The sequence below is a fragment of the Coregonus clupeaformis genome, chromosome 6 (genome assembly GCF_020615455.1).
Source record: "Coregonus clupeaformis isolate EN_2021a chromosome 6, ASM2061545v1, whole genome shotgun sequence".
In the NCBI taxonomy this organism is placed as follows: domain Eukaryota; kingdom Metazoa; phylum Chordata; class Actinopteri; order Salmoniformes; family Salmonidae; genus Coregonus; species Coregonus clupeaformis.
In genome coordinates this window covers 11,480,005-11,550,973 of record NC_059197.1, presented here as the reverse complement: position 1 = coordinate 11,550,973, position 70,969 = coordinate 11,480,005, and the positions used below count along the sequence as shown (strand labels likewise).

Sequence of the window (70,969 nt, the reverse complement as noted above, 5' to 3'; positions counted from 1 at the left end):
GATGAGCTAAATTACTTCTATGCTCGCTTCGAGGCAAGCAACACTGAAGCATGCATGAGAGCATCAGCTGTTCCGGATGACTGTGTGATCACGCTCTCTGTAGCTGATGTGAGTAAGACCTTTAAACAGGTCAACATTCACAAAGACGCAGGGCCAGACGGATTACCAGGACGTGTACTCGGAGCATGCGCTGACCAACTGGCAAGTGTCTTCAATTACATTTTCAACCTGTCCCTGACTGAGTCTGTAATACCAACATGTTTCAAGCAGACCACCATATTCCCCGTGTCCAAGGACACTAAGATAACCTGCCTAAATGACCACCGACCCATAGCACTGACGTCTGTCGCCATGAAGTGCTTTGAAAGGCTGGTCATGGCTCACATCAACACCATTATCCCAGAAACAATAGACCCACTCCAATTTGCATTCCGCTCCAACAGATCCACAGATTGTGCAATTACTATTGCACTCCACACTGCCCTTTCTCACCTGGACAAAAGGAACACCTACGTGAGAATGCTATTCATTGACTACAGCTCAGCGTTCAACACCATAGTACCCTCAAAGCTCATCACTAAGCTAAAGACCCTGGGACTAAACACCGCCCTCTGCAACTGGATCCTGGACTTCCTGATGGGCTGCCCCCAGGTGGTAAGGGTAGGTAACAACACATCTGCCATGCTGATTCTCAACAAGGGGGCCCCTCAGGCGTGCATGTTCAGTCCCCCTCCTGTACTCCCTGTTCACCCATGACTGCATTGTCAGGCACGACTTCAATACCATCATTAAGTTTGTCGACGACACAACAGTGGTACGCCTGATCACCGACAACAATGAGACAGCCTATAGGGAGGAGGTCAGAGACCTGGCCGTGTGGTGCCAGGATAACAACCTCTCCCTCATCGTGAGCCCCCATTCTCATCGCCGGGGCTGTAGTGGAGCAGGTTGAGAGCTGCAAGTTCCTTGGTGTCCATATCACCAACAAACTCTCATAGTCCAAACACACCAAGACAGTCGTGAAGAGGGCACGACAAAGCCTATTCCCCCTCAGGACTGAAAAGATTTGGCAAGGGTCCTCAGATCCTCAAAAGGTTATACAGCTGCACCATCGAGAGCATCCTGACTTGTTGCATCACCGCCTGGTATGGCAACTGCTCGGCCTCCGACCACAAGGCACTACAGAGGGTAGTGCGTACGGCCTAGTACATCACTGGGGCCAAGCTTCCCGCTATCCAGGACCTTCATACCAGGCGGTGTCAGAGGAAGGCCCTAAAAATTGTCAAAGACTCCAGCCACCCTAGTCATAGACTGTTCTCTCTGCTACCGCACGGCAAGCGGAACCAGAGCGCCAAGTCTAGGTCCAAAAGGCTTCTTAATATAGAGGCGAAAGAAACGCACACCTATTTAGGCGAGGTGCTGGCTAACAGAGTAAAACACTTGAAAAATAAAAGGAAAGCCGCACACTCTAGGAGCTCAGATGCAATAATGTAATATCTCAATGCAATGGCACTTACAAATGTAGATCCTTAAACACCCACAAACAGGGAAACAGATCCCAATCAAAGGTGTTATTACGTGCTCCACTAAGGCAGTTATTTATCTTATAACTTGTTCTTGTGGTAAACATTATGTGGGTAAAACAAAGCGCAAATGAAAAGTACGAATCTCGGAGCATCGTCGCACCATTAGGTGCAAAAACTCGACATACCCAGTCGCTTCCCTCTTTTTGGAAGCGAACCACTCGATTTCGTTCCTACGTTATATCGGCATCGAACATGTCACCCTCCCTAGGAGATGGGGTGACCTCGACAACTTATTGTTAAAACGAAAGGCTACCTGGAGCTTTAATTTAAAGACCCTTGCTCCCTTTGGTCTCTTAAGTAGACTATGATTTGAAGCCATTCTTGTGATTATTGTGATTTTGCTATTCATTGTAAATGTTTGTGGGCCTATGTAGCCAAGTTGTATCTATGATCGTATGCTATCCATGTTTTTTGTATGTTCTGTTTATCTGTGAATTAACCAATGCTATTAGGCCACACCCGGCCATGATTGCAGACACCTGCGTGTGTCCTTTGACACTATATAAACTAGTGACCCGTAGTGTTTGTCAATATACCCTGATGAAGACAGCTTGTCTGTCGAAACGTTGGTTATTATGATATTAAATTATTGCATCTGAGCTCCTAGAGTGTGCGGCTTTCCTTTCCAAAAGGCTTCTTAACAGTTTCTACCCCCAAGCCATAAGACTCCTGAACAGCTAATCATGGCTACCCGGACTATTTGCTTTGTTCCCCCACCCCCTCTTTATGCTGCTGCTACTCTGTTTATTATTTATGCGTAGTCACTTTAACTCTACCTACATGTACATATTACCTCAATTACCTCGACTAACCTGTACCACCGCACATTGACTCTGTACCGGTACCCCCTGTATATAGCCTCGCTACTGTTATTTTACTGCTGCTTTTTCATTATTTGTATCAATTTTTTACTTAACACTTATTTTTCTTAAAACGGCATTGTTGGTTAAAGGCTTGTAAGTAAGCATTTCACTGTAAGGTCTACACCTGTTGTATTCGGCGCATGTGACAAATAACATTTGATTTGATTTGAAGTGACTATTGAGTTTCAGTAGATGGATTGTGCTTTCATCTGACTACAGCTATCCCACTGTCTGTCCAGTTGAGGCTGTTCTTGACTGCAGAACAGAATAATATAATATAATAATAATATAATATAATATGCCATTTAGCAGACGCTTTTATCCAAAGCGACTTACAGTCATGCGTGCATACATTTTTTTTGTGTATGGGTGGTCCCGGGGATCGAACCCACTACCTTGGCGTTACAAGCGCCGTGCTCTACCAGCTGAGCTACAGAGGACCAAACACCAAATACCTCATTATAAAAACCTTTAGATTTTAATGGAAAACTCAGTGAGGGAGACACAGTCACTGTTAAAGCCCTAAGGGTCAATGGCCAATAGCCCAAGAAGTTCTCTGGAGTAGCTGGGGGAAATCATATCAGATTTTAGTCTCTTTGGCTGCAGTTATCAAAGGAATTGCCCTGCCAGAATGGGGTTTTGGGATAAACGCAGAAAATAAATTGCTAGGTTAACACAGGCTTAGAAGATACATTTTGTTCTATGTGAGATAATATCAGTCAGTTAACATGACCTTTATAAATTATGAAGCCTTTATGTGCTTGTTTTCATTACATAAATGCTTAAAAAGCAGTTTCAGAATGATTTTCACCATAAAATGACTAACATATGAAGATTGTTTCTGGGTTGTGGCATATTATTCTTTATACAAACAATGAGTTTATAAAAGCACCAGTCGCAACTCACTGAAATGTTAAAAGTTCAGTCAAAAACTTGATTTACCAGTTGTTTTTTATATTTCCACATTATGAGGTCGAAATAACACTGTGCAATTGTGAAAATGATAATTCCATTTTAGTGTAAGAGTTTTTTTTTAAAAGAGCCTGTTAAGCATGACATCACAATCTGATCTGATTATTCTGACCAATGACCAGTCATCTTTTATTTGCATATGTATCCTCCTACTGTGAAGGGGTAGGCTCTAGACCAGGGGTATTCAAATACAATTTGAGAAGGTCCAGTCACACAAATGTCCTAAGTGGGAAAGGTCCTGATAGAATAGATATTGTCATTTATCGGTGCTCTAGTACAGCATAGTAACAAACTTACCATTGTCCATATTATGATTTGGGATAGATGGTTTTATATCAAATGTTTTCAGGACTACTATTAAATACATGAAATGAGACCAATCAGATACAATTTAATGAATTACAAACAACCTCTTTATTTTGACTGTGAAAATGTGCATTGTACAGGGTGTACTGTAGTAGTAAGTAGGCTATTACTATCTGTCATGCTGCTTCAAAGAAATGTATGAAATGAGTACAACAAAAAGTACTTAAAAAATGAATGGTTTCTCTTTTTACAAAAATATAATAAAGTGCACATTTGTGGCAACATTGCTGAAGAACAAAAGTGGTTGCATAGTAATCTGTATGCAAAAAATGTCACTGAGCCAATGTACATGGGCCTTGCATTTCTCTTAATTGAATAAATAATAATAATAAACTAAAGTGCACATTTTATGGAGAACAAAGGAGAGTCCAATAGAAAATAACATCTGAGTGCACAGACTGTGTTCCGTGCATGCACAAGTCAATCTGGGCCTTGCATCAATGACTAATGAGAGAAATTACACTTTTTTCTCCTACCTACTTTGAACTTCGGCAAAAATTGTGTGAGTGCAATTCTAAGACACTGGTGCAGGTGTTTATTGGTGAGCCTGGTGCGGTATTTGGTTTTAATAATGTTCATTGTGCTTCAAGAGTTGTTAAACCCAACAGGTCCTCACAGAATTCCTTTTTTGTTTTGTCATAAAATCTCACAAATACCAGAAGCTGGGCATTATCGGTGGTATCTGTTGATTCATCCACAGCTAAAGAAATGCATGGTGCATTCTGAATGGCCTCGCCAAGATGTGAAATCATATCTTCAGCTAATATTTCAGTTCTTCTCATTGCTGTGGAATCTGACAGTGGGTTCTGTTTGATATTTTCCTTCAGCTCATCTTTTTGTTCACCATCAAGCAAGGTCTCAGCAGCTTCACTCATGCATTCTTTAACCATCTCTGCGTAAGTAAATGGCTTTTTGCGTTTTCCCAAAACCCAAACTATTCTCAGTGAGCACTCCATTGCACGTGTAACGGCTCATCGACAAAGGACACAGTGCTGTTCTCTTTCACGGTTTAATTTTAGTCATTTAGCAGACGCTCTTATCTAGAGCGACTTACAGTTAGTGAGTGCATACATTTTCATACTGGCCCCCCGTGGGAATCGAACCCACAACCCTGGCGTTGCAAACGCCATGCTCTACCAACTGAGCTACACAGGACTTTATTCTGCGAATACATACACAACACTGTGTAAACTTCAGAACAACTTCAAACCCACCATGCAATCTCCATCAAAGTTTAACAACTCTTTGGCCGGATGCTGTAATACTTTTAGAAAAGTTATATGTATATTTGTAATATACATTTTATACATTATTACATTCATAACAACATGGCTACAGAGGAGCACTCAACTTATAATGACTCTGTCTGACAGCCATAACACATCACCACAGCTCATGGGATACGCGTGTGCAGTAACATAACATTATTCCATATAATTTGGGAGCACGTACCTGCGAATACATACACAACACTGTATAAACTTCAGAACAACTGCAAACCCACCATGCAATCTGAGTGACATGAAACAAAAATACATTTACACTTCATGAGGTGACTAGCCTCATTAGCAAAGAAAGTAACGTTACAGGGCGAACTTTGTAACACTATCACATAACATGTCAAAATCGATCATATGGTTTTCAGCCTAACATGCATTAGATATAATTGGGTGCAGCATGAATCACGATACAGACCTCCATCAAAGTTTAACACCTCTTTGGCTAGGTCCTGCGTGATCATACGCACATACAGTGGGGAAAAAAAGTATTTAGTCAGCCACCAATTGTGCAAGTTCTCCCACTTAAAAAGATGAGAGAGGCCTGTAATTTTCATCATAGGTACACGTCAACTATGTCAGACAAATTGAGGAAAAAATTTCCAGAAAATCACATTGTAGGATTTTTTATGAATTTATTTGCAAATTATGGTGGAAAATAAGTATTTGGTCACCTACAAACAAGCAAGATTTCTGGCTCTCACAGACCTGTAACTTCTTCTTTAAGAGGCTCCTCTGTCCTCCACTCGTTACCTGTATTAATGGCACCTGTTTGAACTTGTTATCAGTATAAAAGACACCTGTCCACAACCTCAAACAGTCACACTCCAAACTCCACTATGGCCAAGACCAAAGAGCTGTCAAAGGACACCAGAAACAAAATTGTAGACCTGCACCAGGCTGGGAAGACTGAATCTGCAATAGGTAAGCAGCTTGGTTTGAAGAAATCAACTGTGGGAGCAATTATTAGGAAATGGAAGGCATACAAGACCACTGATAATCTCCCTCGATCTGGGGCTCCACGCAAGATCTCACCCTGTGGGGTCAAAATGATCACAAGACCGGTGAGCAAAAATCCCAGAACCACACGGGGGGGACCTAGTGAATGACCTGCAGAGAGCTGGGACCAAAGTAACAAAGCCTACCATCAGTAACACACTACGCCGCCAGGTACTTAAATCCTGCAGTGCCAGACGTGTCCCCCTGCTTAAGCCAGTACATGTCCAGGCCCGTGCTAGAGTGCATTTGGATGATCCAGAAAAGGATTGGGAGAATGTCATATGGTCAGATGAAACCAAAATAGAACTTTTTGGTAAAAACTCAACTCGTCGTGTTTGGAGGACAAAGAATGCTGAGTTGCATCCAAAGAACACCATACCTACTGTGAAGCATGGGGGTGGAAACATCATGCTTTGGGGCTGTTTTTCTGCAAAGGGACCAGGACGACTGATCCGTGTAAAGGAAAGAATGAATGGGGCCATGTATCGTGAGATTTTGAGTGAAAACCTCCTTCCATCAGCAAGGGCATTGAAGATGAAACGTGGCTGGGTCTTTCAGTATGACAATGATCCCAAACACACCGCCCGGGCAACGAAGGAGTGGCTTCGTAAGAAGCATTTCAAGGTCCTGGAATGGCCTAGCCAGTCTCCAGATCTCAACCCCATAGAAAATCTTTGGAGGGAGTTGAAAGTCTGTGTTGCCCAGCGACAGCCCCAAAACATCACTGCTCTAGAGGAGATCTGCATGGAGGAATGTGCCAAAATACCAGCAACAGTGTGTGAAAACCTTGTGAAGACTTACAGAAAACATTTGACCTGTGTCATTGCCAACAAAGGGTATATAACAAATTATTGAGAAACTTTTGTTATTGACCAAATACTTATTTTCCACCATATTTTGCAAATAAATTCATTAAAAATCCTACAATGTGATTTTCTGAATTTTTTTTCCTCATTTTGTCTGTCATAGTTGACGTGTACCTATGATGAAAATTACAGGCCTCTCTCATCTTTTTAAGTGGGAGAACTTGCACAATTGGTGGCTGACTAAATACTTTTTTTCCCCACTGTATATGCACAGAGATGCAGTTGCACAAATAATACAGCAGGTGGCTCCACAAATATACCTACATATACATAACCTGGCTGCTTAATTATGACAAAACTCATACAACTAAGGACGTCTATTTCAACCCTGTTACACACGTTCTTGGGCTGTCAGGGAATGCACAAGAATGTTGGTGGACCTCTCATATTAAGCTTTGAGCTGATCTATTTTTGTCGTTCTCACCTATGTGTTTTGGGGATACGTTTGCTCGAAATGACTGTGGTTTGTGTTATAGTGGCGCTTCATATTGGCACTTTTCACAAGCGCTACAGACTCTGAGCATATCAGGCACATTGGTTTTGAACTTGTTGCGGGGAAGAATGAATGCGTACTTGTCTGTCCACTCGTCTTTGAAAATACAATTTTCGCTATCAACTTTTATTTTCTTTGAACAAGCCATGCTCACATTCACAATGTCTATCAATGGACGTATTTCCTTGTGTGTCTGCCTGCAGCTTGCTCCCAGTCCCAACACTGTCTTTCACTGTCGAAGATATTTGCGTATAGGATGTGACGCGGCTCTCTTCATGAGACTAATTTGCATAAATGCACGTTTGGATAGGACGCGGCCCCAGGCTGTTGTTGTCTGAAATTAATTTACTGACTTCGATATCGTTTGGTACTGTTTGGTCCATATTGGCCCTTTGCTGGGTCCGGACACGGACCACGGTCCGCCATTTGAGTATGACTGTTCTAGACTCTAGAAAATCCTATCCGCCAATCAGGGCTGTGTATGTAAATCTATTTACATACGTATCAACACACCCACACAATCCGACTGAGCATTTCAATGGAAAAAGGAGGCTCAAGGAAATAAAAAATATATGTTGAGTTATTTTCATGCAATAAACACACAGTGATGATTTAAAAAATACAATTAAAAAGACTGCATGGGGGCTTTAAATGTCTACACATTCTATAACTATCAGCTGACAAAGACTTCTGAGCAGATTCCAAGACAATGATACAGCATCATCTAGTGAGGATATGTGAAACTACACCCAGAGCAGAGCATCACATAGGGCTATTTTGGCCTCCACACAACTATGAAAAGGTGAGGACAATACAGAGTTAGATAGAGGACTCTATATGGATAAAACCCGCTTTAGCATGGACATTGCCATTGAGGGCTGCCACCATTTTAAAGTAGTCAACTGGGTGGGCCTTCCTAGGGGTTAAGGAAGAATCACATGATTATATCTGTCAATTAATTATAATCGTGAGCAAACACTAAGTGGCAGTAAAAAAAATATATGTTTTCTTGTTTATTACATCTCGTCGGCTCGTGTGTTCGAACCAGCGGCCTGTCAGTTATTTGGTTCCTTCAGATCTGCTGTAAGCATATCATGTGAACAGAGGATATTCTCTTCTACTACCAGTAGGGGAGGCACTAATGCAACAGACCACAATACCTCGTACTCCGTAAATTCCCTGAACAAGCTTTAAGAACAAGTTTGCTCCTAAATATCAGCACAGATTTTATTGTATTTTTTACACTAGCGCAGTAATGTAATATCTTTACATAAATTGTAGTTAACTCCCCTTACACAGGCACCTTGCCCAGTCATGATCATGTGTTATATACAACCGCGATATATTTAGACAATCAATCATACGCAGTTGAAGTACAGTAAAAGGGGTTATAGCCTTTCAGCCGAGTGAGGTCCTCCGGTTCCTAATGAATGTACCTGAGATACTTACTGTCCTATAACATAAGATAAATCTATTAGGCAACACCCAATCACATCCAACAGACCGCAGATATGATTGATCTCATTGGCTGTCCCTGCCCGTCACCGCAGAGGCATGTGTGGGTTGGACTTGGGGGCATTTGGACTTACAGGGGTGAGATGTCATGAACCGGACTGACCCGGATTACCAGAGGCTCCTGTGGCAATCCCATGAGCCACCAAATATAGCCTGGTGCAGCCAGGGATAGCTCCTCTTATGGAGGCCGGGGTGACTTCCTCTGACCCAATCTCAGAGGGTGTCTTGTAAAGGATATTATGAGGACTGCAAAGAGACTGGCAGCCAGGGATACACAAACTAACTAAACTGAGTTGAAGTTCCATCCACACGCCAAATAACTACATGCTAAAGTTAGCTTCTTTTTTTTTTTTACACAAAGTGATCAATAAAAATTGCATATGAAGTTTTGCGGAAGACAAGGAGACACTCAGTGAAGTTCAGTCCATTTATTTATTCATGGCAAACATTAATATTTAACATCTATAAATGTGTATGCTACCTCCAGAAGTTTAACAGTCCTTAACCATGTGTCTTTTCCAACCTGTAGATCAAAGTTAACCAACCAGTAAAAGCTAGCCAGATAACTTGGGGAATAAAACTGTCTTTTCAGCAACGATTCAGTACCTCTGCTAGCATTCCTTTAATTTAAACCCAAATAATACATTTTTTAACCAATAATTTATACCCTTTAAACTGATTTATTTTTTCAACTCACTGACAAAAATAAATATATTAGTGAATATATACTCTGTTCAGTAGAACAGCAAGCGGAGCACGGATAAAATAATCAAGTGAACACTTGACGACAACATGAGGATCTAACTAATCCACAGGAGCAAGGGACAAATGAGTTGTTCTAGTAGCAGCAACAGTCTTTTTTACAGAACATTTTCAAATATACGGTTTACACCAAAGTGCAAATAGGTATGTACTGTATATAGTTTATACTGTATATTCATAATATGTCCTAATTTACTAAGTGCTCTTGCAAGAAGGTTGATGCTTTAGAGTATTATGGCACATTTCAAAACCAAGGATCAAACATTTCACAGGTCATACTATATCAACAATAAGTCATGCAAAGTTTACGATACACTAATATATATTTGTGTGACCAAAATGTTTAATTAATTTACACATTAATGTTTGATAGCATACATTTAAAAACCATAACATTCATATTTGTATCAGGATATATGTAAGCAGATAAAATATCTTTACAGCAATGCTCTCAAAGTGTGCTACCATAATTACCGTCCTGAAACTGTACATCTATGTACTCCTATGCCATAGGTCAGTGGTGCTGGGAAATTAAAAGCCTCGTTAAGAGAACGAAAGACAACAGCCTGCCCAAACAATAGAAAAGACAATTAAAACCAACGAACCAGTGCTTTTTCTATCAACTCCCCACAACCCCTTAAGGATGGGTGAATTCTCTCCTCAACCTAGCACCAATGCAACCTTTTCCACTGTAATTCTTGCACCAACCGTTAGTATTTTACAAATATATATACACACACACCGAGTGTACAAAACATTAGGGACACCTGCTCTTTCCATGATATAGACTGACCAGGTGAAAGCTATGATCCCTTACTGATGTAACTTGTTAAAAGGGGAGGAGACTGGTTAAAGAAGGAATTTTAAGCCTTGAGACATGGATTGTGTATGTGTGCCATTCAGAGGGTAAATGGGCAAAATAAAACATTTAAGTGCCTTTGAACAGGGTATGGTAGTAGGTGCCAGGCGCACCAGTTTGAGTGTGTCAACAACTGCAACAGTTCAACAGTTTCCCGTGTGTATCAAGAATGGTCTACCACCCAAAGGACATCTAGCCAACTTGACACAACTGTGGGAAGCATTGGAGTCAACATGGGCCAGCATCCCTAAGGAACGCTTTCGACACCTTGTAGCGTCCACGCACCGACGAATTGAGGCTGTTCTGAGGGCAAAAGGCGGGGTGCAACTCAATATTTGGAAGGTGATCCTAATGTTCTGTACACTCAGTGTATAGCTATATATTTATGTATATACCTCCAGTGTGTATACTATCCACAATCACCGATGGGATCAAAACCACCTTGTTGTGACATGAAACTGTCTCAGAAGGGGTGCATGCAAGAAGGCCGTTACCCAATTCAATGTTAGCACTGCGATTTGTGTGAGTGCGCCGTTAGCCTTAATTGTTTTCAGGGTGGAAAAATACTTGAAATAGTAAGCTTCTCTCAATGAGGAAAAGACAGCCATCTCTGGCATGGAATCCTATCCCTCTGCCTCGTCCGTGTTGCCCTTTCCTCAAATTTAGTCGGCATCTGGGAGCCTCCCAAGGATCTTACTCTAGAGTAAGGGTCTCATGCCTTAAAGCTTCGTCCATTAACTTCTGTTAGGGATTCATCTGCAGTTGCTCTTAAAACAGATACCCTAGAAGTAGTTAGATTTTTTTTATTACATAATTTTATACATTAAATCATTTTTTGAGTTTTCCATTTTGGCTTGATTATTGGTTTGTTTTCTTAAAGACAGAGTGATCTTCGGAGGACAAGCAATGTAAGAGAGAGAAATGTGTGAGAGCACAGTCTACTTCACTTGGCTGTCATCATCTGCACAAACTCTGCAAGGCAGAACAAAACAGGGAGAAAGAAATTAGAAGAAATCCACAAGAATAAAGAGCATTCTGTTAACAATGATTACATCACAAGGCATACTAATAAGATTATTGAAACAGAGTAACATGAGGAATCAATGTCTTCAATACTATTTTAAATTCAATGAGCAGTGATTCATTAAGCTGTGAGTGAGTGAGTATTTCATGTATCAAAGCAAAGAGAAATAAGGCATAACTGACAGGGGCAACAGCGGAAAGACACTGACTTCAGTAAACTCACAGTAGATATGAGAGGAGGAGCAGGAAGACAGAGGTGGGAGGAAAAAGGAGGACGAGGAAGTGGAGAAGAGAGAAGAAGGCCTGGTTTTAAGAATATTTAGCTCTTACTTAGCCCTCTGGTTTTTGCAGATCGGAAGGTATCAGAGAAGTCAAAGAAATACGGTGATAGCTCCACCTTGGCTTGCAATGGGTTTACTAAAGGGAGTTTCCACCTATCCATTTCCTTTATATCTGCAAACACACGAGTGGGAGAGAGGAAGGACGTTGAGCTCACCCTCATAGTTGACCTGTCCGTCTCCGTCAATATCGGCCTCGCGGATCATCTCGTCCACCTCCTCGTCTGTGAGCTTCTCCCCGAGGTTGGTCATGACGTGCCGCAGCTCTGCCGCGCTGATATAGCCGTTCCCATCCTACAGGGAGAACAGGCTCATTCAATAGGGAAAGAGAGAAGGTTCTACATACAATACTTTAACCTGTCAGAATGAGATCAGGTCTAAACAAGACTTTTCTATCTTAACGATCAGTGACATCTCCCTCTTCTGAATAGAGCCCAGGTTTATCTGGTCTGCTGGCACATGAACATGGTCTCTGGCTGCCCCATCTGTGTGACAGTCAGAGATATGCATGGCTCTGGTCCGTCTGCTCACTGTTATCTCTGGGTCTAGCTCTGCCAAGACTCAAGAGCCGCAAAGGGAGAAATGATAAACAGAGCAGGGGGATGCTGACACAGACTGGTGCCCTAGCAGAAACCAAGGTTCTTTAGGACAGTGGCACAAATGTCCCACAAAAACAATCACACCACTCACACCGATACGTCAGAGGGTACAAACAAACAACCGCAATACACACACTAAATGTACGTGTACACACACACACATTTCCAAAATCACACGTCTCTGTTTAAAGGGATTGCACTGTTCCAGTACATTTTCACAACTCTAAGCACAAAAATCTAAACAGATAATCAAAATGGTGCATGTTTCAAAACACTAAGCACATTTCCAATTGACTGACTCCAACAAATCAAAGGAGATGGTGTGGAGCGTGTGTACCTTATCAAAGACTCTGAAGGCTTCTCTGATCTCCTCCTCGCTGTCTGTGTCCTTCATCTTCCTCGCCATCATTGTCAGGAACTCTGGGAAGTCAATCGTCCCGTTACCTAAGGACAAACAAGACAGTCTTTATTTTACATTTATGTACACACACACACAGATGGTTATTTTATTTCAGAATGAGCAGTGTTGAACTCGTCAGTACACTTTGGAATGAGCCCAAAGAGATATCATCTTTGCATCTGTGAGTGCACAGGCTGCACCAGAGGCAATCTCAAATTTTAAGTAGTCAATTTTCTTCTTCTACTACGTCTATGAGTTGGCAGAAAACAAAGGGTGCAAACTACAACCTAGTGTGTTGTTTGAACAGATATATAGCCAAGGTTGGTGATTTACTGCCACCTACAGTTCTGGAAAGTTTGCTCATGAGTATAATTAATTGGCTGATCCCTCCTTGACCCATAGGAAGTCCCAACCAGTTGACTACTTAAAAAAAAGTTGAAAGCCCTCAATGGCAATAGAGAGCAATAGTAATGGCGTATTTTTGTAGGCACTAACTCCGCCATGGCTCGTTGGCCAAAGCCTAGGGGGAAATGAATGGAGTTTTTGTAGGGGATAAACGCCACAAATAAGGTCTGTGGTAAGCACAGGCTTAGAAGATCTTATACGTTTTGTTCTATGAGATAATCTTCATCAGCTAACGTCAGTTTTTGTGAATTTTGAAGCATTTATGTAATCAAAACAAGCACATACAGGCTTCATACTTTTTTCCAGTCATGTTAACTGACTGACTGATATCTTGTACAACAAATTGTACAAGATCTCCTAAGCCCGTGTCAACCTCAGACCATATTATCGGCATTTATCCCAAAACCCCATTCATTTTCCCCATAGGAATGGCTGAACGAACCAAAGGTAACTAATTTCCGGTTTTAGGACTATGTCCTTGCCAAAAACAGGTTTTATCAATCTAGAGTCCTCCAACTCTATGTATGGGTGACCCTCTGTTGTGGGTAGAAACATTAGATATTTGAAATGTGATCCAGCATGAAACCAGAGCCATGGTGCCATCCAGGTGAGATGGTAGCCTAGCGGTTAAGAGCGTTGGCCCAGTAATTATGCAGTGTGTGTCACCATTCATCCACCATGTGAATAAAGTACAAGGGTCAGCCTTGTTGGGTACTGACCATACGTGTGCGTGCGTGAATGTCATTGTACACATCTCTCTAATTTTACCATCAGCGTCCACCTCGTTGATCATGTCCTGTAGTTCTGCCTCAGTAGGGTTCTGTCCCAGAGAGCGCATGACAGTGCCCAGCTCCTTGGTGGTGATGGTGCCATCGCCATCCTTGTCGAACAGTGAGAAGGCCTCCTTGAACTCTGATTAAGCAAACAGGGAACAGTGTGGGATTCGTGGAAATGCCTATATTGGCTACGTCAATAGTCTTCCTGTCCTTGTCCCCTTTCCTTCATATGAACTGGACAGGTAAGGGCAAATTCCCAGGATACGTTCAACATACTGATTTCACCCAATTCTTTAGATCTGTGCAGATGAAGAAAACTCTTACAAATACTAAGAATGATTGGTACAAGATTAACATCAGTTGTACAAACTAACAGGCAGATTAGCCTAAATGTTGGTCGCTACCATAAGGAGCCATGAGTCTAAGCACCCATATTATCTGCCAACCGACAGGAACTCAGTCACTTCTACTAACTGGGATTGGATTCAAGAGCTTTGATTGGACAGAACCTCACTGTTCAGGGTTAGGGATAGTAAAAAAGAAAATCACATTTATACATGGTTAGCGGATGTTATTGCGAGTGTAGCGACATGCTTGTGCTTCTAGTTCCGACAGTGCAGCAATATCTAGCAAGTAATATCTAACAGATCCACAACAAAAACCTAATACACACAAATCTAAGTTAAGGAATGGAATAAGAATATATAATCGATGAGCAATGTCATTATCAGAGTGGCATAGTCTAAGATGCAACAGATAGTATAGAATCCAGTATATACATATGAGATGGGTAATGCAAGATATGTAAACATTAAAGTGCCATTATTAAAGTGACTAGTGTTCCATTTATTAAAGTGGCCAGTGATTTTCAAGTCTGTATGTAGGCAGCAGCCTCTCTGTGCTAGTGATAGCTGTTTAACAGTCTGATGGCCTTGAGATAGAAGCTGTTTTTCAGTCTCTCGGTCCCAGCTTTGATGCACCTGTAGTACTCACCAGCAATCTGCTCCTCGGTCAGTTGGTCAGCCTGTGAAGACGAGAGGAAGCAAGAGTGAGAGTTGTCCACTGCCCCTAACATATTGTAGCCTAATTGAGGTAAATTAAGCCACAATCACCTAATGGCTGCTCTTTTACTCCTGTGTGTAACCATACCTGCTCCATTTGATTCGTATGAGATCAGACGAGTTGACATGACAGTGATACTCTCACCCCTATAACCTCAGCGCTCACAGGAGTAGGATAACTTTGCTCCTACACACTGACCACGTTTACATGCACACCGATACTCAAGTATTCTGTTTTTTAGTTGACGCATATAAACATATATACGATTTCCAATAACCCGAAAAAGCTTGTATCCTGGTTATGAGAAACCCGGATAAGATGCCCGGGGTATGCTGATCTTAGACAGGATACTGTGGCATGTAAAACATCTTATCCCGTTTACTGTTGTTTTTCGCAATCTGTGCAGGCTCAGTTTCATATATCATGGGTACTGAGTGATGTTTTCATCTGACTGTCAAACAAATCACTTCAAAAAAGTAGGCTACCTGCGCAGTTCGATCCACCATAATAATGTATTTTGCTTATATTCTGTACTGGACCACAAAAGGTGCATGTAAACAGCTTATCCCAAATAAGACCTTAATAAAGCAGGATCTGACCTACTATCCGGAATACTGTACGCATGTAAACGTGGTCACTCATCTCAGTCCAGTCAGCGGTTTCCCGCTAATTAGATCTGTATCTATTACAGGCAATTTCAAATCAAATCCAAGTTTATTAGTCTCATCCACAGATTTGCAGGTGCAGTGAAATGCTTGTGTTTCTAGCTACAACAGTGCAGTAATACATATGCACGCACACTTTTCCGTTATTTATTTTTTAGAATTTTGTGAAACAAGTTATTTTTTTTCAATTCACTTCACCAATTTTGACTATTTTGTGTATGTCCATTATATGAAATCCAAATAAAAATCAATTTAAATTACAGGTTGTAATGCAACAAAATTGGAAAAACGCCAAGGGGGATTAATACTTTTGCAAGGCACTTGTGTGTGTGTGTATGTATGTAATTATATATATACACACAGTGCTTTTGTAACGTATTCAGACCCATTGACTTTTTCCACATTTAGTTACATTACACCCTTATTCTAAAATTGATTTAAATGTTTTTTCCCCCTCATCAATCTACACACAATACCCCATAATGACAAGGCAAAAACAGGTTTAGACATTTTTGCAAATTTATATAAAAAAAAAAAAACTGAAATATCACATTTACATAAGTATTCAGACCCTTTACTCAGTACTGTGTTGAAGCACCTTTGGAAGCGATTACAGCCTTGAGTCTTCTTGGGTATGACGCTACAAGCTTGGCAGACCTGTATTTGGAGAGTTTCTCCCATTCTTCTCTGCAAATCCTCTCAAGCTCTGTCAAGTTGTTGCACATCAATTTTCAGGTCTCTCCAGAGATTTTCGATCGGGTTCAAGTCCGGGTGGGTCACTCAAGGACATTCAGAGACCTCTCCCGAAGCCACTCCTGCATTGTCTTGGCTGTGTGCTTAGGGTCATTGTCCTGTTGGAAGGTGAACCTTCACCCCAGTCTGAGGTCCTGTGCGCTCCTTAGCAGGTTTTCATCAAGGATCTCTCTGTACTTTGCACCATTCATCTTTCCCTCGATCCTGACTACTCTCCCAGTCCCTGCGCTGGAAAACATCCCCATAGCATGATGCTGCCACCAACATGCTTCACCGAAGGGATGGTGCCAGGTTTCCTCCAGACGTGACGCTTGGCATTCAGGCAAAGAGTTAAATCTTGGTTTCATCAGCACAGAAAATCTTGTTTCTCATGGTCTAAGAGTCCTTTAGGTGCCTTTTGGCAAACTCCAAGCGGGCTGTCATGTGCCTTTTACTGAGGAGTGCCTTCTGTCTGGCCACTCTACCATAAACACCTGATTGGTGGAGTGCTGCAGAGATGGTGGTCCTTCTGGAAGATTCTCCCATCTCCACAGAGGATCTCCCCGATTGCTCAGTTTGGCCGGGCGGCCAGCTCTAGGAAGAGTCTTGGTGGTTCTATACTTCTTCCATTTAAGAATGGTGGAGGCCACGGTGTTCTTGGGGACCTTCAGTGCTGCAGAAATGTTTTGGTACCCTTCTCCAGATCTGTGCCTCGACACAATCCTGTCTCGGAGTTCTACGGACAATTCCTTCGACCTCATGCTCTGACATGCACTGTAAACTGGGGGACCTTATATAGACAGGTGTGTGCCTTTCCAAATCATGTCCAATCAATTGAATTTACCACAGGTGGACTCCAATCAAGTTGTAGAAACATCTCAAGGATGATCAATGGAAACAGGATGCACCTGAGCTCAATTTTGAGTCTTATCGCAAAGGGTCTTAATACTTTTGTTAATAAGGTATTTTTTATATACAGTGGGGGAAAAAAGTATTTAGTCAGCCACCAATTGTGCATGTTCTCCCACTTAAAAAGATGAGAGAGGCCTGTAATTTTCATCATAGGTACATGTCAACTATGACAGACAAAATGAGAAAAAAAATTCCAGAAAATCACATTGTAGGATTTTTTTAAATTTATTTGCAAATTATGGTGGAAAATAAGTATTTGGTCAATAACAAAAGTTTCCCAATACTTTGTTATATACCCCTTGTTGGCAATGACACAGGTCAAACGTTTTCCGTAAGTCTTCACAAGGTTTTCACACACTGGTGCTGGTATTTTGGCCCATTCCTCCATGCAGATCTCCTCTAGAGCAGTGATGTTTTGGGGCTGTCGCTGGGCAACACGGACTTTCAACTCCCTCCAAAGATTTTCTATGGGGTTGAGATCTGGAGACTGGCTAGGCCACTCCAGGACCTTGAAATGCTTCTTACGAAGCCACTCCTTCGTTGCCCGGGAGGTGTGTTTGGGATCATTGTCATGCTAAAAGACCCAGCCACGTTTCATCTTCAATGCCCTTGCTGATGGAAGGAGGTTTTCACTCAAAATCTCACGATACATGGCCCCATTCATTCTTTCCTTTACACGGATCAGTCGTCCTGGTCCCTTTGCAGAAAAAAAGCCCCAAAGCATGAAGATTCCACCCCCATGCTTCACAGTAGGTATGGTGTTCTTTGGATGCAACTCAGCATTCTTTGTCCTCCAAACACGATGAGTTGAGTTTTTACCAAAAAGTTATATTTAGGTTTCATCTGACCATATGACATTCTCCCAAACTTCAGACGTGCCTGGACATGTACTGGCTTAAGCAGGGGGACACGTCTGGCAATGCAGGATTTGAGTCCCTGGCGGAGTAGTGTGTTACTGATGGTAGGCTTTGTTACTTTGGTCCCAGCTCTCTGCAGGTCATTCACTAGGTCCCCCCGTGTGGTTCTGGGATTTTTGCTCACCGTTCTTGTGATCATTTTGACCCCACGGGGTGAGATCTTGCGTGGAGCCCCAGATCGAGGGAGATTATCAGTGGTCTTGTATGTCTTCCATTTCCTAATAATTGCTCCCACAGTTGATTTCTTCAAACCAAGCTGCTTACCTATTGCAGATTCAGTCTTCCCAGCCTGGTGCAGGTCTACAATTTTGTTTCTGGTGTCCTTTGACAGCTCTTTGGTCTTGACCATAGTGGAGTTTGGAGTGTGACTTTTTGAGGTTGTGGACAGGTGTCTTTTATACTGATAACAAGTTCAAACAGGTGCCATTAATACAGGTAACGAGTGGAGGACAGAGGAGCCTCTTAAAGAAGAAGTTACAGGTCTGTGAGAGCCAGAAATCTTGCTTTTTTGTAAGTGACCAAATACTTATTTTCCACCATAATTTGCAAATAAATTCATTAAAAATCCCACAATGTGATTTTCTGGATTTTTTTTTCTCAATTTGTCTGTCATAGTTGACGTGTACCTATGATGAAAATGACAGGCCTCTCTCATCTTTTTAAGTGGGAGAACTTGCACAATTGGTGGCTGACTAAATACTTTTTTTCCCCACTGTATATAAATTATTAAACATTTCTAAAAACCTGTTTTCGCTTTGTCATTATGAGGTATTGTGTGTAGATTAATGAGTTTTATTTTTTATTTCATCCATTTTAGAATAAGGCTGTAACGTAACAAAATGTGGGAAAAGTCAAGGGGTCTGAATAATTTCCGAATGCACTGCGTGTATTTATATAAATAATGGTGTGAGAAACAGGGCAACCGTGTCTGTCAGCGCCATCTCGATTTCCACCCGGAGTCTCTGAGGCCTCATTCTCCCTCCCATCAGTTGAGGACGAGGTCTTATCAGATCTGTCTGAGTTAGTCAACCAGCACACTTTGGGTTGAGGAAGTGTGATGAGGGATGGGTATAAATACACCTCAGTACCCCTGCTATAATTAGAGCGGCACGAACAGGGTCGCCAATGTAGCACACTGACTATTACCACCTCTGTTGCTTTTTGTGGGTCTTCAGACTCGCCATCATATGTATAGCATTTATTGCTTGGGAGTGAAAGTGTGCACACCTGTGAAAGTGCACACCCCACCAAAAAACAAGGGAACAAAAAGCAATGGACATTGACTTATATCATTCAAATCTTCATTACAGTTAAAGGAAAATTCCACCCAAAAACTATTTTTGAATTTGTTTCATTAGTCCATTGTTGACAAAGTCTCAAAATGTTTTGCTTGTCAGTACTCAAGATAGGTAACATTCAAAATACAGAAATCATCCCCATTTTGCATCATATGATTCTGTGTTTTGCACATGTTCATCACAGTTAAATAATTTTGCCCAGGACATGTGCTCTATCTCAGTGAGTCATCAGGAGGAGAGGGGGGAGGAAAGGGCAGCAAGCAGACTGCAGCGTATTCTGTCCACACAGAGGGTTGAGGAAGCAAGCAGTGGTTCAGGAGGATTCCATTAGTGCACTCCTGGGTTTGAGCATTTACAAGGCGGTGTCAAGCACCAAGTGGCTCACGAAAACAGTGTTGCCTTTCAGCAGTATTGAGATCCCATGTGCCATTATGTACAGTCCTGGTTAAAGGCTGTTAATATCGTATTCACTGTGGTGGTAAAGTGGTGCAGTCATTTTTTGGGGCAGATGGCAAGATCTTCTGATTTTCAATTGTGTCTTATCCTTTGGCGCAAAACAAACCACCATAAATAATACAGACTTAGTGCCAAGGCCTCACTTCCGTCCCCCAAAACAGCAATTATGAGGAATAAAGCAGAGCACATGAGGACAAGCCTTCGTTTGTCACACAATGTCTTTTAGAGTCTTATTCCCATTTTTATAAAGCATGCACTGCGGATCCCATGTCAGTATACTGCACCAACCATGATGTGGTTCAATGCAGGGGGGGAGGAATGCGTGTGGTAGAGAGGGGCGAGGAAGGAGGGGTGGCAACGAAGACCATTCACGAACAGCAGACTGCGGATCAACGTGGTGGTGCAATACGCAACAGTAACATGAGGAAAGGCTCTGTCAAATGTCGCGTGGCTACTGACAACTCAATTTGCGCAACAACACCATACACAACATATTACTAGCTAGATCATATTGCCAGCTAGCTATGTAATTGAAAACAAGACAGAACACAAGTTAGTTAGCTTGTTGCGGACAAACTATCAGCTGCCTTGGCACGGTACAATCTGGGCATTGTTCATTGCAAAATACAAATCAACTGGCTCAAGTCTACATAGATAATGTGTCTGGTGAAAAAAAAAATGTAGATGGCAGCTAACCAGCCAACTAATACTATCGAGTAAGGTAATTCAATTGGCAGTGTGTTTGGTTATTATTACATCAAACAGCGCTATGCTTCTGCCTTACCACCACGCCCACTCACCATTAGTACCCTAACGTAAGCTAGCTAACCCCGATCCGAGCGAAACCAATGACCTTAGCTAGCTAACAGTATGTAAAATTAGCCATAGCTAAAGTTTATCAGATAGTCATGCCTCATTCGTGCCCACAATCAAGCATTTTCTTATTGTCGGTCATCCACTGAGTCCTTATGAGCTTTTCCAACTGCCAGTTGGTGGCTATTGCAATGCAACGTCGAGCCAACAGCCCGGTCATGTGGTGATATCAACAGCTGAGCTGCCAGACGACAAACTATGTCACAGTCACACCTTATTTAGCTAGCTAGTTATAACTACATAGACGTTGCTCTAACCCAATACGAATTAATGTTAGCTAGCTAGAGAACTAGCTAGCTACATGACAAGCTAGCCAATTTATATGACAGTCAGGTAACGTTACCTAGCTAGCATACGCTTGGCTTTGTCTGTTGTTGAATGAGTGTAGCAAGCTAGCTAGCAAAACGGTGGCTATACTCACCATTGTATTATGTTTTGTCTTCGAACTTGGAAAATATGAATGACTAAATAGTCAATGTCCCCCTCGTGGCTGTCAAAGTAACTGTAGCCAACGTATGTATCGTTGTTTAGTGCTGAAAAATAATTCGCTAGAGGTATACAGTCCCTTCTCTGCGAAGTTGCCCGGAAACACTAGGCACCGCGTCACTGCCGATATGGCCTCATTTGAACTATATCACTCCGCGAAGTGACATCTTTCGCCCCCCACGAACCTGCCAATCTTAAAACTGCACACCACAAATGCGTCAGAATATAATATTTTTTTCACCTTATATTGACCACTGCACTCACTGAAATTGCCCAGCACGTCCCCTGTCACTCATCAAAAAAGAAAGTAATTGTACTATTTGCACGAATCGCGCAGAGATAGTGCAGGATTATGTTCAGTGCTCGTGCATTGATGAGAAGCAGACGCGCCTGTTATTAGCGGTGAACAATAGCCAATATTTGAAATGGATATACATTGTCAATTTTAAAGTTATTATTTTTGATCAAGTATGACCACTAATGAGATGAGCTTCAACTTGGCTAATGTAACGCAGATCCTTATTGGCCCAGAGAAAAGGGTAGAAAAGTACCCGGTTTTGTAATTGGCTGGTTGTAAACTGCATTGCGCCAAATTGGATGTATCCATTGCAAAACATTAGTTTTTTTTTATACTAATGTTCTATAAATCGTTCGCTGTGTGCTATTATAGGTTTTGAACATGCGGATTTCAAATATGACTAATTGGTCAAAAGGGATGTAGCTCAGTTGGTAGAGCATGGCATTTGCAACGCCAGGGTTGTGGGTTCGATTCCAGTATGAAAAATAAATAAAAATGTATGCACTCACTAACTGTAAGTCGCTCTGGATAGGAGCGTCTGCTAAATGACTAAAATGTAATGTAAACCGTTGCAGTAGCCTAGTCTAGTAGTATGACATCGTGTAGGTCTATATGATAAGGAAAACAACCCTCCCACACTTTGTAGATATTTATGGCATTTAAATGGAACCATGGGTATATAATAACTGCTCCTTTGTGTACATAAAAGTAGAGATATATCAATAATTCTTAATTGCCTTTGTGTACCATATTGCAATATTTAGTCAGACCTAACACTTTTCTGTTTGTGGATCTGTATCATAGTCATCGACATAACAGACCCTGGACCAGTTATTGAGAGGCAAGGAGGAGGAAATGTCAGAGGGAATGTTTTGTATTTTCTGTCTTTCATTTATTTGCACACAAAAAAAGTCAGGACAACAGTTGGAAAAAGTTGGATGAGTCCACCAAAATAAAATCCACATAGCCTTATCCATGTGCTCCCTCTTGTGGAGACAAATTGCATCATGAAACCACAAACAAGTGTACATGGTAAACTCTACTTACTGTCCTACAACCATCATCACAGGCCTAATGCACTTTATGGGGAGAGTAAAACTGGTTTCATGATACATTGAGTACATTTTTTTTGTTGTTGAAAAAAAGGTTCCAAGTAACGCAATTATAAAAAATGAAACCTTCAATCATCAGTGTTGTCTATATGCAGTTATAAACTGGGTGGTTCGAGCCCTGAATGCTGATTGGCTGACAGCCGTGGTATATCAGACCGTATACCACGGGTATGACAAAACATTTTATTGCTCTAATTTAGTTGGTAACCAGTTGATAATAGCAATAAGGCACCTCAGGGGTTTGTGATATATGGCCAATATACCACGGCTAAGGGCTGTATCCAGGCACTCCGCGTTGTGTCGTGTTTAAGAACAGCCCTTAGCCAATTGGCTATATACCACACCCCCTCGTGCCTTATTGCTTAAGTAAATCATGCCAGATATTTTGTACCGAGTGTCTCTTCAGTCAGGAGCTGTCGTACCAGTCATGGTGGTCCGACATGTATGACATCCCCTCCGGGAAGCCTGTATCCGTGTTGCCCCATTTCTCTGGCTTTGGTGGTGCTCAAGTCCATGTTCCTGTGGCATAGGGTTTGGCAAGAACATGGGCAACAGTGGGCATCGTAGAGGTCTGCCGTGGCACAGGCAGCTACGTAGATGGATCAGCTGACTCAGGATCCAGTTCAGCCCCTGTTTGATGTTGACAGAGAAGGCATTGAAGAGGGAGTAGGTACAGCATACCCCCAGGAGCATGACGAGGCAGTTAGCCACCTGGTAGGCTCCACAGGGGGCTCCTCCGTAGGACTCTTCCTGGCTGCTAACCAGGTCCCCTGAAACCCACCGTACTGAAGGCCACGAAGCAGAAGTACAGGGACTTGATGCAGCTCCAGCCCTCCATGGCTGAGTAGAGAGTATAAGCACCACACGCCAACACAAGGGCAGCAGCAAACAGTATTAGAGTGAGGGCTTCCATCCCTCTTTCCCAACCTCCATGTCTCTTTTCTCTCCTACACCATTGTGTTGGTTGCTGTTGCCCCCTGTGTGATGTTGTGTGTTCTCCTCCGGTGACACCATCGCATAAGGAAGCCCAACATGGTGATGACCCTCTCCAGGAAGCGGTTAAAGAAGAGGGTGGTGGCAGAGCAGCCCAGCAGGCCGTAGATTACCAGGAGGACTTTGTCCTCTGTTGTGGATGGGGCCGTCATCCCAAAACCTGTCCGAGAGGGAAACAGAGAGAGAGAGAGAGAGAGAGAGAGAGAAGGAGAGAGAGAGAGAGAGAGAGAGAGAGAGAGAGAGAGAGAGAGAGAGAGAGAGAGAGAGAGAGAGAGAGAGAGAGAGAGAGAGAGAGAGAGAGAGAGAGAGAGAGAGAGAGAGAGCGAGAGAGAGAGAGAGAGAGAGAGAGAGAGAGAGAGGGAGAGAGAGAGTCTAATCTGCGAGATAAATCACATTTCAGACATGATCTCTGTTATTATGTCAGGTCACACTATTCCAATCAGCCGTGTAGAGGCAGTTGTTGGAGTCAGAGGTCAAAGAATGTCAGGGTTGTGTCATTGTATTTAATCATCAAACATAAAAGTTAATGTGTAAAACTATGTTGATCATGGTACTAATGTCTTTGCCTACAAGCATAATCTGCATAGTCTGTTCACCTCAGCCCCGGTACTCATTCCAAAATCATGGGCATTAATATGTAGTTTGACCCCCCTTTGCTGCTATAACAGCCTCCACTCTTCTGGGAAGGCTTTCCACTTGATGTTGGAACATTGCTGCGGGGACTTGCTTCCATTCAGCCACAAGAGCATTAGTGAGGTCGGGCACTGATGTTTGGCGATTAGGCCTGGCTCGCAGTCGGCGTTCCAATTAATCCCAAAGGTATTGAGGTTGAGGTTAGGGCTCTGTGCAGGCCATTCAAGTTCTTCCACACTGATCTCGACAAACCATTTCTGTCTGGACCTCGCTTTGTGCATGGGGCATTGTCATGCTGAAACAGGAAACACCTTCCCCAAACTGTTGCCACAAAGTTGGAAGCACAGAATCGTCTAGAATGTCATTGTATGCTGTAGCGTTAAGATTTCCCATCACTGGCACAAAGGGGCCTAGCCCAAACCATGAAAACAGCCCCAGACCATTATTCCACCTCCACCAAACTTTACAGTTGGCACTATGCATTGGGGCAGGTAGTGTTCTCCTGGCATCCGCCAAACCCAGATTAGTCCATCGGACTGACAGATGGTGAAGCGTGATTCATCACTCCAGAGAACGCGTTTCCACTGCTCCAGAGTCCAATGGCTGCAAGCTTTACACCACTCCAGCCGACGCTTGGCATTGCGCATGGTGATCTTAGGCTTGTGTGCGGCTGCTCGGCCATGGAAACACAATTCATGAAGTTGGTTTGGAACTCTGTAGTTCTGTGAGGTTGTGTGGCCTACCGCTTCGCGGCTGAGCCGTTGTTGCTCCTAGACATTTCCACTTCACAATAGCAGCACTTACAGTTGACTGGGGAAGCTCTAGCAGGGCAGAAATTTGATTAAATGACTTGTTGGAATGGTGGTATCTCATGACTGTGCGACGTTGAAAGTCACTGAGCTCTTCAGTATGGCCATTCTACTGCCAATGTTTGTCTATGGAGATTGCATGGCGGTGTGCTCAATTTTATACACCTGTCAGCAAAGGGTGTGGCTGAAATAGCCAAATCTATTAATTTGAAGGGGTGACCACATGCTTTTGTAATTATATAAAGTGTTTTACTCAATTATGTCGATCACTGGTGAGCTCACCCGTGATGTGATGAATTGTAAATAGTAATTGCTATTAGATAATTCATATTATGGTTTCTGTCAGCCAAGAGTTAGCTAAATATGACCGCTTGTGTTAGGTCACTCTTTCCTCAGTTAGCACTAGGACTAATGTAGCCTACATTTTCCGGTTTGGATGATTGTGTTATGCTGTAGCTACTTCTGTGAATGTCTGAACATTGCATCCAAAAATAAACATTGAGGACATAACGTTGTAAAGACTGTTGGTGCAAAATGTTTCTGTGAAAAAACAGTGTGGCCAGCTCAAACGCTGACTGTTGCGTCAATCGTCACTGGATGTTCTAAATAAGTGTTCTAATCACACCGGTTTGAGTGTAAGCTGCAGGGACCACTGTAGAATGATCACACCTGTATGTTCAGACATGTCAAATGGTTAAAGACAATACACAATCTTACTACGATACCTGAAACTAAAAAGTTGACTTCAAGAGTGGCGAGGGGATCGATAAACCCATCAACTTCAGGACACACTCATAACTTGAATGATACAATTCATGTTCCACATTTAAATGTAATTTGAATTATACAATTCATGTTCCACATTTAAACTGAATGTTTTGCAACTGTTTGCATTAATGATTATACCCAAGATCAGGTAAATGGAGGCAATAGTGTGCAAGGCAGTATTGATTGTGTCACTGTCTGTCACCTTGATTACTCCAATTTGTCTCTCAACCTGTGCCCCTACGTTATAAACGTTTATTTGTAGGCTAGGTTTTAGCAATAATGGTTATAGGGCAAATTTCAGTATCATGTAGTAGCCTAAACCTATTGATGTTACATTGAGCTGGGTGAATGCAATATGAATGACACTCATCCAATATGCTGTCATAGAAATAAGGCTCATAAAAGTAAAACTCATCCACCATAATCTTAAACGGCACCGACCGCCACTACATTCAGCCACAGAGTCAAAATGAAAGTAAATTCAAGTGTGTCACTCACAACTGCACTATTCTCACAGACATCCCGCTTGTTTCATGGCCTAAGTATTGAGTAATGGCATCTGTATAAATTCAGACTGCCTGCAACTTCCTGGGGATCGCACTACGGGTCGCGACCCACAGTTTGATTGACAGGGTTAGAGACTTTAACATTGGAGCATTGTTTGTTAATGATGTGTTTCCACATAGACTTTAGATCAGCGTGTGAAGCCACTGTACAGAGTCAAAACATAAGTCCTTCCCGCCTGTGTCAGGTGTGCCCTCAGACATGGTATATTTTTCTGTATTCCTAATAAACAGACTTCAGTCAATAATGAACAATATTTACCTGGAACATGCATTAGTAACATTCTTCAAATCACAAACAAGAATCAACCAGCTTCCTCCTAGATTCAGATACTGAGGTCAAGCACAAGTCACACAACAGGGCTAGGTAGACAAAAACAACTACCCACCCCCAAACCCAAAGAGGTGTCTGGCCTCCTCCTAGAGAACCCAAAGCAGACATACCACCTCTCTTAGGAGATGTCTGGCTGTCTAACTGTCTGAATGCCTCTGACTGGAAAAAGGGAAGTGAAGTACAGAATGGGCAGAGACCCTTAGACCATTGGCTGCAGCGGTAGACGCCCTGTTGAAAGATGTCTGGAAAGCAGTAGTCTGTATGACATGGTGCATTCCATTAAGCAGTGGCCGCCCACAGAATTCTTCAATGACTGACATAGTGGGAATGTTCTTTTTTATCACAATTGCATCCATCCATGTCTCTCAGACACAAAGATGCACACCCAGTCTCAGACAGTGGGAAAATACTTTCCACAGTTAGTTATAGCACACACAAACACACATTTCAAGACATTGTATCAGCACTAGACAGGGAGGCTGGATACATTCTGCTGAAGATTAAGTGATCTAATTGTTAGCCCTTTGGCACTCTGAACTGTGCTTGGAGACAGTGATAACCCCACATCTTTGGGATAAACTACCTGGCTTGGTTCAACTACCTACAGTTTCCACCCTACAGAGCAACTCACTTGTGTCCATTGCAGCAGATTTCATTCTGAGGGTCGTATGTCTCCTCTCCCCAGCAGTGTTTGCCTGGATCGTTGAGATGAACGGGTGACCCATACACCATTTCACGGGATGGCAGATACAAGTGGCCACCTGGGGAGCACAGGTGTTCCCTTCCTCCACCCCACAGTGCAAGGTCTGGTTACAGCAGAGAACCCCTCGGTCCACTACACCATACGGAGTTGTACCTTAGCACTGGGAGAGAGACACACCAGTCAGCAGGTTATCAACACACACCCAACATGAATAACAGACACACATACAGACATGAATACTGACAGCTTCATGCACACACACTGTACCATGCACATACCCAAAATTCACACACAATCACAAAAGTCTACATGCTTGAAAAGAGAGTCAAACTTTCTTACCAGGGAACCTGTGCACACATCCTCTACCGACAGAGTGCCAAGCGATAGAAAAAAGACCCAAAGAGAGCTCTCGTTATCCGTCGTCTGACACACTCTCACACAAAATAAAAGCCGCTTTACTCTAATTGGTTGCGGGGTGGGGCTTACAAAACTAACTGTGCAGCCAAAACTGACATAGTACAGCATATAGCCCAAGTAAAGCAAACTATAAAGAGTCATTGTTACTGGCAAATCATGGGGCATATTTTCTCCCTGATAGACAGGCAGCACTCTAGAACATTGGCAATGAGTATAGGACACCCACTTCCCACTGGGGCCCTGTCTAAACATTCTGAGTGGACTGAAATGGGTCTGTGGAAAAGTATAGTGTCAGCCTTGTCTTACATCACCACTTCTAGTTGTTTTGACCATATTAAACATGTACAAATAATACATAATGGCGCCGGAGGAAATGGCTGCCGTTTTACGGGCTCCTAACCAATTGCGCTATTGTGTGTGTTTTTTCGCGTTATTTGTAACTTATTTTGTACATAATGTTTTTTTGTTGGTATTTTACCCCCTTTTTCTCTCCAATTTCGTGGTATCCAAGTGGTAGTTACAGTCTCGTCCCATCGCTGCAACTCCCGTACGGACATGGGAGAGGCGAAGGTCGAGAGTAGTGCGTCCTCCGAAACACAACCCAACCGAGCCGCACTGCTTCTTGACACAGTGCCCGCTTAACCCGGAAGCCAGCCGCACCAAGGTGTCGGAGGAAACACTGTACACCTGGCGACCGAGTCAGGAGTCGCTAGTGCGCGATGGGACAAGAACATCCCTGCCGGCCAAACCCTCCCCTACCCTGGATGACGCTGGGCCAATTGTGCGCCGCCCCATGGGTCTGCCGGTCGCGGTCGGCTGCGACAGAGCCTGGACTCGAACCAGGATCTCTAGTGGCACAGCTTAGACCACCGCGCCACTCGGGAGGCCAATTTACTTCAGACACCCGACAAGGCCCAAATCCCCTTCATTCGCAGGAGAAAGAGACGGAGATATCGGGGACATAGGTCAGGGTGCCTTGTAAGGATCCGACGGCGAGTGGGTAATCTGCCTCTACCATCAGTCCTATTAGCCAACGTATGATCATTGGATAACAAAATAGACGAGCTACAATCATGAATATCCTACCAACGGGACATAAAAAACTGAAATATCTTTGTTTCACTGAGTCGCGGTTGAACAACGACATGGATAACATACAGCTGGCGGGGTTTACACTGCATCGGCAAGATAGAACAGCGGCCTCCGGTAAGACAATGGGTGGCAGTCTGTGTATATTTGTAAACAACAGCTGGTGCACAAAATATAATATTAAGGAATTCTCTAGGTTTTGCTCGCCTGAGGTAGAGTATCTCATGATAAGCTGTAGACCACACTATTTACCTAGAGAGTTTTCATCTATATTTTTCATAGCTGTCTATTTACCACCACAAACCGATGCTGGCAGTAAGACCGCAGTAAGACCGCAACCAAGGCCATAAGGAAACAGGAAAACACTCATCCAGAGGCGGCGCTCCTAGTGGCCGGGGACTTTAATACAGGGAAACTTAAATCTGTTTTACCTAATTTCTACCAGCATGTTAAATGTGCAACCAGAGGGGAAAAAACTCTAGATCATCTTCACTCCACACACAGAGACGCGTACAAAGCTCTCCCTCAACCTCCGTTTGGCAAATCTGACCATAATTCGATCTTCCTGATTCCTGCTTACAAGCAAAAACTAAAGCAGGAAGCACCAGTGACTCGGTCAATAAAAAAGTGGTCAGATGATACAGATGATAAGCTACAGGACTGTTTTGCTAGCACAGACTAGAATATGTTCCGGGATTCTTCCGATGGCATTGAAGAGTACACCACATCAGTCACTGGCTTCATCAATAAGTGCATCGATGACGTCGTCCCCACAGTGACCGTACGTACATACCCCAACCAGAAGTCATGGATTACAGGCAACATCCGCACTGAGCTAAAGGGTAGAGCTGCCGCTTTCAAGGAGCGGGACTCTAAACCAGACACTTATAAGAAATCCCGCAGCAACACTGAAGCATACATGAGAGCATCAGCTTTTCCGGACGACTGTGTGATCACGCTCTCTGTAGCCAATGTGAGTAAGACCTTTAAACAGGTCAACATTCACAAGGCCGCAGGGCCAGACGGATTACCAGGACGTGTACTCAGAGCATGCGCTGACCAACTGGCAAGTGTCTTCTCTGACATTTTCAACCTCTCCCTGACTGAGTCTGTAATACCAACATGTTTCAAGCAGACCACTATAATCCCTGCGTCCAAGAACACTAAGGTAACCTGCCTAAATGACTACAGGCCCGCAGCACTCACGTCTGTAGCGATGAAGTGCTTTGAAAGGCTGTCATGGCTCACATCAACACCATCATCCCAGAAACCCTAGACCCACTCCAATTTGCATACCGCCCCAACAGATCCACAGACGATGCAATCTCTATTGCACTCCACACTGCCCTTTCCCACCTGGAATAAAGAAACACCTACGTGAGACTGTTTATCTCACCTTCACAACAGGAAGCCTGGGTGAGGTTGAAGGCCCTGTTTCCACAGCAGGACAGCCCCGCCCCTTTATGCCATACTCCTTCACAGCAGGTGAACTCTAGAACGTCAAATTTCAGCCCGCCTCAGAGGTGACCTCCGGGAGACCTGCAAGGCAGAGGCTCATCTTCATGTCTACAAGGCATTATGTGCAGCACATACACTCTTAGAAAAGAAAGTGCTATCTAGAACCTTAATTGGTTCTTTGGCTGTGCCCATAGGAGAACCATTTGAAGGACCATTTTGGTTCCAGGTAGAAACCTTTTGGTTCCAGGTAAAAAACACCTTTGGGTTCCATGTAGAACCCTTTCCACAGAGGGTTCTAAATGGAACCCAAAGGGGTTATACCAGGAACCAAAAATAATTATACCTTGAACCAAAAAGGGTTCTTCAAATGGTTATCCTATGAGGGCAGCCAAAGAACACTTTTGGAATCCTTTTTTTCTAAGAGTTACTAGACATAGACATAGACATAGAGTGGAGACGCAATGCTCACAGATACAGAGTCAGATCATGATGATCGCTCACATGCGGGCGGGCGTGCACTTGGAAAGAGTTGCCTACTGTGGAGTTAGCTTCTGCTGCAGCCTTCGCTGTACAATATAAGGCGTTGCGGTGGTGCTTCGGTTTAGGGGCAACTTCATCCTATTACCTTTCCACATCTTAATTAAAGAAAGGTAGTAGGATAAACTTGCCCCTAAACCGAAGCACCGCCGCAACGCGTCAGCAACATACTGAATATATCTCCATAGATTAGAGAAGTATTATTAGTGATCGACACCAATATGGAAAGTCGTAATCAATTGGCTGCATTTTTTCTATATGAAAATTAGGTGTCCAAACTGTGTACTGATTGAACAGTTTAGCTGTGAATGTTCTGGAAGCTTAATTCTAATCAATCATCTGAAAACAATAAGAAGCCCATCGAAACACGATGGGCCATCAGTGGGACAATATTCGGATGGTGCGGTAAACGGCTGCTGGATGTCTTCTTATGTTTCTGTGCGTCGGATTGGACACCTAGACTATTGCGCATAAACCAACAGTATTTTTTCCTTTCCATTATTCAGGAAATTTAGAATCAAATCAAATCAAATTGTATGGTGTAGCAAAATGCTTGTGCTTCTAGCTCCGACAGTGCAGTAATATCTAACAAGTAATATCTAACAAATTCACAACATATACCCAATTCACACAAATCTAAGTAAGGAATGGAATTTAAGAATATATACATATATGGACAAGCAATGACAGAGCGGCATGGACTAAGACACAGTAGAATATTATGTAGAATACAGTATATACATATGAGATGAGTAATGCAAGATATGTGAACATTATTAAAGTGACTAGTGTTCCATTTCTTAAAGTGGCCAGTGATATCAATAGGCAGCAGCAGCCTCTAATGTGCTAGTGAGGCTATTTAACAGTCTGATGGCCATTGGAACACAGGACTGATGGTTGCTGATAATGGGCCTCTGTATGCTTATGTAGACATTTTATTTTAAAAAATCAGCTGTTTCCAGCTACCTTAGCCATTTACAACATCAACAATGTCTACACTGTATTTCTGATCAATTTGATGTTATTTTAATGGATAAAAAATTGCTTTTCTTTCGAAAACAAGGACATTTCTAAGTGACCCCAAACTTTGAATGGTAGTGTAAGTTCTGCAAGCCTCGCCCAGTGTCATATGCACCTAGAGAAGCTGTTGAAAAACAGCTAGTCAAGTTGGAGTCAGAAGTGGTCCTTACTCCAGTTAACTACAGTGAATGGGCTGCTCCAATTGTGTGTATACCGAAAACAGACAATACTGTACGAATATGTGGAATTAAAAGGTAACTATCAATCCGTGGATGGAAGTAGATCAGTATCCGTTACCAAAAACGCAGGACAAAGCTGACAGGGGGTGAGAAGTTCACAAAGCTGGAAAGTGCAGTTAGTAGAGAGCTCTAAGCACAATTTCACCATTAATACGCATAAGAGGTTGTTTAAGGTCAACAGGCTTCCTTATGGTGTTGCCTGTGCTCCAGCAATTTTTCTGAAAATGATGGCTCAGATCCTAGAAGGTATACAGTAGATGGGGTTTACTGCTATCTTGATGATATACAGTACCAGTCAAAAGTTTGGACACACCTATTTGAAACCTAGTGGTTTCATTGCAGCAATACAACCATGAATGCCTGATTCACACAGTCCCCTCTGAACAGTTGATGTTGAGATGTGTCTGTTACTAGAATTCTGTGAAGCATTTATTTGGGCTGCAATTTCTGAGGCTGGTAACTCTAATGAACTTATCATCTGCAGCAGAGGTAACTCTGGGTCTTCCATTCCTGTGGCGGTCCTCATGAGAGCCGGTTTCATCATAGCGCTTGATGGTTTTTGTGATTGCACTTGAAGAAACTTTCAAAGTTCTTGAAAGTTTCCGTATTGACTGACCTTCATGTCTTAAAGTAATGATGGACTGTCGTTTCTCTTTGCCTATTTGAGCTGTTCTTGACATGATATGGACTTGGTCTTTTACCAAATAGGGCTATCTTCTGCATTCCCCCCACCTTGTCACAACACAACAGATTGGCTGAAACACATTAAGAAGGCACACCTGTTAATTGAAATGCATTCCAGGTGACTATCTCATGAAGCTGGTTGAGAGAATGCCAAGAGTGTGCAAAGCTGTCATCAAGGCAAAGGGTGGCTATTTGAAGAATCTCAAATCTCAAATATATTTCGATTTGTTTAACACTTTTTGGTTACTACATCATTCCATATGTGTTATTTCATTATTGATGTCTTCACTATTATTCTACAATGTAAAAAATAGTAAAAATAAAGAAAAACCCTTGAATGAGTAGGTGAGAGAGTCATTGGGGTATAGTTAAGATGAACTCCTTAGCTAGAAGTCTTCTCTGGTGGCCTACTCTTAATGAAAAGATTGAAATTGGAGTAAGTCTCTGTGACATATGCAAGCAACAGCGTAGCATGCCTGCAAAAGTGCCAGTACATACATGGAAATGGGCATCAGGTCCATGGGAGAGAATTCACTTAGACTTTGCAGAAGACCACAAGCAAATGTTTTTGGTTGTCATGGATGCTTATGCTAGATAGCCAGAAATTGTACACATGCAGAGTACTACTTCAGCTAAAACTGTTGAAGTACTCAGAAATCTGTTTGCTTCTATGGTCTGCCCTAGGAAGTAGTCACAGATAATGGCCCACACTTCACTTCCTGTGAAATGAAAATGTTCTTAAAATTGAACGGTATCAAGCATACCAATTCACCTGCATATCACCCAGCTTCAAATGGGTTAGCTGAAAGGCTAGTGCAAAATCTTAAGAAGTCGCTAGCTAAGAACAGAGCAGTAGGTGGTATGACATTTACATTTACATTTACATTTTAGTCATTTAGCAGACGCTCTTATCCAGAGCGACTTACAGTTAGTGAATACATATTTTTTTTTTTTTATACTGTCCCCCCGTGGGAATCGAACCCACAACCCTGGCGTTGCAAACGCCATGCTCTATCAACTGAGCTACATCCCTGCCGGCCATTCCCTCCCCTACCCTGGACGACGCTGGGCCAATTGTGCGCCGCCCAACTTCCTATATGGCTACCGCAACACACCACATACTAGTACACGCAAAACGCCAGCAGAGCTGTTCTTAAAGAGACAGGTTCGTACACGACTGTCCCTGGTCAAACCAAGTGTACAGACTGAGGGGTCACAAGTCAACAGTGACAAACCACAGAAAGTCAGATCCTTCTCTTTTGATCAAGAGGTCTTGGTAAAGAATTACAGGGGAGGAGAAAAATTATTATTTTATTTATTTTTTTAGTCATTTAGCAGACGCTCTTATCCAGAGCGACTTACATGAGCAATTATGGTTAAGTGCCTTGCTCAAGGGCACATCGACAGATCTTTCACCTAGTCGGCTCGGCGATTAGAACCAGCGACCTTTCGGTTACTGGCACAACGCTCTTAACCACTAAGCTACCTGCCGCCCCGGTAGCTTAATGGTTGAATGGTGTGATAACTAAGGTTCTGGGTCATGTCACATACATGGTTAATGTTGAGGGTAATTGTGTGAATGGACGTGAATCAGATGTTGAACATCAAGCCAAGGAGACAAGGTGATGCACTTGCACAGGGAGAGGATTCTCTTTATGTAGGAGGATCTTGGGACTATGATGTTGATGACATTGATATGGACATTGAGATGAACAATGCGATCACTGTGCCTCAGAGCACAGCTGCTGAAGCAGTTGAGATGACTCCATCACAGCCTCAGAATGTTGTTCTGAGACCCCGTCCTGTCTGTAACAAGCGCCCACCACAGAGGCTGGACTTGTAAAAGGACAATAAAATGTAAACAAAGAAATGTGTAACAACTTGTTTTGAAAAAGGAAAGGTTAAAACACTGTAAATTGTATTTTTGTTGTTTAGGAAGAAAAAAAAACATTGTTAAAGGTAAAATAAGAGAGTAAGGTTCTCAAAAATAGTTGAAGTTACAGGGGAGGAGCTGCAGTGTTTGAGAGATAAGCAGCATGTTATTATGCACACTTGGTTAAAATGGTATGCACGTGTTCAGTGCGTGAAATTAGAAATATGTATCTGATTGGATGTGCATAGCTTAATTTGCAGGCCCTCATTGGTTGTTGGCCAGGGTATTCAAGTGTGCTACCTTTGAGCGGGTGCAGATGGACTCAGTTTGGAACCGGCTATGTTGTATCCGCTACGTCGTGACGTGCCTTTCATTATTGTTATGACTATTATTTATTAAATAATTACCTACTATGTTTTGTTTAGGGGGTAGATCAGCTTTAATATTGCAGATAGATTGTAACTTCCACCAATGTAATTGTCTGCATCACTTCCATCATTGTTTTTTTTCTCGAAAACATATACAGTGGGGAAAAAAAGTATTTAGTCAGCCACCAATTGTGCAAGTTCTCCCACTTAAAAAGATGAGAGAGGCCTGTAATTTTCATCATAGGTACACGTCCACTATGACAGACAAAATGAGGAAAAAAATTCCAGAAAATCACATTGTAGGATTTTTAATGAATTTATTTGCAAATTATGGTGGAAAATAAGTATTTGGTCAATAACAAAAGTTTCTCAATACTTTGTTATATACCCTTTGTTGGCAATGACACAGGTCAAACGTTTTCTGTAAGTCTTCACAAGGTTTTCACACACTGTTGCTGGTATTTTGGCCCATTCCTCCATGCAGATCTCCTCTAGAGCAGTGATGTTTTGGGGCTGTCGCTGGGCAACACAGACTTTCAACTCCCTCCAAAGATTTTCTATGGGGTTGAGATCTGGAGACTGGCTAGGCCACTCCAGGACCTTGAAATGCTTCTTACGAAGCCACTCCTTCGTTGCCCGGGCGGTGTATTTGGGATCATTGTCATGCTGAAAGACCCAGCCACGTTTCATCTTCAATGCCCTTGCTGATGGAAGGAGGTTTTCACTCAAAATCTCACGATACATGGCCCCATTCATTCTTTCCTTTACACGGATCAGTTGTCCTGGTCCCTTTGCAGAAAAACAGCCCCAAAGCATGATGTTTCCACCCCCATGCTTCACAGTAGGTATGGTGTTCTTTGGATGCAACTCAGCATTCTTTGTCCTCCAAACACGACGAGTTGAGTTTTTACCAAAAAGTCATCTGACCATATCACATTCTCCCAATCCTCTTCTGGATCATCCAAATGCACTCTAGCAAACTTCAGACGGGCCTGGACATGTACTGGCTTAAGCAGGGGGACACGTCTGGACGTCTGGCACTGCATGATTTGAGTCCCTGGCGGCGTAGTGTGTTACTGATGGTAGGCTTTGTTACTTTGGTCCCAGCTCTCTGCAGGTCATTCACTAGGTCCCCCCGTGTGTTTCTGGGATTTTTGCTCACCGTTCTTGTGATCATTTTGACCCCACGGGGTGAGATCTTGTATGGAGCCCCAGATCGAGGGAGATTATCAGTGGTCTTGTATGTCTTCCATTTCCTAATAATTGCTCCCACAGTTGATTTCTTCAAACCAAGCTGCTTACCTATTGCAGATTCAGTCTTCCCAGCCTGGTGCAGGTCTACAATTTTGTTTCTGGTGTCCTTTGACAGCTCTTTGGTCTTGGCCATAGTGGAGTTTGGAGTGTGACTGTTTGAGGTTGTGGACAGGTGTCTTTTATACTGATAACAAGTTCAAACAGGTGCCATTAATACAGGTAACGAGTGGAGGACAGAGGAGCCTCTTAAAGAAGAAGTTACAGGTCTGTGAGAGCCAGAAATCTTGCTTGTTTGTAGGTGACCAAATACTTATTTTCCACCATAATTTGCAAATAAATTCATTAAAAATCCTACAATGTGATTTTCTGGATTTTTTTCCTAAATTTGTCTGTCATTGTTGATGTGTACATATGATGAAAATTACAGGCCTCTCTCATCTTTTTAAGTGGGAGAACTTGCACAATTGGTGGCTGACTAAATACTTTTTTTCCCCACTGTATATACAGTGAGGGAAAAAAGTATTTGATCCCCTGCTGATTTTGTACTTTTGCCCACTGACAAAGACATGATCAGTCTATAATTTTAATGATACGTTTATTTGAACAGTGAGAGACAGAATAACAACAAAAAAATCCAGAAAAACGCATGTAAATTTTTTTATAAATTGATTTTCATTTTAATGAGGGAAATAAGTATTTGACCCCTCTGCAAAACATGACTTAGTACTTGGTGGCAAAACCCTTGTTGGCAATCACAGAGGTCAGACGTTTCTTGTAGTTGGCCACCAGGTTTGCACACATCTCAGGAGGGATTTTGTCCCACTCCTCTTTGCAGATCTTCTCCAAGTCATTAAGGTTTCCAGGCTGACGTTTGGCAACTCGAACCTTCAGCTCCCTCCACAGATTTTCTATGGAATTAAGGTCTGGAGACTGGCTAGGCCACTCCAGGACCTTAATGTGCTTCTTCTTGAGCCACTCCTTTGTTGACTTGGCCGTGTGTTTTGGGTCATTGTCATGCTGGAATACCCATCCACGACCCATTTTCAATGCCCTGGCTGAGGGAAGGAGGTTCTCACCCAAGATTTGACGGTACATGGCCCCGTCCGTCGTCCCTTTGATGCGGTGAAGTTGTCCTGTCCCCTTAGCAGAAAAACACCCCCAAAGCATAATGTTTCCACCTCCATGTTTGACGGTGGGGATGGTGTTCTTCAGCATTTCTCCTCCTCCAAACACGGCGAATTGAGTTGATGCCAAAGAGATCGATTTTGGTCTCATCTGACCACAACACTTTCACCCAGTTCTCCTCTGAATCATTCAGATGTTCATTGGCAAACTTCAAACGGGCCTGTATATGTGCTTTCTTGAGCAGGGGGACCTTGCGGGCGCTGCAGGATTTCAGTCCTTCACGGCGTAGTGTGTTACCAATTGTTTTCTTGGTGACTATGGTCCCAGCTGCCTTGAGATCATTGACAAGATCCTCCCGTGTAGTTCTGGGCTGATTCCTCACCGTTCTCATGATCATTGCAACTCCACGAGGTGAGATGTTGCATGGAGCCCCAGGCCGACGGAGATTGACAGTCTTTTGTGTTTCTTCCATTTGCGAATAATCGCACCAACTGTTGTCACCTTCTCACCAAGCTGCTTGGTGATGGTCTTGTAGCCCATTCCAGCCTTGTGTAGGTCTACAATCTTGTCCCTGACATCCTTGGAGAGCTCTTTGGTCTTGGCCATTGTGGAGAGTTTGGAATCTGATTGATGGATTGCTTCTGTGGACAGGTGTCTTTTTTACAGGTAACAAACTGAGATTAGGTGTCAAGGTGGAGTGTAGTGGAACGTGGAATCACACGCAGGACACAGAGATTCAAAGCCAAATGTCTTTAGTGAAGTCCGTAGTACATGCCAAACACGGCAACAGGCCAAACAAACGCACACTAGACTGTCCAAAGTAAGTATGCACAACGTGCAGGACTCTCTTACAAAACACGAAAATAAGAGAGCACAATACAGAGGACCAAACAACAACACGTGACAGTAGAACAATTACACACAACACCTGACCAAACACAAGAGAACTAAATAGGGTGCCTAATGAACACTAAACACTAAACAGGTGTGACAAACAGACAAAACCAATCAAACATGAAACATCGAACGGTGGCAGCTAGTACTCCGGAGACGACGACCGCCGAAGCCTGCCCGAACAAGGAGAAGGAGCCGCCTCGGCCGAAACCGTGACAGTACCCCCCCCTTGACGCGCGGCGCCAGCCGTGCGCCGCCCCCGGCCTCGGGGACGACCAGGAGGACGCGGAGCAGGGCGCGCAGGATGACCACGATGGAATTCAGTCAGAAGAGACGGGTCCAGGATGTCCCTCCTCGGCACCCAGCACCGCTCCTCCGGGCCGTACCCCTCCCACTCCACGAGATATTGGAGACCCCCATCCGGCGTCTCGAATCTAGGATGGCCCGAACAGTGTGCGCCGGAGCCCCTCGATGTCCAACGGGGCGGAGGAGTCTCTTCTATCTCAAAGTCCTGGAGTGGACCAGCTACCACCGGCCTGAGGAGAGACACATGGAACGAGGGGTTAATATTTTTGTAATCAATGGGCAGTTGTAACCTGTAACACACCTCGTTCAATCTCCTCAGGACTTTAAAAGGCCCCACAAACCGCCGACCCAGCTTCCGGCAGGGCAGGCGGAGGGGCAGGTTTCTGGTTGAGAGCCAGACTCGATCTCCAGGTGCGTACACTGGCCCCTCACTGCGGTGGAGGTCGGCGCTCGTCTTCTGTCGACGGATGGCTCGCTGCAGATGGACGTGTGCAGTGTTCCACGTCTCCTCCGAGCGCCGCACCCACTCATTCACCGCAGGGGCCTCGATCTGGCTCTCATGCCAAGGTGCCAGAACCGGCTGGTACCCTAACACACACTGGAAAGGGGTTAGTTTAGTGGAGGAGTGGCGGAGAGAGTTCTGTGCCATCTCAGCCCAGGGCACATATCTCGCCCACTCCTCCGGCCGGCCCTGACAATATGACCTCAGAAACCTACCCACATCCTGGTTGACACGTTCGACCTGCCCATTACAATCCGGGTGGTAACCCGAGGTAAGGCTCACCGAAACCCCCAACCGTTCCATAAACGCTCTCCAGACTCTGGAGGTAAACTGGGGGCCTCGATCAGACACTATATCCTCGGGTACCCCGTAATGCCGGAAGACGTGAGTAAATAGAGCCTCAGCGGTCTGTAGGGCAGTAGGAAGACCCGGCATGGGAAGGAGACGACAGGCCTTCGAGAACCGATCCACAACGACCAGGATGGTGGTATTCCCCTGTGAGGAGGGAAGGTCAGTAACAAAATCCACCGAGAGGTGGGACCAGGGTCGTTGTGGAACGGGCAGGGGTTTAACTTACCCCTGGGCAAGTGTCTGGGCGCCTTACACTGGGCACACACTGAGCAGGAGGAGACATAAATCCTCACATCCCTGGCTAATGTTGGCCACCAGTACTTTGTACTAAGGCAGTGCACCGTCCGGCCAATACCTGGATGTCCAGAGGAGGGTGACGTGTGAGCCCAATAAATAAGCCGATCCCGGACCTCGAGCGGGACGTACGTCCAACCCACCGGACACTGTGGAGGGCTAGGGTCGGTGCGTAACGCCCGCTCGATCTCCGCATCGACCTCCCATACCACCGGTGCAACCAGACAAGACTTAGGCAGTATGGGAGTGGGCTCCACGCACCTCTCCTCCGTGTCATACCGCTGAGACAGGGCATCTGCCTTCCCGTTCTGGGACCCAGGGATGTAAGTGATCTTAAACACGAACCTGGCTAGAAACATAGTCCACCGAGCCTGGCGAGGATTCAGTCTCCTAGCCGCCCGAATGTGTTCCAGGTTACGGTGGTCAGTCAGAATGAGAAAAGGGTGTTGAGCCCCCTCAAGCCAGTGCCTCCACACCTTTAGGGCCTGTACCACGGCTAACAGCTCCCTGTCCCCTACGTCATAATTCCGCTCCGCCGGACTGAGCTTTTTCGAATAAAAGGCACAGGGGCGGAGTTTAGGTGGTGTGCCGGACCGTTGTGAAAGAACGGCCCCGATACCGGCTTCAGACGCGTCCACCTCCACTTGGAATGGTAAAGTGGGATCCGGATGCGCCAGCACTGGAGCCGAGGTAAACAGGTTCTTCAGTTTCCCAAAAGCCCTGTCCGCCTCAGCTGACCACCGCAAGCGCACCGGACCCCCCTTCAGAAGGGACGTTATGGGAGCTGCCACCTGTCCAAAACCCCGGATAAACCTCCGGTAGTAATTCGCAAAACCCAAGAACTGCTGCACCTCTTTAACCGTGGTTGGGGTTTGCCAATTACGCACGGCTGACACACGGTCAACCTCCATCCTCACCCCTGACGCAGACAACTGATAACCCAAAAAGGAGACCGACTCCTGGAAGAACAGACATTTCTCGGCTTTGACATACAGGTCATGCTCCAACAATCTCCTCAATACACTGCGCACCAGGGCTACATGCTCGACCCGGGTAGAACTGTACACCAGAATATCGTCTATGTACACCACCACTCCCTGCGCCTGCATGTCCCGGAAAATCTCATCTACAAAGGATTGGAAGACTGATGGAGCATTCATTAACCCGTATGGCATGACGAGATACTCGTAATGACCGGAGGTAGTACTAAATGCTGTCTTCCATTCATCGCCTCTCTAATGCGTACCAAGTTATATGCGCTCCTGAGGTCCAATTTTGTGAAGAACCGTGCCCCGTGTAATGACTCCGTCATAGTCGCAATCAGCGGGAGTGGATAACTATATTTCACAGTCACCTGATTGAGACCGTGGTAATCAATACACGGGCGCAAACCTCCATCCTTTTTCTTCACAAAAAAGAAGCTCGATGACGCGGGTGAAGTAGAGGGCCATATGTATCCCTGTCTCAGAGACTCGGTAATGTATGTCTCCATTGCCCTCTTCTCCTCCTGTGACAACGGATACACATGGCTCCGCGGGAGCGCAGCTCCTGCCTGGAGGTCTATCGCACAATCCCCCTGTCTATGCGGCGGCAACCGTGCCGCTCTTGTCTTGCTAAACACGAGTGCCAAATCCTCATACTCAGGTGGAATGTGCAGTGCGGGCATCTGGTTCGGACTCTCCACCGAGGTCGCCCCCTACGGAAACACCCAGACATAGCCCCTCACACTGAGCAGACCACCCCTTTAAGAGCCTTCTCTCGCCACGAAATAGTTGGATCATGGGTAATCAACCAGGGAAGCCCCAGTACCACCGGATACGCAGGAGAGTCGATCAGATAGAGCTGAATCGTCTCCTCATGACCCCCCTGCGTCTCCATCCTAAGTGGCGCTGTGACCTCCCTAATCAAACCAGATCCTAACAGACGACTATCTAGGGCATGTACAGGGAAAGGATTATTAACAGGAAGGAGGGGAATCCCTAACTCTACACAGAATTTGCAATCTACAAAATTCCCAGCTGCGCCTGAATCTACTAATGCCTTATGCTGGGAACGAGGTGCAACCTGTGGAAAACAAACAGGTATAGTTATGTGTACGACAGAAAGCTCTGGGTAAGTCTACTCACCTGGGAGGACTCCCCAATGTAAGGTCTGCCGTCTCCCCCACTAGGGGACCCTCCCCAGCACCTAGCCGCGGTGTGCCCTCCACGGCCACAGTTGGTGCAGGGGAGGGCCCCCCTCGGGCTACTTCTTCTCCTTCCTCTAGCGCCAGCACCTCCGAGCTCCATCGGGCTCGGCTCGGAGGCGCTGGAGGGTGGAATGGGCGACCCCCACTTGGGACGTCCGCGGGTAGCGAGCAGGGTGTCCAGCCGAATGGCCATGTCAACCAACTGGTCAAATGAGAGTGTAGTATCCCTGCACGCCAACTCTCTGCGGACGTCCTCCCGGAGGCTACAACGGAAGTGGTCTATGAGGGCCCGCTCATTCCACCCGGCATCTGCCGCTAGAGTCCGGAACTCCAGCGCAAATTCCTGAGCGCTCCTCATCCCCTGCCGGAGGTAGAATAGACGCTCCCCCGCCGCCTTCCCCTCTGGTGGATGGTCGAACACAGCACGGAAGCGGCGGGAGAACTCCGCGTAGGTGATAGTGGCGGCGTCTATTCTCCTCCATTTGGCGTTGGCCCACTCCAACGCCTTGCCGGTGAGACAGGAGATGAGGGCGGAAACGCTCTCGTGTCCCGAGGGCGCCGGGTGTACGGTGGCCAGGTAGAGTTCCACTTGTAACAGGAACCCCTGACACCCGGCAGCGGTGCCGTCGTACGCCCTCGGGAGCGAGAGCCGAATTCCACTGGGTTCCGGTAGTTGGACGGGCGGGCTGACCGATGGTGATGGTGCGGTAGGTGGGGGTGTGGGTACCCCGCTGGTCTCCCATCGATGGAGGGTGTTCATCACTCGGTCTAGGGCGTGCCCGATTTGGTTGATGCGATCCTCTTGACCACGAAGGCGCTCCTCCATGATCTCGGGGGGTGCGGGTGCTCCTGCTGATTCCATAAGATGGTGTGTAATTCTGTCAAGGTGGAGTGTAGTGGAACGTGGAATCACACGCAGGACACAGAGATTCAAAGCCAAATGTCTTTAGTGAAGTCCGTAGTACACGCCAAACACGGCAACAGGCCACAGGCGAAACAAACGCACACTAGACTGTCCAAAGTAAGTATGCACAACGTGCAGGACTCTCTTACAAAACACGAAAATAAGAGAGCACAATACAGAGGACCAAACAACAACACGTGACAGTAGAACAATTACACACAACACCTGACCAAACACAAGAGAACTAAATAGGGTGCCTAATGAACACTAAACACTAAACAGGTGTGACAAACAGACAAAACCAATCAAACATGAAACATCGAACGGTGGCAGCTAGTACTCCGGAGACGACGACCGCCGAAGCCTGCCCGAACAAGGAGAAGGAGCCGCCTCGGCCGAAACCGTGACATTAGGAGCACTCCCTTTAAGAGTGTGCTCCTAATCTCAGCTCGTTACCTGTATAAAATACACCTGGGAGCCAGAAATCTTTCTGATTGAGAGGGGGTCAAATACTTATTTCCCTCATTAAAGTGCAAATCAATTTATAACATTTTTGACATGCGTTTTTCTGGATTTTTTGTTGTTATTATGTCTCTCACTGTTCAAATAAACCTACCATTAAAATTATAGACTGATCATTTCTTTGTCAGTGGGCAAACGTACAAAATCAGCAGGGGATCAAATACTTTTTTCCTTCACTGTATATATATACAGTGGGGTGAACAAGTATTTGATACACTGCCGATTTTGCAGGTTTTCCTACTTACAAAGCATGTAGAGGTCTGTAATTTTTATCATAGGTACACTTCAACTGTGAGAGACGGAATCTAAAACAAAAATCCAGAAAATCACATTGTATGATTTTTAAGTAATTCATTTGCATTTTATTGCTTGACAGAAGTATTTGATACATCAGAAAAGCAGAACTTAATATTTGGTACAGAAACCTTTGTTTGCAGTTACAGAGATCATACGTTTCCTGTAGGTCTTGACCAGGTTTGCACACACTGCAGCAGGGATTTTGGCCCACTCCTCCAATGTGATTTTCTGGATTTTTGTTTTAGATTCCGTCTCTCACAGTTGAAGTGTACCTATGATAAAAATTACAGACCTCTACATGCTTTGTAATTAGGAAAACCTGCAAAATCGGCAGTGTATCAAATACTTGTTCTCCCCACTGTATATATATATATATATATATATATATATATATATATATATATATATATATATATATATGCTATTTAAAAATATATATCTATTCAAATATCTTGCATATCTTAATTTCCATCGTTATCAATTAATATGCGTAATAATGTCGGCAGTTCATGCGTAGGATTGTTACTTATAACCCGGATTGCCATTGTATTACATTACATTTTTGTCAAGCAATTATTATTTTAGCAAACAATTATTGTGGTTCATCCTATATTCTCCCTAACATCCTTACCCCCTTGCAACAGATGTGGGATAAACACACACACACACATGCACATACTCTAACACACTCAACCCCTTTCCTCCACAATCAACCATAAGATCAGATGCTCAACGGTTGTTACATCCCAGAGCCCAAGTCAAGAAAGGACCTGATTTATGAATGCATGTACAGTTACAGCTGTTTGAGAAAGCATGCAAGATTGAGCAAAAATTTACAACAATGTGAGATTGGATTAATCTATGGCAAGTCCTAGACGATGGAGATCAGATCCACCCTCTTCCCCTGAGACACAAACACTCTGGTCCCCCGTAGTAACCATTTTCATCAAGCATCTCCGTGCAGTCAGTACTTTGATAATTTTTGTGCCACCAGGGCCCCCTCTCTAATTCTCAGAGTGTGACCCCCTCCCTGTGGGTTACTGCAGCCAGTGTTGCCAGCACTACCACTACCTGGGTGGGGGTACCCCACCGGAATCCCCACCGGCTAGGTACAAGGTCATCAGGGTTCTCATTAGCAGCTTTGAGAATTTCCTTGTATATTATGCTGTCCCATCAGGGAGCTCTGGCTTTGTAGGACCAACACTGCCAGGCAGGCTCAGAATCTTGAGGGGGCGGTGCTGCTCAAGTAGGTCTCTGACCGCATTTATTTTTCTGTTTACTATGTTTAATTGTTACTAGATTAAATGAATCATGTAACAATTAACTCATTAGGAATTTGGGGCACCACAGGAAAAGTTGTTTAACGAGTTACCGTTTCCCGAAATAACTCTAAAGATATCTAGATATATCTTATCATTTAACAGTAATTTATTAATAATTTACCTCATATCAGTCTCATTCTGAAAGTCGTAGGTTCTTTAAGCCTGCACGAACCCGGGTCTTACTGATCATTCCGTACCACACAAATTGATGTAATTATTTATTTACTAACTAATTAAAAATGATAACACAAGATACAAACACATACACGGTATAGGTAGGGATTAGAAACTTAATGCAATGAAAATGGGTCCCTAGCGGACTAACACAATATGACACTTGTTACAAAAGATGGCGAGTTAAAGAGAGAGAGAGAGAAACACTTGGATACACATGGACCTAAGATCATAGTAATCCTAATACTTTGCCAGAACTGCCGCCCGTTTGGTAAGAAGTAATGCATGTATTTTCTTGTTTGTCTTCGTCATCTGTGTTGGACCCAGGCCTTCGTGGGAAAGGTCGATTGGGCCTTCTCTTTTCGGATGGCCTTTTAGATGTAAGGCTCAGATGTAAGGCTCAGATTGTCCACAAGAGGTCACAATGTTCTTCTTCTAAGTCGTCTGTTTACTTTCACTCGTTCTGGAAGTGGTCTTCTGAGGACAGCTAATCAGCCGTGTCGATGATCCCCTGTGGGGTGATGAGAGCAGTGTAGTAGACGATGGTTTGAAGAGAGTAACAGGATGGTCCCACTTAAATTCACCTTCTTAGATACAGTACTTAGAACAGCTACTCAGCCGTAACATTGATTGTTAGTGGAGGCAACTTTGTCGTCTTCACCTCGTGTTGATTTTCAGAGTCGGGACCAATATGGACCTCGCTGCAGCTTGAGGTCCGTCTAGTCTGATCTGATAATTCTTATCTCAGTCTTTTATGCACTCTGGTAAAGAGCGGCGTTTCCGTCATATTGACATGCTCTTTGAGCTCCCTTGGGCGTGGCTAGTTACGAGGCAAAATTATTATTATCACTTTGATTTTGTTAGAAAGCTAAAATCACATTCCTATCTTCACGGAAACATTGTCTTCCTCCTTGATATTTTCTACACAACGTAAACCTGATATACACAGTGTAAAAGCTCTTCCAGTCACAATGTTTTCGTTATAACACCTTTATACAATTTTTAATGACATCACAAAATAGACATTAATTTTCCATATTTCATTTCTCATCATTCCCAACGTTTGGATGTTGAAATATATTGTCCCAATGTTCAATGTTGGATGTTGAAGTTTTTGGGCGGCAAAAGTCTCTGAAACAAAGGACATTCCTTTCATCATACTACAGGGCCAGATATAGATATAGGTGTCAAGAATGGCACAGCCCCCCCTGTGGGTAAGAGGGTCTGGTTGTTGTCGGCCATTGTCTTGGCTGATATGAGGCCTTTGATCCTCACCCAGGGAGAGTCATGAAAGCTGTCATGTTGTAAATAAACCGTCTTCGTGATGTCAGTGCTTTATACTGTTGAGTTTCTCTTTGCAATAACTAAAAATAACCCGCTTCCTTTAACCGTAGATGCAACACACTATATATACAAAAGTATGTGGACACCCCTTCAAATGAGTGGATTTGGCTATTTCAGCCACACCTGTTGCTGACAGGTGTATAAAATCAAGCACACAGCCATGCAATCTTCATAGACAAACATTGGCAGTAGAATGGCTTTACTGAAGAGCTCAGTGACTTACAATGTGGCACTGTCATAGGATGCCATCTTTCCAACAAGTCTCTGCCCTGATAGAGCTGCCCCGGTCAACTATAAGTGCTGTTATTGTGAAGTGGAAACATTTAGGAGCAACAACGGCTCAGCCACGAAGTGGTAGGACACACAAGCTCACAGAATAGGACCGCCGAGTGCTGAAGCGTGTAGCGCGTAAAAATCGTCTGTCCTCAGTTTCAACACTCACTACCAGGTTCCAAACTGCCTCTGGAAGCAATGTCAGCACAAGAATGGTTCTGCCTCTGGAAGCAACGTCAGCACAATAACTGTTTGTCGGAAGCTTCATGAAATGGGTTTCCATGGCCAAGCAGCCGCACACAAGCCTAAGATCACCATTCGCAATGCCAAGCGTCGACTGGAGTGGTGTAAAGCTCGCCGCCATTGGACTCTGGAGCAGTGGAAACGTGTTCTCTGGAGTGATGAATCACACTTCACTATCTGGTATTCCAACTGACTAATCTGGGTTTGGTGGATGACAGGAGAACGCTACCTGCCCGAATGTATTGTGGCAATTGTAAAGTTTGGTGAAGGAGGAATAATGGTCTGGCGCTGTTTTTCATGGTTCAGGCTAGAATCCTTAGTTCAAGCAAATGGAAATGTTAACGCTACAGCATGCAATGACATTCTAGATGATTTTGTGCTTCCAACTTTGTGGCAACAGTTTGGGTAAGGCCCTCTCCTGTTTCAGCATGGTCCATACAGCGAGGTCCATAGAGAAATGATTTGTCGAGATCGGGGTGGAAGAACTTGACTGGCCTGCACAGAGCCCTGACCTCAACCCCATCGATCACCGTTGGGATGAATTGGAACACCGACTGCGAGCCAGGCCTAATCGCCCAACATGAGTGCCCAACCTCACTAATGCTCTTGTGGCTGAATGGAAGCAAGTCCCCACAGCAATGTTCAATCATCTAGTGGAAAGCTTTCCCAGAAGAGTGGAGGCAGTTATAGCAGCAAAGGGTGGACCAAGTCCATATTAATGCCCATGATTTTGGAATGAGATGTTCGCGAGCAGGTGTCCACATACTTTTGGTGATTAAGTATACCAGAAGGGCCCAACATTGGCTGCTATTTGTCTATAAAGCAGTTCTCCAGAAACTCCCATACTACCTCACCTCACTTCTTAATTGGAAATCCAGCCACCATCAGACTTGCTCTCAGGACTGGCTGGTTCTAGAGATCATAGTCTGGGCTGTAGATCATTAACTGATGCAGGGTGTGTATAACTGTGACTCTGAGGTCAATGTATTCCACTGCCATAGATGTTAAATAAGGACTCTAAGAAATACACACGCATGTACACACACCCCTCCCTCTCTCAATTCAATAAGCTTTATAGGAACAGATTAGATGTGTAAATATTACCAAACAGAGGAGCCTCTCAGTCGCTCCCCCTCATCAATCTTCACACAATACCGCATAATGACAAAGCGAAAACAGGTTTTTAGACATTTCTACACAACCTTATTTACATAAGTATTCAGACCCTTTGCTATGCAACTCGAAAATTGAGCTCAGGTGCATCCTGTTTCTACAACTTGATTGGAGTCCACCTGTGGTAAATTCAATTGTTTGGACATTATTTGAAAGGAACAGACCTGGCTATATAAGTTCCCACAGTTGACAGTGCATTTCAGAGCAAAAACCAAGCCATAAGGTCAAAGGAATTGTCCGTAGAGCTCCGAGACAGGATTGTGTCAAGGCACAGATCTGGGGAAGGTTACCAAAAAATTTCTGCAGCATTGATGGTCCCCAAGAACACAGTGGCCTCCATCATTCTTAAATGGAAGAAGTTTGGAACCACCAAGACTCTTCCTAGAGCTGGCCGCCCGACCAAACTGAGCAATCGGGGGAGAAGGGCCTTGGTCAGGGAGGTGATCAAGAACCCAATGGTCACTCTGACAAAGCTCCAGAGTTCCTCTGTGGAGATGGGAGAACCTTCCAGAAGGACAACCATCTCTGCAGCACTCCACCAATCAGGCCTTTATGGTAGAGTGGCCAGATGGAAGCCACTCCTCAGTAAAAGGCACATGACAGCCCGCTTGGAGTTTGCCAAAAGGCACCTAAAGGACTCTCAGACCATGAGAAACAAGATTCTTTGGTATGATGAAACCAAGATTGAACTGTTTGGCCTGAATGCCAAGCGTCACGTCTGGAGGAGACTTGGCACCATCCCTACAGTGAAGCATGGTGGTGGCAGCATCATGCTGTGGGGATGTTTTTCAGTGGCAGGGACTGGGAGACTAGTCAGGATTGAGGGAAAGATGAACGGAGCAAAGTACAGAGCGATCCTTGATGAAAACCTGCTCCAGAGCACTCAGGACCTCAGACTGGGACGACGGTTCACCTTCCAACAGGACAACGACCCTAAGCACACAGCCAAGACAACGTAGGAGTGGCTTCTGGACAAGTTTCTGAATGTCCTTGAGTGGCCCAGCCAGAGCCCGGACTTGAACCCGATCGAACATCTCTGGAGAGACTTGAAAATAGCTGTGCAGTGACGCTCCCCATCCAACCTGACAGAGCTTGAGAGGATCTGCAGAGAAGAATGGAGGAAACTCCCCAAATACAGGTGTGCCAAGCTTGTAGCGTCATACCCAAGAAGACTTGAAGCTGTAATCGCTGCCAAAGGTGCTTCAACAAAGTACTGAGTAAAGGGTCTGAATAATTATGTAAATGTGATATATCCATTTTTTATTTGAATAAGGCTGTAACGTAACAAAATGAGGAAAAGGTCAAGGGGTCTGAATACTTTCCGAATGCACTGTAACTCCACCCACTTTGCCAAAGCACAGCCCCCACACCACTAGTGGATATCAACAGACAACCAACTTACTACCCTGAGACAAGGCTGAGTATAGCCCACGAAGATCTCCCCCACCGGACGAGCCCAAGGGGGTGCAAAACCGGACAAGAAGATCACGTCAGTGGCGCAACCTACTCAAGTCGAGTATAGCGAAAAAAGCCTGGAACGATGTGACAGTAGTAAGCCAGTGACTTATCCCCCGCAATAGGATGACTAAGGTCAACACACTGCTGCTGAGGATACTGATCACAAGGACCTGAGAGACGACAAAACCAGAGGGGTGGAGACAGAGTGGGAGGTTCTGAAACAACCTCTGCAGGAAGTTCAACTCAGAGCAATGTAATGTACAAGAAGTCGATAAACTGGGAAAGTTAAGCTATTTGTTTACCAGGGGGAAGCCATTCATTTCAAAGGATCCATCTGCACACACACACAAACGCACACGCACACACACACACACACACACACAGTGTGAAAGTTACTCCTCAACAGGTCATTGATGGTTCATGGGAGATCAGTTCAAGGGAGTAGAGATGACGATATGGATATAATGTCATTGGTTGTTCTGGAGGGGACTTTCCTGCTGGATCTCGTAGCCAAGCTGATAAGAAAGTATGTAGCAAGAGAATAAATTAATTTGTTTCTCTATGTGTTTTGTGTTTTTATGGTATCCATTTTAATAGGAAATAGGAAGAATGACAGGAAAAGGTGAGGAGGACCAGGGGACCGAAGTCCGGAGGCTAAGAGGGCTATTCTTTGCTTAATGAAATGTTACTCATAACCGGCACCATTTGATTTAATTACAGTTGTCTTGGCAGTCTTGGCTGCGTACATGCTGTTTATGATGCTGTGTATGATGATGTGATATTGCTGAGTCTACCTTTAAAAGCACAATCCCTAAAATCCTGTTCTTGTCAAGTGTGGAAACATTCCAACTTTGTTAGTTGCATTGTTTAGGACAAACAGCAGTGTGGAATGGTGGTGTACATGCAAACAGTGGGGGTTGTTGAGTAGACCCACAGATGAGTATGGCTGACTAGGTCAATAATAGGGTGATTCAGTGGAAAAGTAAACCTGAGCCAGTGGAGGCTGGTGGGAGGAGATCACATTCTTACGTAAAACCCAGTAACATATGTTTCTCCCTGTACTCAATAAATGTTCACACTACTGAGCCGAATCAAACGAGCCATATCAAGCTGTACTGAGCTGACCTAATCAAAGACTCACATCTTGCGACTTTGATTTTGATAGTCTTGGATAAGGCCTCCACTCAATGGAGTTCTTGCGCCTGTTTTTTCTTTACAATCATGTGATCGATCACTGCATCAGCTTAACCCATGAGTAATACTGTTATCCTTTCTAATAAATATGATAAAGTAATAAACAGACATTGAAAAGTCGTTATAAGCTGCAATTCTTTACATTCTAATGTGCCTACTTTATTAATGTCATTTTCATAGTCAGCCTTTCCTGACTCACCTGTGGTCCTACTCAGCAACTACTCAGGAACAATGGTGTCGTAAGGCAGCCTAAACAAAGAGCTTTGTAATTTTTGTTATTGTTTTTTAAATCAGCTTTTATGTTTTTGATAAGTCATTGAGTTATTGATTGGATATATCTGGTTGTTTTTACCCACGGATTTGCAGGACTGACAGCAGGTTGACTTGTCTGGTTTGGCTAGCTAGCTACTGTAGCCCCCGGCTAATGTTTACATTTAAAAGATGCATCTCAGCACCAGCTGCTTCTTGATCAATAAGACCTGACTGCATTTTGGAAATGGTAGAGAGCTTGTAATGAGGATGACTACTGCTCTGGACTGATGTATGGTATGGGCTTTTTTGCAATGTAGCAGAAGCAGAGGCATTACCCAAGTGGGTGCTACATGTTAGTTGTGGAGTACGAAGTCCAGGGCACAGGGAGCCTGAGCTGAGGATGACATCAGGCCCAGCCAGCCAACTCCATCACCTGGCATCACAGACAACAGAGAGGCAGAGGATAACATCAGAGCTGGCAAGCCAACTGCATCACCATCATCTGGCATCACCTGGCATCCTCATCATTAAATCTTCATCTAATTCAGTTTAGGAGCAAGAGATCGCTGATCTGCTCTTGTGTCATCATCAGTGATTTTAAATGTATTATCCACATGTGTGGTTGTATTGTGTTGATAACTCTAAATGAACTTATCCTCTGCAGCAGAGGGAACTCTGGGTCTTCCATTCCTGTGGCGGTACTCATGAGAGCCAGTTTACTTCATAGTGCTTGATGGGTTTTGCCACTGCACTTGAAGAAACTTTCAAAAGTTCTTGAAATGTTCCATATTGACTGACCTTCATGTTTTAAAGTAATGATGGACTGTCGTTTCTCTTTGCTTATTTGAGCGTTTCATGCCATAATATGGACTTGTTCTTTTACCAAATAGGGCTATCTTCTGTATAACCCCCCTACCTTGTCACAGCACAACTGATTGGCTCAAACGCATTAAGAAATTCCAGAAATTAACTTTAATTGAAATGCATTGCAGGTGACTACCTCATGCAGCTGGTTGAGAGAATACCAAGAGTGTGCAAAGCTGTCATCAAGGCAAAGGGTGGCTATTTGTAGAATCTCAAATATAACATATATTTTGATATGTTTAACACTTTTTTGGTTACTACATGATTCCATATTTGTTATTTCAGTTTTGATTTCTTCCCTATTATTCTACAATGTAGAAAATAGTAAAAATAAAGAAAAACCCTTGATGGGTAGGTTTGTCCAAACTTTTGACTGGTACTGTATGTAGTGGTGTAATAATGTTATATGATGTACTGTTTTATCTTTTGTTTTATATTGTAGCGACCCGCACAGACAGCTGTGTGTTATGTGTTAGGCTAGTAGATGGTTGTGTTGTACCTACCAGTACCCAGTGTTCGCGGGGTCCGACATGTCAATCAACCTGCTATCTGCCAATCACGGGAATGCCTGGAATGTTCTGATGCCGGGCATCCTGGCGGTTGGCGGAGTGGCGTGGAGGGGGGTTGGGCAGGGGGATGGAGCATTGGAAGTTAAGACCAGGTTTAGCCTTTGTTATCTCTCTTTACGTCTGGGCTTCACAAGAGAAGGTCACGATTGGCTTGTGGGTTATCTTTCATTTATTTGGCGTGGGCTACGGCCAAACAGTAGCCTGTGTAAAGCTGGTTTAATAAACCGTCCATTCGTAAACTCAAACCTCTGTCTGGACAGTTGTTCTTTTATGATCTAGTCAGGTCATTACATTGGTGTCAGAAGTAAAAACGTTGATAAAAGTTAGCCAGCTAGCTAGCTGACTTCTGTGGCTAGCTACCGTAGGTGAGAACGGGGGTTGAAGATGCTTCGAGGGAATCTGAATGTGAAGGTGGAGGTAGGGGACGATTATGGCCAAGGAGGTGCGTGTGCATGGACGTCGGGGGTTCTGGCTGAGGAGATCGCCAGGGCATCGGAGCCCAGAGGCCGCTTGAGGGAGGACGTTAGAGTGATGGCGGCTGAAGCGGGCATGAGTGCTTCGTCGACTGTGTTTCGCGCGGATTCTGGTGGGCGGACCGAAGGGGTGACGTCGACGCGGCGTGACGAGGAATCTGGGGCTCAGGATGTAAACAAACATGGCGGCGCCCAGTTCCCGGCTGCGTCCGTATCCGTTAAGACCCCGAAGTATTCCGGTAAGGCGGATTGGGAAGCTTTTCATGCTCAGTTTGAACTGTTAGCTCATTTTAGGGGGTGGTCGGATGAAGATAGGGCACTGCAGTTGGCTTTATGCCTCACGGATGAAGCTCTGGCCTGTTTGATATTGATTAGCCCCGAGGACAGACGTGATTATTGTGCTTTAGTGGGAGCACTGAGGAGGCGCTATGGACAGTGTGTACAGCCCGGGCTACTGCGCTCCGAACTGAGTAATAGACGCAGGCAGCCTGGAGAGCCTCTACGGGTGCTAGCTAATGACATTGAGAGCCTCTCTCGGCGGGCATATGCTCACATGCCCCCTCCGTGCAGAGCGAGCTAGCACGGGACCAGTTCTACAGGCGCTCTCTCCTACGGAGCTGCGCATACAGACCCAGCTGGCTCATCCTGAGTCATTGCAGGTAGCCTTGGAGATGGCTTTGGAGAGGGAGCTGGTGTGGGCTGGGGCTTCAGCTGGGGCTTTGGTGGGGGTGCAGGGAGACAGACCCTCTGTGCGAGCTGGGGGGCAGAGCAGCCCGGAGCCGGAAAAGCCTGCATGGGTGGCTGAAATGACAGAACTCATTCGTGCTGTGTCGCTACAGGCGGCACGAAACACACGCCCTGGTCCCAGGGTCTGCTGGGGTTGTGGCCAGCCAGGCCATCTGCGCCGAGATTGCCCCATGTCCCCCAGAGCTCAGGGAAACGGCTCGGGGTCTGCATAGACCGGGTAGTGCGGACCCCTGGCTTTCTATCCCAACCACCATCTTCTTCAGGAGGAGCCCACCGGCACAGACGGGGACGCAAGGCTCCACTTCCCCCAGAAGCAGACGAGGGCAAGCGGATGGAGCCTGTTGTTGTGGTGGGCCGGACCTGTGTTGGGGACTTTTGTCATGTCCCTGTCACTGTGGAGGGTGCCCTGCTCCGCCCTGGTGGACACTGGGTCCACAGTAACCCTGGTGAGGCCAGATATTGTGCCAGGTTGGACTCAGTGTGAGCCTACAACTGTGCAGCTCCGCACAGTCACAGGTGAGCTGGCACCCATGAAAGGGAAGGGAATAATGACTCTGACAGTAGGGGGCAGGACTGTGCGTCATCCTGTGTGGGTGGTGGCTGTGCAGGACCCTTGTATCCTGGGGTTGGACTTTCTTAGGAGCACAGGCTGCCAGTTAGTCACCATGGCCCCTAATGTCACATTCACTCAACCCAACAAACCCTTTACTCCAACAGTTAAAGCAGCAGAGACTCATGGCTGCCCCCCCTCCCCCACATCTGGGTGTGACTTTTCCCCAGCTCCCCTGTCACCTACGGCGTTGTGTTACATTCCCCCAGCTACCTCCACGACACAGCCCTCTGTGAGCCGGGCCGCGCCCCCCAGCCCAGCTACCCCAGATGGGAGGGGAGAGGACACTGTCTGCAGTGAGGGAGATATGGGGGAGGAACTGTGTTGGTCTTGACCCCGAGCAGCAGGAACGGTTGAGGCAGTTGCTGTTTGAATTCAGAGACAGCTTTGCGCTGAGTGAGGAAGAGGTGGGTCAGACTCATCTGGTGCAGCATGAGATCGACACAGGTGATGCTCGACCTATCAAGATGCGTCCCCGCCGTATCCCGCTGGCACGCCAGGAGGCGGCAGACAAGGCTGTGTTGGAGATGCAGCGGGCAGACTTCATTGAGCCCTCAGACAGCCCCTGGGCGGCGCCAGTCGTCATGGTTCCGAAGAAGGGGGCAAGCTGAGGTTCTGTGCGGACTACAGGCGGCTGAATGAGGTAACCAGGAAGGACTCATACCCCATACCACGTATCGATGAGTCGCTGGACCTGGTTAGGGGGTCCTCCTGGTTCTCCTCACTAGACCTCCGCAGTGGCTACTGGCAGGTGCCCCTCTCCCCAGAGGCCAGAGCCAAAACTGCGTTCTCCACTAACAGAGGACACTGGCAGTTCAAGGTCCTGTGCTTTGGCCTGTGCAACGCTCCAGCTACTTTTGAGCGTTTGATGGACAGGGTGCTGGATGGCATCCCCCGACAGCAGTGTCTGGTATACCTCGATGACATCCTGGCCCATGGCAGCTCCTTCCAGTCAGCCCTGGGGGCGCTACGGTGTGTGCTGGAGAGGGTGGCTGCCGCAGGTCTGAAGCTCCACCCCGAGAAGTGCCACTTCATGAGGAGAGAGGTGTCCTTCTTGGGCCACCGAGTGGGGAAGGAGGGGATCAGCACCATGGAGGACAAGGTAGCGGCTGTCAGAGACTGGCCCACCCCCCACCGACCAGCGTCAGCTGAAGAGCTTCCTGGGCCTGGCCTCGTACTACAGGAGGTTTGTACGGGGGCTTCTCAAGCGTTGCTGCTCCACTGAACCGCCTGCTGCCGAAGGACAAGGCTTTCACTTGGACAGTGGAGTGTGAGGAGGCGTTCAACACCCTCAAACGTGCACTGATCGAGGCCCCCGTGCTCGCCCCCCCTGACCTCACATTGCCCTTTATCCTGGACACAGACGCAAGCAATGTGGGTATGGGTGGGGTGCTGGCCCAGGTGGGGCCAGAGGGGGAGAGAGCGGTGGCGTACTTCAGCAAAACATTTGACAAACATGAGCGCCGCTACTGTGTCACCCGACGGGAGCTCTTGGCTGTTGTGGCTTCCGTCAAACACTTCAAGTACTACCTGGGTGGTCTGCCCTTTACTGTAAGGACTGACCACTCTGCTCTCCAGTGGCTCATGTCTTTCAGAGAGCCAGAGGGGCAGGTGGCACGCTGGTTGGAGGAGCTTCAGCCGTATGATTTCACGGTGGTGCACAGGGCAGGGGCACGCCACTCCAACGCCGACGCCATGTCCCGTCGGCCCTGTACTGCAGACGGCTGCCGCCACTGTGAACGGAGAGAGGGACGGGAGAGAGAGGTGTGTGCAGAGGAGGGGGTCTGTGCCACAGTGTGTCGGGCGAGCGGGCCTGTCTGCTGTGAGCTGCAGACTGTCGACGTGGCTGAATGGGGGCAGCAGCAGGGACGGGACACAGACCTACAGCCAGTGCTACAGTGGGTAGAGGCGCAGGTGAGGCCACCATGGGAAGAGGTGACAGCGCTCTCACTCGCGACCAAAGGGTTGTGGTCAAAGTTTGAGCGACTGCGGCTGGCTGATGGCGTGTTACAGCGGGCATGGAAGGAGTCAGCTACGGGGAGGAGAGGTGGCAGGTGGTGGTCCCAAAAGCATTGCGGGAGGCTGTGCTCCAGAGTACTCATGGGGGGGTGGGGACTGGACACTTTGGGGTCACAAAAACACTGCGCCGCCTCCGTCAGGGCTTTTACTGGGGGCAGCACAAGAGGGATGTGGAAGACTTTTGCCGCTGCTGTGACAACTGCACAGCGAGAAAGGGCCCCCCAGGCCGCTCTCATGCTCAGCTCCAACAGTTCCCAGTGGGGGCTCCCATGGAGAGGGTGGGAGTGGATGTAGTTGGGCCGTTCCCCACCACAGACAGTGGAAACCGCTGGGTGCTCACGGCCATGGACTATTTCACAAAATGGCCCGAGGCCTATGCTCTGCCTGACCAGGAGGCAGAGACCATCGTCGACGCCCTGACAGCGGGGATGTTCAGCAGGTTTGGAGCTGCAGAGTCCATCCACAGCGACCAAGGCAGAAACTTTGAGTCCCGTGTGTTCGCCACCATGTGTGAGAGGCTGGGTATGCACAAGACCCGCACTACTCCTCTCCATCCTCAAAGTGGTGGCCTTGTGGAGCGCTTCAACAAAACGCTTGGACAGCAGCTGGCCATCGTCTCTTCCAAACACCAGCGTGACTGGGACAAGCACCTGCCTATGGTCCTCATGGCATGCCGCTCCGCTGTCCAAGACTCCACCTCCTGCACGCCTGCCCTCCTCATGCTGGGGAGAGAGATCCGTACCCCTGCGGAGATGGCGTTTGGTCGGCCCCTGGATAGCCCTCATGTTTCCCGGGGGTCGGAGTATGCCCGGAGACTCCAGGACCGCCTGGAGACAGCCCACACCTTCGCCAGAGAGCAGCTGCTGAATGCAGGTGTGAGGCAGAAGAGGAACTATGACGTGCACACCCGGGGAAGGCACTTTGTGGCTGGGGAGCTGGTCTGGGTCTACAGCCCGCTAAGGAAAAAAGGCAGATGCCCCAAGTTGGACAGTCACTGGGTGGGACCCTGCAGTGTCCTGGAGAGGGTAGGGGAGGTTGTTTACCGGGTGCAGCTTCCTCCCAGGGGGAGAAAGGTGACACTGCACCGGGACAGGTTAGCCCCATATAGAGGGGCCTCTTCTCCCCAAACCCCAGGAACCCCCACAATTCCCCTCTCTGGCAATGACATTCTCCAGGCACCCACCCACAGGTGCCGCAGACAAGGCTCCAGACAGCCCACTCCCCCTGTGTCACCGCGTGGTTCCCCAGAGCCACGGACTGTATTACCCGTTCCTGCTTCCTTGTCCCCCATGTCCTTGCCTTCATCCCCTGGTTCCCAGAGGGGCACTCTGCGGCCATCACAGCCACGCAGGCAAAGGAGACCTCCGGGTCGCTTCAGAGACTTTGTTTGTTCCCTCGGGGACGAGGGACTTTGTGGTGGGGGGCTGTGTAGCGACCCGCACAGACAGCTGTGTGTTATGTGTTAGGCTAGTAGATGGTTGTGTTGTACCTACCAGTACCCAGTGTTCGCGGGGTCCGACATGTCAATCAACCTGCTATCTGCCAATCACAGGAATGCCTGGAATGTTCTGATGCCGGGCATCCTGGCGGTTGGCGGAGTGGCGTGGAGGGGGGTTGGGCAGGGGGATGGAGCATTGGAAGTTAAGACCAGGTTTAGCCTTTGTTATCTCTCTTTACGTCTGGGCTTCACAAGAGAAGGTCACGATTGGCTTGTGGGTTATCTTTCATTTATTTGGCGTGGGCTACGGCCAAACAGTAGCCTGTGTAAAGCTGGTTTAATAAACCGTCCATTCGTAAACTCAATCCTCTGTCTGGACAGTTGTTATTTTATGATCTAGTCAGGTCATTACAATATGTAAGTGCCTTAATGTGTTTGGACCCCAGGAAGACTAGCTGCAGCCTTGGCAACAGCTAATGGGGATCCCTAATAAATATAAATACAAACACAGTCCCCTTTGTGCAGTTAGGTGTTCTTTTATCTGTTTTTTGAAACTGGTTTTATTGCTAGATTGAGTTACCTGGTGCGGCAGAGAGTTCCATGCAGTCATGGCTTTATTTAATACGGTGCGTTTCCAAGCCTCTGTTCTGGACCTGGGGACTGTGAAGAGACCTCTGGTTGCATGTCTTGTGTTGTACCGATGATTGTCTGAACTGTGTGCCAACTGCTTGAACAGACAGTTTGGTACCTTGAACACATCAATACCTCGCACAAAGACCAATAGTGATGCAGTCAATCTCTCCTCAACTGAGCCAAGGGATACTGACATGCATGTTACTGACACTTTCCCTCCATATACATCTAAGTGCGATATGTACTGCTTTGTTCTGGACCAACTGCAATTTACCTATGTCCTTCTTTCCTGCACATGACCACACAGCTGGGCAGTAGACCAGGTGCGACAAAACTAGGGCCTGTAGGACCTGTCTGGTCGACAGAGATGTCAAGAAGGCAGAGCAACGCCCTATCATGGACAGATAGACCTCTTCCTGTTTTAGTAACCATTGAGTCTATATGTTTTGACCTTGAAAGCTGGCTATCTAGGGTAACACCCAGCAGTTTAGTCTCCTAAACTTGCTCAACAGCCACATTATTCAATAATAGATCTAAATGAGGTTTAACAGTGAGCGAGTGATTTGTCCCAAAATGTATGCTTTTAGTTTTTTAGATATTTAGCACCAGCCTATTGATTGTTACTCATTCTAAAAGTGACTGAAGCTCTATGTTGTCTCAGTAATTTATTTAACTGTTGCAGTCGACGTGTATACTGTTGAGTTGTCAGCGTACATAGACACACAGGCTTATTGCAAGGTCAGTGGAAGGACATTTATAAAAACAGAAAACAATAATGGCTCTAGCCGGCTGCCCTGCGGTACACCACACTCAACTGAATTTGCATGAGAGAGGTTTCCATTAACGAAAACCCTCTGTGTTCTATTAGATAGGTAATTTTCAATCCATAATTAGGTAGAGGATGCAAATCCATAACACCAATGTTTTTTCAGCAATAGGTTATGATCAATGACATCAAAAGCTGCACTGAAGTCTAACAAAACAGCTCCCACAATCTTCTTACTATCAATTTCTTTCAGCTAATCAAATCAAATGTTATTTGCCACATGCGCCGAATACAACAGGTGTAGACATTACAGTGAAATGCTTACTTACAAGCCCTTAACCAACAATGCATTAAAAAAAAAGAAAAAAAAAGTGTTAAGTAAAATAATAAAAGCAAAAAATAAAGAGCAGCAGTAAAATAAAATAACAGAAGGGAGGCTATATACAGGGGGGTACTGGTGCAGAGTCAATGTGCGAGGGGCACCGGCTAGTCGAGGTAATTGAGGTAATATGTACATGTGGGTAGAGTTAAAGTGACTATGCATAAATAATAAACAGAGTAGCAGCAGCGTAAAAGAGGGGGTGGGGGGGCAGTGCAAATAGTCCGGGTAACCATGATTAGCTGTTCAGGAGTCTTATGGCTTGGGGGTAGAAGCTGTTGAGAAGTCTTTTGGACCTAGACTTGGCACTCCGGTACCGCTTGGCGTGCGGTAGCAGAGAGAACAGTCTATGACTAGGGTGGCTGGAGTTTTGACAATTGTGAAGTTGTACCCTGAGTAGTGGCAATTTTAGCATGTAAATCTTGGTGGGCAAACTCAAAAAAATGTTTTTAGAGGCATGCCAGCAAAGCCACAACACAACACATTAATTGCACTATAACGGTGACAAACTGTGAATACTAACTGTTAGGGCCTACATAAAGCTGTCCCAACAGCAGAGCTTTCTTTTCAGCACCATGGAGTGAATCCTTACCACTGCTAAACCTGGCTATCAGCTGTGACGTCACGAGAGGCTACACAGCTTTCAGCGGGATTGCTCAAGTAGTGCAAGGAGACAAGGTTCAAACAAAACAAGGATTTTATTATAGGTCTTGGGAAATTAACGAAAATATAACAAAATTCTGTTCTCTTGTGGCTCTTTAAGGGTTAACAGTTCAGGGATGTCTCTTCCACATCCAAAATCATAATTCTCACTCGCTCAGATAACTTTTCCCCAGCCTTACTGTAGTCCACGTTGCAGCTAGTGGCCAACCCAGCAAAAAGTCCTTCCAAATGTCTCTCACGTATTTCCACAGGTGCATATATCCAAAGGTGAGTATTTCCCAAAGGTAAGTATCTCCAAATCCTTATATTCCTCGTGGAAGTGGACATGCAGCACTCTTGTCCTCCAGAGAGCCCAGGTTGGAGACTGTGTCTCTTCCCTTCCCCCAAACCTTCAGCTCATCAGCTCCTCATTTGTTTCAGCTGCGTGGGAAGATTGGCCATAGAGGGGTGGAGTTCCCGACCATACCAGCAGATGGAGCCATAGCTGTCTGGGTTTGCAGCCACCTCAGGGGGATGTAACGTCCCTCCAGGACACAGCCTCTCGTGACATCACACATCCCCCTCCTCGGGACCGACGTCCTCGTCGGGGTAAAGGCAGCGAAGAAGGCATCACGCCGGGAGAGGGCGTCCGCATTGCCGTGGTGCTTGCCAGCCTGCTCTCTCTTCAACTCCTCCACCTCTAGGACCAGGGACTCAGCCTCCTGTTGTCTCTCCTTGAGTTTCTTACTGAACGCATCAGCCTTGGTTTTAGCAGAGTTTAGCTTCTGTTGAGCAGCTTTCAGTTCCTTCTCTCTCTCTGCCTCCGCATTCTTCATCTTGTTCTCCAACACCTTGTACTTCTCCTCTGCCTTCTTCTGGACCTCCTTACTACTGCGCAGGGTCTCCTCACACTCCTCGATGGTCCTGCGCAGCCTCTCCAGCTCCTCCTGTTGCTTATGGAAGGAGCTCTGTTGGAGTTTAGCCTGGAGGATATCTAACTCTTCTGTCTTCATGTCTAACTGTTGCTTTAACAAACGATACCTCTCAGCCGGTCCCCTTCAGACCAGACAGTTCTTTGTCCAGATTCTGTAGCTCCGTCTCTGTGTCGGTCTGGGCACCTGCCCTCCCTATCAGAGCCCGGGCGGGAGTGAGTAATTCGGAGGATTGCACCGGAGCCTTCCCCGGATGAGTCTTGCCTCTCCGTTTCCGAGGTACTCGGGTTATCCTCTCCTGAGACTCTCTCCAGAGTGGGTAAAAGGCTGGGCAGTCTCGTCCAATTAGGACAGGGACGGGGAGGGAATCAACCACCCCCCGCCGTCGTGTGTATGGTTCCCCGTGTGCTGGTCATTGTAAGTTCAGTAATGGGGTATTCTCTGGTGTCCCCATGGACACAGGAAACTGGGAGGACTTTCCCCGGGGGTCAGACACGTTGGGCCCACCAAATCCTTACGCACCAGGGTGGCCCGGCTACCAGAATCCAGTAAGGCCTCCACATCATGGTGATTCACAGTTACCGGGCAGGTGGGGGTCGATCTGGGCCGCCATCTACGACTCCCAAGAGCGAGGCAAAACGGTGTGTGGGTGCTGAGCTGGAGGACTCCGCAGTGGGCATAGGTTCATCGGCTGGTTTCCCACACTGCCAGGAGATATGTCCCATCTCCCCCACACCGGTAACACTGTCGAGTTTCCCCCCTCCTGGTGTACTCTTCTTGGACCCGCCTGGTTTCTGGCTCCCCCTGGAGCCGGGATAAGTCCTGACGTGGCTGGGTTCGAGACCTTGGGGTCCTTTGGACGGGTTCTTCCCATTTGTGGTGGGGCCGCACTCCTGGGGTCTTTTCGGGAAGCATTCAGCATCTCCGCTGTGGCCTGGTACTTTTCCACAGCTTCCACGGTCAGATCAGCCGTGGTCAAGGCCTGTTGACTGATGAACCGTTTTGCCTCATAAGGCAGGGCGCGTAGGTAACGATCCACCACAACGGCCTCCACCACCGCCGCTGCTGTATTCCTCTGCGGATCCAGCCATTTCCTTGCGATTCGGACAAGTTCATGCATCTGCGCCCGAGGAGGTTGGTCTGGTTGGAAGGTCCAGCTGTGAAAGCGCTGGGCCATACCAAACTTTGTGAGTCCATATCTGCTGAGGATCTCAGACTTCAGGGCATCATAGTCAGTAACCTGGTCAGGGCCCAGGTCCCGGACAGCATTCAGCGATTCCCCGGTTAGAAAGGGGGCTAACAGACCAACCCACTGTTGCTTGGGCCAGGCTTCCCTAGTGGCCGTGGCCTCAAATGCATGCAGGTATGCCTCAATGTCATCGGTAGCTCCCATCTTAGATATAAAGTCACTTGCCTTTATTGGGCGGGTATTTTGGACCACCCTCTGTCTCTGCAACTGCAATTCCTCTGCCTTCAGAAGGTTGGCTTTCTTTTGCTCCTCCAAGAGAGCCACGTTTGCTTGCATCTGGGCTTGCTGGCCAGCAACAAGGGCTTTCAATATGTCCTCCATTTCAGTCGGCGGGGAGCCTACGGCCAACTTGGAAAACTGGGTGATCAAACCTTCGGTATCCTCCTCTGACATGCACTATTAACGCTTGAGTGTGCCCGTATTCTCCACCATCTGTGACGTCACGAGAGGCTACACAGCTTTCAGCGGGATTGCTCAAGTAGTGCAAGGAGACAAGGTTCAAACAAAACAAGGATTTTATTATAGGTCTTGGGAAATTAACGAAAATATAACAAAATTCTGTTCTCTTGTGGCTCTTTAAGGGTTAACAGTTCAGGGATGTCTCTTCCACATCCAAAATCATAATTCTCACTCGCTCAGATAACTTTTCCCCAGCCTTACTGTAGTCCACGTTGCAGCTAGTGGCCAACCCAGCAAAAAGTCCTTCCAAATGTCTCTCACGTATTTCCACAGGTGCATATATCCAAAGGTGAGTATTTCCCAAAGGTAAGTATCTCCAAATCCTTATATTCCTCATGGAAGTGGACATGCAGCACTCTTGTCCTCCAGAGAGCCCAGGTTGGAGACTGTGTCTCTTCCCTTCCCCCAAACCTTCAGCTCATCAGCTCCTCATTTGTTTCAGCTGCGTGGGAAGATTGGCCATAGAGGGGTGGAGTTCCCGACCATACCAGCAGATGGAGCCATAGCTGTCTGGGTTTGCAGCCACCTCAGGGGGATGTAACGTCCCTCCAGGACACAGCCTCTCGTGACATCACACAGCGGAGCCTTGTCTGGCAGCGAAACAGATCATTCAGCCTCATTTACTGCCTTTGTGTGCTCCTGATATGGCTGACTTGCTTAAACAAATGTGGTTTCTACTGACAATTGAGATGTACAAACTATGGTTTAAGGGAACGACGAGTGGATAAGAGGCAATCCGTAATTTCTAAGATATTAGTGAGCGAGCTTGGATGGACGTAGTCAATATAACTATTTGTTCAGCACTTTTGAAATGTACAGCGACAGAATTCAGAACATTGGCCGTTCTTACAGTATTCTCCCTGTACACCAAGTCAGAACCGTAGGATAAATAAAGAGGGCACTTTTTTTCCCCACTGTACATATCTCCCTGGCATAGTACATCATTTATGCAGCAGCATACAATACATTTTTGGACTCACCTTGTTGTGCTCACTTGAACAGGAAGGTGGTGTGGCGGTCCTTGTGGGCAAATATTGTAATCAAACTATGTCATCAAAGTCTGGCATTCTCTGGATTTATGGTGCTTTCAAGGTAACTGGGAATTCGAATCACTGAAAAAAACAAGGTCGAATCATGACATCAGTGCGCTTTAGGTTGGAGCGCTAGAAAGAGTTCCCGACTTGGAATTCCGAGTTGGATGACCGTTTAAAATGTATTTTCACAGTCGGAACTAGTTTTTTTCAGAGTTCCCAGTTGTCTTGAACTCACTGACGTCTGAGATTTCCCAGTTCTGAGTTTCCAGTTGTTTTATCTATAATTTCTCTTCATACAGTGAGGGAAAAAAGTATTTGATCCCCTGCTGATTTTGTACGTTTGCCCACTGACAAAGACATGATCAGTCTATAATTTTTATGGTAGGTTTATTTGAACAGTGAGAGACAGAATACCAACAAAAATGTTATAAATTGATTTGCATTTTAATGAGGGAAATAAGTATTTGACCCCCTCTCAATCAGAAAGATTTCTGACTCCCAGGTGTCTTTTATACAGGTAACGAACTGAGATTAGGAGCACACTCTTAAAGGGAGTGCTCCTAATCTCAGCTTGTTACCTGTATAAAATACATCTGTCCACAGAAGCAATCAATCAGATTCCAAAGTCTCCACCATGGCCAAGACCAAAGAGCTCTCCAAGGATGTCAGGGACAAGATTGTAGACCTACACAAGGCTGGAATGGGCTACAAGACCATCGCCAAGCAGCTTGGTGAGAAGGTGACAACAGTTGGTGTGATTATTCACAAATGGAAGAAACACAAAAGAACTGTCAATCTCCCTCGGCCTGGGGCTCCATGCAAGATCTCACCTCGTGGAGTTGCAATGATCATGAGAGCGGTGAGGAATCAGCCCAGAACTACACAGGAGGATCTTGTCAATATTAAATTGCATTAACATTAAAGGAACTTTTGTGATAATATAACAGAAAACACTACCCAGACAAACATAATCAAATATGGCTTATCCTGAGATGTGACTCGAGACACCTTAAACATTGTCGTTTTTTGAAAGCAAATAAAAATTGCTTAAACAGCTACTGATAGCTTAAAGAGGCAATCTGTGATTTAATTATATACCAATTTATTCTTGAAGAATATAACGTATGCCTCACGAGCTTAGTTAAACTGTCCTACCACATCATAACCCAAAATGAAAGTGTTTTTTTAAGCCATTGTTTGTAAACAATGTAATTATAAACAAACACTGCATAGCCTCAAAACATGGTTAAATGTATCATTTTGAGCACAAGGAAAGGATGGAATGGAGAGGGGAGGAATGATCGCTGAGATCAGAAATGAATCTTATGATGTCTGAGGAATGTCTTGTTTTCATCCAGATGTAAGTGTTGCCCGGCACCAGTTCAGGGAAGCTGCAGTGGTCGGGTAATGTGAGGTAGTGAGGGGAAGGCAGGGCGCTGACATGGCCACGCGAGGCCTGCATGAACATGGTGTTCACCATCACGATGGACCGCTTGTTCATCTTCACAGACACACTCTCCACTGTCCCTAGCAGAACTGGACACACACACATTTTAGATCAGCGTTGTGAAGCTACTGTACATCAATGAGTCAAATTCACACCCGTCGCTATGGGCGGGCCATAGGGGGCCGGGCCCGCCCCCAAAAATGCTTGTGCCCCCCCCCCCACTTGAGGGAATTTATTATTAAATATACGTACTGTAGGCTCATAATAATTGTGCCCTGCCCTCCCATGAATTTCATATGCCCCCCTTAAGACTGAGGTCTGGCGACGGGTCTGGTCAAATGATTGAGTCATGTTTCCTTTCATCCTGTGCTTCAAACTGGAGGCCTTACCTCTGGTGTGACACAGATCTTCCGTCTTCAGGCCCCCCAGTGGTAGAAGCCTAGGTCCTGAGGATAATGAACAACAGTCTAATCAAATGGGCAAAGACAGAGACAGAATCCAAGCAGGGACCCATCAAAAGACACCCCCTTTATCTTATATGAACTACATATAGAATCTTCATATCACTCGTCTGGCCTGTAGGTTGGTCTTTCGGAGACCTTTCAGAGAGAAACAGACGCAACTCAAACTGGCATAAATCATGGATCGATGAAAAATGGGAATCAAGTTTGGATTATATCCTGTTCCCACTGACCTGGAATCATGTTCTTGCTGGTGGTGTGTGATTCAGGCCTTGGGTGCAGGACCCCCGCGCAGCAAGACCACAGGGAGGAGTTGGGGTAGCGGTGCCCACAGCAGGTGAACCCTGGCTGGGTAGGGTAGAGCAGGTCTAGCCCTGGGGCAGAGCAGCAGGTCTGGGTGGAGCCGGCCTCCATCAGGACATTCCCACAGCAATGGGTCTCCTCTGAGAGCCTGTCCTGAACCTGCAGGTTGTACAGAGTCCCTGCACAGCACTTCACCTTGCCACTGCTGGGATCATAAGCCTTCCCTCCACAGCAGGACATGTTCCCCCTCCTGCTGTGTCTGTGCAGAGAAAAAATTTGATCTCCCATTACCAAAAGAGCACATATCATCTCTCAGATTTTGGTGCCTATTGTGCTGTCTATGCCAGTTGTAATCAGCATCTGGCTCTGAAGAGCATTCCTCGGAGATGAGGCCTACCCCAAATTATTCAATGAAATTCCATATGGCATTCTGTCTCTGTTGTCATTCAGGTATGCCTGTACTTGATTGAACTGATGATAATTTATAATTGATTTAATTTTACCCATTCTAGTTAAAGGAATATAGCACTCATGGAAATGGAATCTGGAGAGTTCTAGCTATAAGAATTATGAGTTTTAGCCCATTGATTACTAGAATCAACAGATTGAGCAATGTAGAGAGATGACCAATACCTGCAGTACTCAAGAGGGGAGGCCATCCATTTAGCTAATCAATTAAGACAAACCCATCAGCAAAATCTATTTTGGTAACACTTTACTTGACACCCAGTGTCATAACACGTTATGACACGGTCATAACCATGTCATAATATGTCGTAACAGCTGACATAACTTGTCATAACCTGTTATAATATGGTCATAACACTGTCATGACACATATATTTAGACCGGTTGTGACATACAGTGAGGGGAAAGAGTATTTGATCCCCTGCTGATTTTGTACGTTTGCCCACTGACAAAGAAATGATCAGTCTATAATTTTAATGGTAGGTTTATTTGAACAGTGAGAGACAGAATAACAACAAAAAAATCTAGAAAAACGCATGTCAAAAATGTTATGAATTGATTTACATTTTAATGAGGGAAATAAGTATTTGACCCCCTCTCAATCAGAAAGATTTCTGGCTCCCAGGTGTCTTTTATACAGGTAACGAGCTGAGATTAGGAGCACACTCTTAAAGGGAGTGCTCCTAATCTCAGCTCGTTACCTGTATAAAAGACACCTGTCCACAGAAGCAATCAATCAATCAGATTCCAAAGTCTCCACCATGGCTAAGACCAAAGAGCTCTCCAAGGATGTCAGGGACAAGATTGTAGACCTACACAAGGCTGGAATGGGCTACAAGACCATCGCCAAGCAGCTTGGTGAGAAGGTGACAACAGTTGGTGGGATTATTCACAAATGGAAGAAACACAAAAGAACTGTTAATCTCCCTCGGCTTGGGGCTCCATGCAAGATCTCACCTCGTGGAGTTGCAATGATCATGAAAACGGTGAGGAATCAGCCCAGAACTACACAGGAGGATCTTGTCAATGATCTCAAGGAAGCTGGGACCATAGTCACCAAGAAAACAATTGGTAACACACTACGCCGTGAAGGACTGAAATCCTGCAGCGCCCGCAAGGTCCCCCTGCTCAAGAAAGCACATATACAGGGCCTCTGAAGTTTGCCAATGAACATCTGAATGATTCAGAGGAGAACTGGGTGAAAGTGTTGTGGTCAGTTGAGACCAAAATGGAGCTCTTTGGCATCAACTCAACTCGCCGTGTTTGGAGGAGGAGGAATGCTGCCTATGACCCCAGGAACACCATCCCCACCGTCAAACATGGAGGTGGAAACATTATGCTTTGGGGGTGTTTTTCTGCTAAGGGGACAGGACAAGTTCACCGCATCAAAGGGACGATGGACGGGGCCATGTACCGTCAAATCTTGGGTGAGAACCTCCTTCCCTCAGCAGGGGCATTGAAAATGGGTTGTGGATGGGTATTCCAGCATGACAATGACCCAAAACACACGGCCAAAGCAACAAAGGAGTGGCTCAAGAAGAAGCACATTAAGGTCCTGGAGTGGCCTAGCCAGTCTCCAGACCTTCATTCCATAGAAAATCTGTGGAGGGAGCTGAAGGTTCGAGTTGCCAAACGTCAGCCTCGAAACCTTAATGACTTGGAGAAGATCTGCAAAGAGGAGTGGGACAAAATCCCTCCTGAGATGTGTGCAAACCTGGTGGCCAACTACAAGAAATGTCTGATCTCTGTGATTGCCAACAAGGGTTTTGCCACCAAGTACTAAGTCAGGTTTTGGAGAGGGGTCAAATACTTATTTCCCTCATTAAAATGTAAATCAATTCATAACATTTTTGACATGCGTTTTTCATAAGATTCATCAGCAGGGGATCAAATACTTTTTTCCCCACCGTATGACATGGATTAAAAAGGATTTGCCAGTAGATTGTCGACCTGATTTATGATGATGACTGCTTATCTAGCTTGCTAGGCACCTACATAAGAGCGTCAAAACCCACAAATCCTACCACACAAGGCAAAACATTCCATGACACCATAGCCTATGTGTCAACAGTATGTTTATGTAATATATATATTTTTTAAATTGACCATATTAAATTATCATTGTAATTGCGCACACATTGATGTCAGACATGCAACTAACCCAATGCTCTGTTGCTGATGACTGGATGAATGCAGGAGCAGATTTCAGGAGCAGGACAAGACACCCTCTTTTTGACTGATGACTGATATATGGGCATGTACGTGATAGGCCAATCTGGCATATATGATTATGATAGTCATAATGCTTCTTGACAGTGTCATAAAGTGTATTTTCTTAGTCCAAGTATAGTGACACAGGATGGTCATAATAGTTCATTACAACAACAAAGGATTTAAGAAACAAACTTTCAAATGAAAAAACTAATTTGAATAAATGTTGGTTTGGATATATCATATGTAGGTGTCATAATCAGCCACAAAATAACGCAATATACTGTATGTCACAAAAGATGTAAATGTATGGGTCATGACAGTGTTTTGGCCATGTTTTGGTCATACCTCGAAATCAGACAAAATACACGTGGCTCATAATTAGAAACGCCTTTTCATTCGTTTGTATGAAATTGTGCAAACTCCAAAACAGTCTAAGTGGTTATCGGAGGGTCTAATTATCCCCTACACCCTCAATAATGTTCACTCCCTCAGCTTTGAGACACTTGTGCATATGGAGGAGACACGTGTGAATGCACAAAGTGATCGGCGAGGGGAAGGGAGTGATTTGGGATTCAGTCACAGGGTCAAAACAAAAATAGATTAAAGTGCGTCACTCACGACAGCACTGTTTTCACGGACTTCACGCTTGTTTCATGGCCAAAGTATTGAGTAATGGCATTGGTGTAAATTTAGACAGCCATGCAACTTCCTGGGAACAGCACTAGGGATTACAACCCACAGTTTGAAGAATGGAGAATTGTTTGTTAATGATGTGTTCAACCACATGTTTCCACATGGTCTCTAGAATTTAGATCAGCATGTGAATCCGCTGCCAAACACATAAGTAGATTCAAGTGCTTTTTTCTTTCCCGTAAACAAATTTCGGTCAATAATGAACAACATTTACTTTGAAAAATACTAGTAACATTCATAAAATCCCAAACAAGAATCAATCTGATTCCTCCTTAACTTCCTCCTAAACACTGAGGTCAAGCACAAGTCACACAAGACTATACAGCAGGAGAACTTTAGACCGTCAGCTGCAGTGGAAGACACCCTTTTCAAAGACGTCAGGAAGGCTAACATACTCTGTCTGTTTGTCTCTCTAGAGACATGGTGCATTCCATTGACCCGTGGCCTCCCACAGAATTGTCTCACATCTGAGGTAGTGGGAATGTTGGGATATTTTTCTATCCCACTTGCATCCACGTCTCTCAGACAGACACATACAGTACAAAGATGCTGACCCAGGCTAAGACAGTGGGAAAATAATTTCTCAGTTTGTTATAGTGCAAACACGCATGCATGAGTGCACACACCTGCACGCACACACATACATTTCAAGACATTGCATCAATATGTAGACAGGGAGGCTGGATACAGCAGCGAGGGAGGCTGGATACAGCCTGCTAATCGTTAGCCCTTAGGCACTATGAACTGTGCTTGAAGACGGTAAGGATCCCATGTCTTTGGGATAAACTACCTGGCTAGGTTCAACAACAGATTTAGGATCTTAAATTTGATCACCCTGTTGCAGGAAATGTAAAACCTACAGTGTATTTTAGGTTTAAAATTTCCACTTAGAAATTTCTGACTGGATTCTCCCTTATGAAAAATTTATCAAGCCTTACAAAAATGTCCATTATTTATAATCCACATAATACAGTAATTCACATTTCCTGTTGCTGCAGGATTATTTTCCTGCTGTAGGAAACTCGCTCAAATTAAGATCCTACATCTGTACAACCTTAACAGTTTCGACTCTACAGAGCAACTCACTTGAGTCCGTTGCAG

At 45.4% G+C, this 70,969-nt stretch overlaps 2 protein-coding genes and 1 long non-coding RNA gene across 3 annotated transcripts in view; all 3 read right to left on the bottom strand.

Moving 5' to 3' along the window:
* Positions 1-11,427: 11,427 nt before the first annotated feature.
* LOC121567381 (calmodulin-1) lies at positions 11,428-21,625 on the bottom strand. The gene is made up of 6 exons (XM_041877390.2): positions 21,436-21,625; positions 15,093-15,123; positions 14,092-14,235; positions 12,856-12,962; positions 12,078-12,213; positions 11,428-11,530 (listed from the first exon to the last, which is right to left on the bottom strand). The coding sequence occupies exons 1-6, from the start codon at positions 21,436-21,438 to the stop codon at positions 11,502-11,504; spliced, it is 450 nt and encodes a 149-aa protein (XP_041733324.1). The 5' UTR covers positions 21,439-21,625; the 3' UTR covers positions 11,428-11,501.
* Positions 21,626-23,534: 1,909 nt separating this feature from the next.
* LOC121568242 lies at positions 23,535-28,125 on the bottom strand. The gene is made up of 3 exons (XR_006001219.2): positions 28,053-28,125; positions 27,642-27,873; positions 23,535-24,063 (listed from the first exon to the last, which is right to left on the bottom strand). It is a non-coding gene; the product is annotated as an uncharacterized LOC121568242 (long non-coding RNA).
* Positions 28,126-65,120: 36,995 nt separating this feature from the next.
* Positions 65,121-70,969, bottom strand: part of LOC121568241 — a 14,923-nt gene continuing 9,074 nt past the window's right edge. Inside the window, exons 10-13 of the mRNA XM_041878797.2 lie at positions 70,955-70,969; positions 66,424-66,752; positions 66,119-66,175; positions 65,121-65,818 (exon numbers count right to left, since the gene is read on the bottom strand). The exon at positions 70,955-70,969 is cut by the window's right edge and continues 215 nt beyond it. Coding sequence (XP_041734731.1) covers positions 65,538-65,818; positions 66,119-66,175; positions 66,424-66,752; positions 70,955-70,969 — 682 coding nt within the window. The 3' untranslated portion in view covers positions 65,121-65,537. The remainder of the gene's footprint in view (positions 65,819-66,118; positions 66,176-66,423; positions 66,753-70,954) is intronic.

Coding starts and splice junctions, on each gene's coding strand:
- LOC121567381 (XM_041877390.2), bottom strand. Junction 14,236..15,092: donor GACCGAGGAGCAGATTGCTG/GTGAGTACTACA, acceptor TTGCTTAATCAG/AGTTCAAGGAGGCCTTCTCA. Junction 11,531..12,077: donor CGGACAGGTCAACTATGAGG/GTGAGCTCAACG, acceptor TCTGCCTTGCAG/AGTTTGTGCAGATGATGACA.